Source organism: Solanum lycopersicum, chromosome 10, assembly GCF_036512215.1.
Source record: "Solanum lycopersicum chromosome 10, SLM_r2.1".
Classification (NCBI taxonomy): Eukaryota; Viridiplantae; Streptophyta; class Magnoliopsida; order Solanales; family Solanaceae; genus Solanum; species Solanum lycopersicum.
In genome coordinates, this window is record NC_090809.1 from 33555948 (window position 1) to 33628036 (window position 72089).

Here is a 72089-nt window from a genome sequence, read left to right on the forward strand (position 1 = left end):
CCACTTGGAGGATTAAGTCCAAGTATCCTTGCAAAATTTCCTAGAAGCTCTTCAATGGTCGGAACCTACAGTGTTGGTGGAAAAAGGGAAGAAATATGAGCTAGTAGAAAACACATGTACTAAGTATGGCTCCTATGCATGAAATCATAAATGCTTGTGAAAAGACACAATTTAGTCAAAACCATGCTTTATATTCAATAACCCAACATATATATATTTATATATATATATAACATTATAAATCAATCTATCATGATATTAACTCAAAACATAAGCAACCTAAAATAATACTTGTGCAATGCCATGAATAGAACCCCATAATCCTATCCAAATATAGGCATCACATTAAGTTACTTACAATATGCACACAACATAATCTCATAATTTATCATAAAATTCTTGATTCATTATGTTCATATAAAGCTTCACATGAATAACATGTAACCAACTTGATCATACAACTCACTACTAGAACCATCTCTTAGATCTCACATGTACAATGAGTAAAAGAATCCCCATACCCTCCCTCACCCTATATAGTCCATCAACATATTTGTCATGTCCATAATTCACCATATCTATTCAAGACTCCTCACTTAATTGAGTCTTTTTGTGAAGTCAAAGTGACTTAAAAATGATGCGAACGAATCTTGAAAGTTGCTAAGAATCGCTGAGGAAATTCCTATTATTTTTTTCTGAAATCTAGGTCTACGAAGAGATCCTCGTGAAGTCCCTGCGTCACTAGGAAAAATTCTCCTATCCAGTTATGGTTGTGCGACATGGTAGGTGCTCCACATCTTTGCTGCACGCAGGCTGTTTTGGCACCCTGCTTGCTAATGTTCCGGTCCTCCTCAAGTATCCTTTTGGTTGTCCTTGGGGAGTATTGGATGAAATTTTTGACCCTATACACATAATTTTAAATACTTAAAGTCTCTTTATAAGTTTTAGACTTCATCTGCCACTCCCAAACCTTCACAAAAATTGGGACGTCTACTTGTTTAATTTCGCTAGTTTCTGGACGTCAAGGTGTTTCGTTGACATTTAGGCTCTAGTACCTCTAATTCTAATTTTTTACATTAGTATGGGTCTGAAAACATAATTTTAGTAATTTTTAATTGGTGAGGCTCTAGTCAAGTTCATAAGACTTTTGAGGTGTTACACTAAAATGTTGAACATGCCTTAGTGTGTCATTGAAAAATTTGTATAATTACGTAATGATGTTGTAATGAAAATAATGTGATTTGTAGAAGGAAGTTCTTCCAATGATATGAAGAATGTGAAATTTTGATGCATAATGAGTTTGTAGTTGTAGTTCCTACTTGATTGTTTGTTTTGAACTTGTTAATGCGGAGTTGAAGTTTCTGCCTAGTTGTGTTATTCATATTGACGTAGTATGAATTAATGTGGGCTTCTAGTCTTGAGTTGTTACTCTTAATGTGTTTTAAGATTCATTCATTCAAGGAAGAATGCTTAGAAGTGGGGGATATTGTAATGACCCCAAAATGGAGCAGGAAGAACTAGAGCTTCATACGTGTGTTTGAAGTTGGAAAGTTGGTTAAATGACAAGAAATCAATTTTGAGTTTAATTACAGATTTTTTGAGGTCAAACATCATCAAATGACGATAACATCCAGAAACTAGTCATTTGTACTAGTGTGTTCTAGGACCTTTTCGTTGAAGTTTTATGTGTTTTTTGAGGGCTAAAACTAGTAGAAGTGACTCCTTTACTTCGAACATCAGGTTTAGAGTATAAAGATTTGGGTAAGACTCTCCAAGGACCACTCAAGAGGTCCATGAGAAGGATCCCAACTTTCCCCAAAAAGTTGTCTAAAAAACCTTATTTTCGCCCACTATCAATGCCCCTTAAACCAATCTATGCCCCGTAGATAAAGGGCGTGGGTCAGAACATAGCGTATGGAGGCTTGACTTCCATTTTGAGCCACATCCACCAACCACAAAGGAATAATTCATCCTGTCAACCAATGCACGGTCCATGAATGGTAGTGGTGAATGAGGACTCGTTTACTGGTGCTAGCTTGACCGTTCTGGGGGCGAATTAGTAAATCCAGCCCAAGTTCAATAAATGTTTGGACGGGTTTTTTAGTTTTTTTAAACATATTTTAAGTGTATCAAAAGTCTTTAAAGCTTTTTAAGATATTATTGTTTTCAAAACCATAAAAGTTAGAACCTCTCTTCTCCAAAACTCTCTCTCAAGGAAACTCTATTAGAGGTGATGAACTCGAGGTTCTAAGGTCAATTTCTTCAAGTTTTCAATTCAATTTTTAGAGATTCTTCAACTATAATTTATGTTAATACATCATTCTTGATTAATCTTTCATTCAATGAGTTAATTATAAATAGATTTCAAAGTCTTTCAATGATCAAAATTCTACTTTCTAATCTAAGCATGGGTTCATTAATAAAACATTTTCCAAGAAATTATATTCATGAATTGAGGTTTGATCGATAATTTTAAGTTTATTTTACATTGAATTCCTTCAAGAACCCATGTATTCCTCGAAACTAGTAAATTGAATTGAAATTGGTTGTTATGGATGTAGAATTAATAATAGGTGTTTATATGAAGTTAATTTATGAAATCGTGTCATAAATTATGTCTTATTGTGGTGAATTATCTATGTATTGATTATGTGAGGATCATGACCTAGAAAGGAACTCATGAATGAGTTCATGTTGAATTGTTTATGTTGATGATGGAATTGGTTATGGAAATATGTCAATTGCCATATCTGTTGTAGTATCTTGTATATATGGGCTGAAATTGATACATTATCATATAAAATTGTGATATATTGATGTATGATGCACTTATGGTGGAGGTGCTTAATTGCTAGTTGTGTGAATGTGAATTCAATGAAGTTATGGTGGACATGTCTTGTATATATACATGTGATTCGCTATGATAGAATGATGATATCATATAGAATGTGAATGTTTATCTTTAATTTGTAGGCTTAGGAGTCAAATAAATTTATATTGACTTAATTGCTAAATGATCTTGATATTGTAGACTTATAGTTTGTAGCCTTGTGTTTAATTAATGAATGAATGTCTTATTTTGGTAGAACTAATGTTGATAGCCTCCCTATGAATTACTAATAAGGTATTTTAGACCATGTCTTGGATCGGTAGACCTAATGTTTGTGCGCCTTTGTGATGAGTCTAGAACCATATATGAATGTAAAAGATGTAGACATAATGGTGGTGGACTACCTCTTGTCTGAAACGATGAACCTCGGATCGCTTTACCTAAAGGTGGTGGGCTTTCCTTGGAACATCAATGAGCTATCCTCTATATCTGGAATCTGTATACCTAATGGTAGTGTCTCTCATGTGTATGTGTCTTGGGTCGGTAGGCCTAATGTTGGTAGCCTCTCAAGAAAACCAATATATTGTAAATGAAACTACTCGATGTGAATGTAAACTAACCACCAAGCAGATATGGTTAGATGGAGGTTCTCCCAATATTAGGTTGAATTTCAATGAATATATTTAGTATCCCACAATATGAGCCCACAAAGGTCCTAACTACGGATCCACCACGACTAGATGAACTAATATATCTTAGGCAACGGGACCATCTCATTACGATCTGGGGATAGAACATCATATTTCATGAACTAGCTCTCATGATCTATGTCGGTTAAACGCTTATTTGTATCACGTGGGATGTGCTCTCTAGTTACTTGATAAGTTCTACAAAGTGTAGGTGGTAGTATGGATGTTATCTTCACATGGAATAAGTAGGATTTTATAGGCCTTGAGTGAGTTCACTGAGTCTTCATAACTAATATGTGACAGTCATCTAATTGTAGCTAATAATTAAAGTTGACTTATTGTCTCTATAATGTGATACATGTATCTCTTATATTGATGAAATGAGTTAATTAGCATACTATGTTGACATGTACGGTTTGTTGTCTAATTTAGCCTTGAGTAGTACTTAGGTGTGGAATGAATAGTTAGTATGGGCTGCCACTTTATGTCTTACTTAAGGGTGTCTTAGGGTAAGTTTAGGTAGAGGCCCTAGAATGATGAATGATCTACTTAATGTATGTGATTATGCATCGCATGTTTGTACTAGTTGAAGCATGTTTACTTAAGGTGAAGGTTAAAAGGTAAAGGTAATACTTTGAATGGGATAATGCATCTTGTATGTTGGTTGTGACTTATATTGTGCCTCTATTTTTCAATTGTTCATGATGTTTTACCAAATGACATAAACTTATGACTTTAAAAAAAGATTTCCCTTTTTACCATGTTTTTGTATTGTAGCTTACTTAGTGCTTAATTGTGCTAGCACCCTCTTCTTCATGTTTTTACTACAAGTGTATGTTGACGTTGCTAGTGGATTTCTTAGTTGAAGGCTGGATCGCTATTCTTCCAAGACTTGGTATATCCTCGTTGATTCGAGGACAACGAACACTTATGTTTCCTTTTTTATGTAATAGACATTTTAGTATTTCTTTCAATTGTAATGGTTTGTGTTCCAAATATGTTTGAGATTGTGACTAATATGGACATCTCAGACTTAGTATTATGTTGCTTTATAAAAGAGTTTCGTATTGCTGGTTTTATTGAGAAATTTTTATTAATTCCGCACTATTTTTATTACATATGTGATGAATGAATGCGAAGAGGATTGTACAAGACCCCTTTAGGGGTCAAGTATACTGTGCCACGACTTGGGGGTGCTCTCGGGTCGATAAAATATACCAAACATATACAAAATCAATTATCATTTTAGGGGCAATGCTCCACTCCACATTTTCAATAATATGCATACTCAAACTGTTAGGGTGCCAGATTGTGAAACTCGATCCATGTTAGTGTGGAAGAATGTGAAACCCATTCCAATACGTATGTTGGTACGTGACATTCAATCCTAGTCAGTGTGTCAGAATCTGACACCCGATCCATTCAATATTCCACAATCACAATGTACATTCTCATAATCATGTAATCATGTGTTGATTAATGTCTTGCAAACATTCATTCATACTCATTTGTATTAGATGTGATCAATAGTATGACATTTTGATACATATATGCTTTATAATGAAGAAAATATTGACATACATAACTCAAACATGATATCAAACCATCACCTACCTTGAAACAAAACTTGAATCCCTCTAAGGCACCTGAATCTTCACTTTCTAGATTCTTTGTACTTGTTCTAGGTCTACAAACAATTATTATATTCAAGGATCAACAATCAAATGTATAATTAGCCAAATTATAACAAACCCAATAACACAAGACCAAACCCATTATCCTAAGGTCAAGCTAGGGATTATTTCCACCTTCAACTTTAGGCAAAAACCCTCCCCCAATGATATATCCAATAAATTTACATTCTACGTATTGAAAAAATTTGATTGGGGGTGGGGGTACAATCCTTACCTTTAGCACAAAATTTAAGGAAAATAGCAAAGAAATGAGTCGCGGTCTTCTCCTAACTCTTAAGAACGAAGTTTGAAAAATACTGACGTTTTTGAGGTTTATTTCTGACTTAAGTTGCGACTGTTCTACCACAGCAAAACCCTACCACCTAGAACTGCCTCGTGTTGGCGAAATTAGAGTTTTAAACCCTCATTTTACACTACACCTTCAACCTATGACGTTCAAAAGCCACCTGTTCATGCTAAGACCAATTTCAAGAGTTCTACTTGCCCGAATTTAATATCATAAAGTTGTATGTGTTTCTTAACGTCTTAGCTATCTACGCATGCAATCAAATTTCTTATTAGATATATCATCAGTTACCATATTTTCTAGACTCGCCTGACTCCATCTAGACTAGGCTAGGAAATTTAAAGTTACCACCAAAAAGTTTTCCGAACCAAATTTTTTCCCCAATGAATGTTCTATGACTCTGCAATTCAAATTCCCTTATTCAATTTAATACCTTTATTCCTCGTATTCTTTCATGTCCAACATTTTTTTCTTCCAATAATTCCAAATTTCTTTTGGTGATGTAAGAGTCACGATTTTTGTGAAAAAATTTGTCAAAACAACACCAAACAAAGTTGTTTTTGCCATATGCTTAATAGTTTATTTTCGTTGTAACTCTTGATTTGGCCCACTTTGGGATTATTTGGGATCGGGTTAATTTTATAATCTTCTTCACGACTTTCCAAAAATCAAGAGACTCCAAGTAACTTTCCATTCTCACAACCTATATTGATAATTATCACCATAAAATATAGGAGTAGCTATTAATGAAAAACTATTTTTGGAATCTATTTTTTTACTCACAATTACCTCAAAGGCTCTAAATACCATTTTTTGTTTTTTTATAAAGAAATTAAGAAAATAACACTGAAATACTTCTAGAGAAAATACTACAGTATTATCAAATGGAGTTATTATATCAATAATTCAGAGACTTGCATTTATTCATATATTTCCTAATTAAAGAAAAATAAATAAATTACTAACTTATGAGTTTAATTCAAATAACAAATAAAAGAACTAATTACTAAATATAAGTCAAAAGGGACTCTAATAACATAATTTAAAACCCCTAAAAATATCTAATAGCTTTTTTCTACAATTTCCTGATACATATTCTAAACAAATACGACACATGAAATAAGTTAAGTAGTGCTCAAAATGAAATTAATCAAAAATTTAATTTATTGATTAATATCTGTAATCTTAACATGGTGAATTATATATGTGTAACATCTCGCAAATTGAATTAGCTAGAGAGAAGCTTATAACTTGAAGTATGTTATAAACATATTTGTATTATAGTAATGTCTAATTATGTTGACTCCTTATAGGATATGGTTAGGAATCCTACTTGGGGGCCAAGTTAGGTTTTCCCTATAAATAAACGGGTTTTCCTTAATTGTAAATAAGATCCATGAATCCTTCATCTACTTCAAGATGAATAAGAAGTCATTTATATTATTCGTACTTTATTCTTCTTCTTAATTTATATAGTGTCATAACACGATATCAGCATGATCGTTCTATTCTTAAAGAATTATGATAGTAGATGGAAAAAGTACAAAAGAAATCTTTCATACGTTATGCAATAAGTTTCTCGATTCTTTAAGGTATGATTTATATTTACTTTGATAGTTATAATTATTTATGTGACGGATCTGGAGTTACCATATGGAGTAAGTCATTAAAGATACTTGTAGACTTTTATGCGTTATATTTTAATAGATTGAGAAGATAATTTCATATTTTATTACTATAATTAAATAAACACAAAATAGTAAAATGTATATTTTCAAACTTTATATGAGGTATGTGATCTATTAAGCTATATCTATTAACTACTAATGTTGATTATAATAAATCAATAATCTCAATTTTGTGTGTAATTTCAATGTACGATCATATTAATGATCATCAAAAGTGATAAAACTATAAATATTATGAGGACTTGAGGCTGAGCCTCATTGTGAGTATGACAATGGATTTATGTTTTATACCACCAAAATAATAACATGACGGATATACGACCAATCACACAAAGAGGGAAAGACATTGTGTTAAATTATTGGTGCACTACATTGAGAAGATATTTAAATCAAGTTCCATCGATTTATAACCTAAGACACTTTTATATGGATAAGACATTGAATTTAAGTCTTAATGCACCATATTGATGTTATAATAATGACTAAAGAAAAACTAATGTATTTTTGATGAGAAGTCGTGAAATTCATTAAATTCTCTCCATTACTTAAAGTGAACGTGCAAGTAGTGCATAATATGTCTGAAAGAAGACAAGTTATTAAATAATGGACATGAACATAAAATGAGGTACTAAAGCTATCATAAGATGATACACTCAGATTATGTGTTTCATTCATCAAGAATGAGAACTTTTTATTAAAAATATGTACAAATCCATTCTCCAGAGTGAATGAGGTGTAAGACACCATTCTAGGCGTGAAAAAGATCGCAACATTTGGTTGTAGATATCGTATCACTAAGAATGTTCTTAGACAGACATGTGCTATTTTTCTTATTTTTATTGGACAAAAGATTATGACACATTCTATAGTAAATCAAAAGTTCCCTACTTCCAACAATTTCGTACTTTTGCATGATCGTATGGGACATCATGTGTCTATATCTTCTTAGACATCACGGGTCTATAACAATAAGATGAATATAGATAATTCAAATAAATATCCATTAAAGAACCTAAAAATTCTTTCTAATGGTGAATTTCTTGTACTATTTGTTATCAAGACAAGTTAATTGTGAGACCATCATAAACGAAAGTTAAAATTGAGTTTCCTGCGTTCTAGGAACGTATATATATATTTTTGGACCTATTCATTCACCTAGTAGATTGTTTAGATATTTAATTTTCTTTATAGTTCTTCTAGATGGTCTCATGTGTTCATATTGTTATCTCGCAACTTCATGCTTGCAAAAAATATTGGCATTAATAATATTATTTCAAACACAATCTTCTGATCATCCGATTAGTCTATTTAGTGATGGGATCATGACTCATATTTATAAGAGGTAGAATAATTGAGAAAAATAAATCTGAAATTTACTCTCGGAGTATTAAAGTTGAAATTTTCTCATATAATATTAACAAATTGAGAATTTATTAAACAAAAAGGAACATGACATAGTAAACTTTGATTTTATGAGCACTAATACTTCTATTAGTTGGCATGAATAAATTTAGTCATCCCAAGATGGGCATAATGAGTAATGGACATATATTGACAAACTAGAAGATTTTCAAGAATTCTTTTGTTGTTTGTTCTCAAGACAAGTTTATTGGATCATTTTATGTTGAGACTAAATCCCTAAATTATAAAAAGCATTAAAGGTTAATATGGGTTCGTTTATCTATCATGTGATATGATAAAATGATGTATCTATACGATAATCACATGTGCATTTGTTGTCAACTTGTACTTCGACATTCACAAAATTGTTTGTGCAAGATAATTGAGTTAAAAGAACAACTTTCAGAGTATGCAATCAAGAAATTTGTATTGATAATACTAAAGAATACTTAAGTTGATGTGACATTTAAAGCCTTATTAAATAAATAGTAAAATAATTTTTATGAAAATAAAGCTTCATGTGTTGATATGAAGTATGATACCACATACAAAAGTAATTGTACAGATCAGACCAATAAATTATAGTCTGATTTTTTTCCAATTAATTTATGGTGAGGGACAAAATATTTTCACCTTATTATTTTGATATGTAGAATATAATCAATGAATATAAACTGATTTACAAATATATATTCTTGAAAAGATTGAGATATATATTAGTTTTGTTAACATAAGCGGGAGACTAGAAGCAACAAAAGAGGTGTAAATACTCTTATTGAATGTCCCTTAAGGATAGAGTCAACGACATGTATGGACAATGATCGACTAAGCAATTCTAAATAAAATAATCCTTAAAAAGGGGGAGGATCTAAAACTAAAAATGATCATAATAAGGAGAAACTATGCTCTTGGAGAGCCTATGCCATAACCCTTTATGAAAACTCATGAGAAAGGTACCTACCTCGAAGTATTAAACGGGTTAGATCGCAATAAGTTATGTCGTATTGTAAATCAATACCAAAATTGTATATCTTTGATGATATCTTTGATACAATAACGCGTAATATTGTAAAAATATTATCATGATATAAATTCTACGACTATAAAAACATGTTGTTGTATAAATAATTATCAAGTAAAAATTTGAAATAAGGCATCTTGGTAAGCGTAAAGCTTATTTCACTTGCAATCTAGGCGCTAAAAATGTCATACATTTGAAATGGAATGTTGTCACTTGGACAAAATTGATATGAAAATATCGGGTGGGTTCAAAATCTATATCATATAAAAAGTTTTGACAAATTTATTTATGATCCTTATAAGGATTAAATAGATTCAAAATTCTTAAAGCATATAGATGTATTATTATGCAGGTTGATGACTAGAATTTAAAATCTTGAAGAGTTTTAAAAAGGCTATAGAATATTTGCTTAGAAAACTTTAAGTAAGGAACTTGAAGAAATTTTTGATCCTGAAGGAAGATTCATATGATGAGTTAGAAGGAAGCATACTTCGTCAAAATTATATATACTCATCAGAGCTGATGAATGTTTATATAAACATTCAACAAAGTATTGTTTAAGTAACAATATATTTTATTTATCTTCCAAGTCTCTATCAATTGCAACTTTCAAGAAGATGGTGCAGGAGCTTCGAAAACAAAGATTCAAGTCTCTCGATTGATTTTCTCATTAGGGTGAGTTAATACGTCATGTACTTATTTTTCCACAAATTTTTTCCCATTGGGGTTCCTTTGTATGTTCTTTAATGAGACATCCATGATGCATATTATTTTATATGTGTACTCTTTTTTCCTTCACTAGATTTTTTCGAATTGGGATTTAACTTGTATGATTTTAACGAGGCACATAATCTATCGACATTCAAGGAGGAGTGTGATAAGATATTTGTATTATAATGAAGGTCTAATTATGTGGAGTACGATATGGTTAGAAATCCTACTTGGGGACCAAGTAAGGTTTCCCCTATAAATAAAAGAGCTTTTCTCCAGTGTAAATAAGATCCTTGAATCCTGAATATACTTAAAGATGAATAAGACTTCCTTTCTCTTCTCCATGCTTTATTATTTTCTTAATTTATATAGTTTCATAAAAAATAATCATTTTTCAAAATAATTAAAAATCCAAAAATTAAGTTAGGAAAACCTGAGTTTTGGTCAATTATTAAAAATCAGAAAACTTTGTTACGTTAGGAAAACCCGAGTTTTGGTCAACATCAATTGGCTATAACTTCTAGCTCAAGATCAGTTAGGTGTATTTAAAGATATGGTTGGAACACTCTACATGATTTTTCCAACACCGCGAAGTTTGCACAATTTTGAGTTTGTATGAGTGAGTTATGCCCTTTAGAAATTGCAATTTTCGGTTAAGGAATTTGTTAATCCGGGTTTTAGAAGGGTAGTTTGGTCTTTTCCTTACCCAACTAATTAAATTCGTTTTTAGTAAATTATTTTGGTTAAAAACTATGTTAGTTTAGTTTAATTTTGGAAAAGAGAGTTAGGGATTTTTGAGGAAGAAGTCAATAAAAAGGAGAAGAGGAAAAACAAAAGTCACAAAGAAAATTGATTTTGATTATGGATTCGCCAAGGAATTGATCCTACAATGTATGTGAGTTTTTCATAGCATTGGTTTCGTTCACACACGTGCCGCACATGTTTTCATTTTAAAAGAGTTTGAAAGTTGTTGTTCATGACATGTATTCTTGAATTTGAATGTTCACTTGAGTCGGGTTTAATTGTGGACTTTTAATGATTTTTACGTTGCGTTTTAGAGTTGTATTTAGTTAGATTCTTGTGTACATATGGTGGGTATAAGAGTGTAACGACCTGTTTAGTCGTTTTGAGCAGTAGAGTATTTCTGCTAATAACTGTCAGGGTCGATGGATCCCACGACGGACCGTCATGGGCACGACGGACCGTCGAGGGGGACTCATTCCAAAACACTTAGAATTCTGAAATTTGGGTACTGAGATCGACTCTCTGAACTTCACGACGGAGTGGCAGGACGGACCGTTGTAGGCATGACGGACCGTCACAGACTCTTCAAGGAATTGAGTCTTTGAACTTTGTGACGGAAGGAGCACGACGGACCGTCACAGGCACGACGGGCCGACACAGGCACGACGGGCCGACACAGGCACGACGGGCCGACACAGGCTGCGTAATCCTGATTGGGTCGGAATTCTGTTAAATGTTTTAAGGGGCGTTTTGGACTATTCCTGCTTATAATTATAAAGTTAGTGGTTAAATGTTAATAATTCAATTACTTGGGGGTTAAAGGAGATAACCTTGAAATAATTAGTGGGTTACTTTTGTCATCTTTTATAATTAATTATATGGTAATTAGGGTAAAAGAAAAAGAGTTTGAATAAGGAAAAAGATGAGGTTAGTGGATCAGGTGTCACGTTCCGGCACCAGTATAGTAATAGAGGATCGGGTGTCACGTTCCGGCACCAGGATAGTATATGGATCGGGTGTCACGTTCCGACACCAGTGTAGTATATGGATCGGAGTGTCACATTCCGACACCAGGATAGTATATGGATCGGGTGTCACGTTCCGGCACCAGGATAGTATATGGATCGGGTGTCACGTTCCGACACCAAGATAGTATGATGAGGATCGAAGTGTCACGTTCCGACACCAGGATAGTAAAGAGAATGAATATTCAAATATGTTAATATACTCAATTTACTGAACCTTTTCCCAAATTAGTATGGTATTGAGGCTTGAGTCCTCATGGGTGTACTTGGCGTACTTATTAATGATTATAGTACTTGTTGTTGCTACCTGTTGAGTATTGTAGTTGATTTTATGATATTATCTGATATATACTGTTTTCTTTTTTGAGTTGGCCGATGATATCTACTCAGTACTTGTGTTTTGTACAGACCCCTACTTTTATTTTTCTTTCTTTGTTATTTGTGGAGTGCAGCAAACGTATCGTCGTCTTCAACTCATCCGCAACTCTAGCCAGTCTTCATTACGCCAGATTTCAGGGTGACCTAATGCTTCTAGCTTGGACTGGATCTTCTTCTTCATGTCTTGATGCCTTGAAGTTCCGGCATGGACTAGCTTTTATTTATTTTAGTTTCGTAGATACTCATAGATTTAGTAATTTGAGGATAGATATTCTTGTGGTGATGACTTCCAGATTTTGGGAATAATAAGTGTTTAAGTTCTTAGAAGTTATTAATTGATTTTGTTAATGAGTTTTAAGTCTTTCACAGTGTATTTTGTTCATTATGTTTGAAGTGATGGGGTTTAGATTGGTTGGTTCGCTCACATAGTAGGATAAGTGTGGGTGCCACTCGCGGCTCGATTTGGGTCGTGACAAACTTGGTATCAGAGCATTAGGTTTGTTGGTCTCATCACACAAAAACGAGTCTAGCAGAGTCTTAAGGAACGGTAAGGGGACGCCTTTACTTTTCTTTGAGAGGCTATAAGACTTTAGGAAAATTCCATTCTTTCTTTCTTTCGTGCTATTACTTGGATCCAATTGGTATCTAGGTGATACGAATTGGTATCTGACCATCTTCACTCTATTTCGCAGATGGTTAGAACTAGAGAAACAACTGCGCCAACGCCAACACCGGCAAGACAACATGCGTCTGAGCCAGCCACTGGGGCTGTAGCTCGAAGAGGAGTAGTGGCAAGAGTCCGTGGAAGGGGTCGCGGGAGGACGTCCTCTAGAGGAAGAGGACAAGCACCTAGCCCATCTGGTACTCGGGCGGTGACTCCTCCACCGACTGAGGAAGTGGTAAGAGAGGGTGAGGACGGGGAAAATGAACAAGTGCAGAATGAAGAATTACCACCCCAACCTACCCCAGAGATGATCAATCAGGTTCTTGCTTATCTTAGTGGGTTATCTGATCAAGGCCAGACACCTCCAGTGTTTTCTGCACCAGCACTTCAGATTCCGAAGATACAACATGCAGCTACTATGGCTCCCCGCATGGATGCCTCATTGGAAATAGGCACGTTTCCTCATTTGACTACAAGGCCTATAATGACAAATGATCAGCATGAACTTTTCAGTAAGTTCTTGAAATTGAAACCCCCAGTCTTCAAGGGTGCTGAATCTGAAGATGCCTACGATTTTCTGGTTGACTTTCATGAGTTACTACATAAAATGGGCCTAGTGGAACGATTTGGCGTCGAGTTTGTAACCTATCAGTTCCAGGGAAATGCCAAAATGTGGTGGCGGTCACATGTTGAGTGTCAACCCACACAGGCACCACCTATGACTTGGGCGTCATTCTCTAGCTTATTTATGGAGAAGTATATCCCCCGGACCTTGAGGGATAGGAGGAGAGATGAGTTGTTGATCCTAGAGCAAGGTAGGATGTCGGTTACTGCGTATGAGGCTAAGTTTCGTGCATCATCCAGGCATGCCACCCAGCTTTGTTTCAGTCCACAAGAGCGGATTCGCCGTTTTGTGAAGGGGTTGAGGTCAGAGTTGCGGATTTCAGCCTTACAGGTAGCGGCTACAGCAAAATCCTTTTAGGAAGTGGTAGACTTCGTGATAGAGGTAGAAGGAGTGAAGCCAGATGACTTCACCATGGCATCGACATCAAAAAGGTTTCGTAAGGGAGGTGAGTTTAATGGTTCTTACTCGAGAGGACAGGGTTCAGGAGGCTATCCAGCCCGACCTATTCAGTCTTCACTACAGGCTGTAGTTGGGGGTCCACCGCAGACCGGTCAACATTTCTCTGAGTTTGGAGGTTATCCCCAGACTTCGTCATTCTCACAGAGTCCTATGCTTGAACCCAGAGAGTGTTATGGATGTTGGGAGACTGGACACATTAAGAGGTATTGTCCAAAACAGAGTTACAGACCTCCAATGGTTAGAGGTAGAAGTGGTAATGGAATATGCCGTTATTCTGGAGGACGTGGTGGTCGAGGTAATGGTGGTCACCAAAAAGGCCGGGGTGACGGGCAAACTGGAGCCACTACAACACAACATGGTAGGGGCAATGGGCAGACAGGTGATAGGGCCCATTGTTACGCTTTCCCTGGGAGATCTGAAGCGGAGACATATGATGCTGTCATCACAGGTAATCTTCTGGTTTGTGATAGCATGACTTCTGTATTTTTTGATCCTGGATCCACATTTTCTTATGTATCTTCCTCATTTGCTAATGGTCTTAATTTACATTGTGAATTGCTTGACATGCCTATTCGTGTTTCTACTCCGGTGGGTGAGTCTGTGATAGTTGAAAAGGTATATAGGTCTGGTCATGTGACTTTTGTGGGGAGCAATACTTATGTAGACTTGGTTATCTTAGAAATGGTTGATGTCGATGTAATTCTGGGTATGACTTGGCTTTCTCCGAATTTTGCGATCTTAGATTGTAATGCAAAAACTGTAACGTTAGCCAAGCCTGGGACAGATCCGTTAGTGTAGGAGGGTGACTACACTTCGACTCCAGTTCGTATCATCTCCTTTCTTCGTGCTAAGAGAATTGTTGGTAAAGGGTGTTTAGCTTTCTTGGCACACCTCAGAGATGATACTACACAAGTACCTTCAATTGAGTCGGTTTCGATAGTCCGTGAGTTTCTAGATGTGTTTCCTGCAGACCTTCCTTGTATGCCACCGGATAGAGATATTGACTTCTGAATCGATCTTGAACCCGGTACTCGCCCCATTTCTATACCCCCTTATAGAATAGCTCCCGCTGAGTTAAGGGAGTTAAAGGCCCAACTTCAAGAGTTGTTGAGCAAAGGCTTCATTAGACCAAGTGCCTCCCCTTTGGGTGCTCCTGTTTTGTTTGTAAAGAAGAAGGATGGAAGTTTTCGGATGTGCATAGACTACAGGCAACTGAACTAGGTAACTGTCAAGAACAAGTATCCTCTTCCTCGCATCGATGATTTGTTCGATCAGTTACAAGGTGCTTGTACCTTCTCAAAAATCGATTTGAGATCTGGTTATCATCAATTGAAAATACGGGCAACGGATGTGCCCAAGACTGCTTTTCGGACCAGATATGGGCTTTATGAGTTCTTAGTAATGTCTTTTGGGCTTACTAATGCCGCTGTGGCTTTCATGAGCTTGATGAATGGGATTTTGAAGCCATATCTGGATCTCTTTGTCATTGTATTCATTGATGATATACAGGTATACTCAAAGAGCAAGAATGAACATGAGGAGCGCTTGAGAATTGTGTTGGAAATGTTAAGGGAGAAAAAGCTTTATGCCAAATTTTCCAAGTGTGAGTTCTGGCTAGATTCACTGTCCTTCTTGGAGCATGTGGTTTCTAAGGATGGAGTGATGGTGGATCCTTCTAAGATCAAAGCAGTGAAGAGTTGGGTAAGACCTACTAATGTTATAAAGGTAAGGAGCTTTGTTGGTTTAGCTAGCTACTATCGTCGATTTGTCAAGGGATTTTCCTCTATTGCTTCCCAATTGACAAACATGACTAAGCAGAGTGTTCCATTTGTATGGTCGGACGAGTGTGAAGAAAGATTTCAGAAACTCAAGACCTTGTTGACTACTGCACCAATCCTTACCTTGCCAGTGGAAGGTAAGAATTTCATTGTTTATTGTGATGCATCCTATTCTGGTTTAGGTGCTGTGCTAATGCAAGAGAAGAATGTAATTGCTTATGCTTCGAGGCAATTAAAGGTGCATGAACGTAATTATCCGACCCATGATTTGGAGTTGGCTGCGATAGTGTTTGCATTAAAGCAATGGAGACATTATCTATATGGGGTTAAGTGTGAAGTTTATACAGATCATCGAAGTTTACAGTATGTCTTTACTTAGAAAGATTTGAATTTGAGACAGAGGAGATGGGAACTACTGAAGGACTAAGATATTACTATCTTGTATCATCCAGGAAAAGCGAACGTTGTGGCCGATGCTTTAAGTAGAAAGGCAGGGAGCATGGAAAGTCTAGCTCACTTGCAGGTTTCTAGACGCCCATTGGCTAGAGAAGTTCAGACTCTGGCTAATAACTTTATGAGGCTAGAAGTAAATGAGAAGGGAGGATTTTTGGCTTGTGTGGAGGCAAGATCTTCCTTTCTTGACAAGATTAAGGGAAAGCAGTTTAATGATGAGAAGCTGATTCGGATTCGAGATAAGGTATTGCGTGGAGAGGCTAAGGAAGCAAAAATGATGAGAAAGGCATTTAGAGAATTAAAGGAAGGGTATGTGTGCCCCGTATAGAAGATTGATTCGCACTTTTCTTACGGAGGCTCATAGTTCAAGGTATTCTATACATCCTGGTGCAACCAAGATGTATCGCGACCTAAAGAAACATTTCTGGTGGAGTAGGATGAAGCGCGACATTGTTGATTTTGTTGCTCAATGCCCGAATTGTCAACAAGTAAAGTATGAACACCAGAGGCCTGGAGGGACACTTCAGAGAATGCCCATTCCTGAATGGAAGTGGGAGAGAATTGCAATGGACTTTGTGGTTGGTCTTCCAAAGACAATGAGTAAGTATGACTCCATTTGGGTAATTGTTGATAGGTTAACTAAGTCTGCTCACTTCATTCCGGTCAAGGTGACTTACAATGTAGAGAAGTTAGCCAAACTTTACATCTCAGAAATTGTTCGATTGTAGGGAATTCTACTTTCTATCATATCAGATAGAGGTACACAGTTTACTTCTAAGTTTTGGAAAACATTGCATGCTGAATTGGGTACTATGTTGGACCTTAGTACTGCGTTCCATCCTCAGACCGATAATCAGTCTGAGCGAACGATTCAAGTGTTGGAGGATATGCTTCGTGCATGTGTAATAGAATTTGGTGGCCATTGGGATAACTTCTTACCCTTAGCAGAGTTCTCCTACAACAATAACTATCACTCAAGTATTGATATGGCCCCATTTGAGGCACTGTATGGGAGAAGATGTAGGTCTCCCATTAGGTGGTTTGATGCATTTGAGGTCAGACCTTGGGAAACTGACCTTCTGAGGGAATCCTTAGACAAAGTGAAATGCATTCAAGAAAAACTTTTAGCGGCTCAAAGTAGGCAGAAAGAATATGCAGATCGGAAGGTTAGAGACTTGGAGTTTATGGGAGGTGAGCAAGTTTTGCTGAAGGTTTCGCCTATGAAAGGGGTGATGCGGTTTGGTAAGCGAGATAAGCTTAATCCGAGGTATATTGGCCCATTTGAAGTTCTGAAGCGCGTGGGCGAGGTAGCTTATGAATTAGCCTTGCCCCCAGGACTGTTAGGAGTGCATCAGGTATTTCATGTGTCTATGTTGAAATGATACCATGGGGATGGAAACTACATCATTCGTTAGGATTCAGTTCTGCTTGATGAGAATTTGTCTTATAAGGAGGAGCCTGTTGCTATTTTAGATAGAGAAGTCCGCAAGTTGAGGTCAATGCAGAGTGCATCCATCAAGGTTCAATGGAAGAATCAGCCGGTTGAAGAATCCACTTGGGAGAAAGAGGCTGATATGCAAGAAAGATACCCACACCTGTTTACAGATTCAGGTACTCTTTTTCGCCCTTGTTTTTCTTCTTGTGATCGTTCGAGGAAGAACGATTGATAAATTGGTATCTATTGTAACAACCTATTTAGTCGTTTTGAGCAGTAGAGTATTTCTAGTAATAAGTGTCAGGGTCGACGGATCCCATGACGGACCGTCATGGGCACGACGGACCGTCGAGGGGGTCTCATTCCAAAACACTTAGAATTCGGAAATTTGGGTACTGAGATCAACTCCCTGAACTTCACGACGGAGTGGAAGGACGGACCTTCGTAGGAACGACGGACCGTCACAGACTCTTAAAGGAAATGAGTCTCTGAACTTTGTGACGGAAAAAGCAGGACGGACCGTCGCAGGCACGACGGGCCGTCACAGGCACGACGGGCCGTCACAGGCTGCATAACCCTGATTGGGTCGGAATTCTGTTAAATGTTTTAAGGGGCATTTTGGACTATTCCTGCTTATAATTATAAAGTTAGTGGTTAAATGTTAATAATTCAATTACTTGGGGGTTAAAAGAGATAACCATGAATTAATTAGTGGGTTACTTTTGTCATCTTTTATACTTAATTATATGGTAATTGCGATAAAAGAAAAAGAGTTTGAATAAGGAAAAAGATGAGGTTAGTGGATCGGGTGTCACGTTCCGGCACCAGGATAGTAATAGAGGATCGGGTGTCACGTTCCGGCACAAGGATAGTATATTGATCGGGTGTCACGTTCCGACAACAGGGTAGTATATGGATCAGAGTGTCATGTGCCGACACCAGGATAGTATATGGATCGAGTGTCACGTTCCGGCACCAGGATAGTATATGGATCGGGTGTCACGTTCCGACACCAGGATAGTATGATGAGGATCGGAGTGTCACGTTCCGACACCAGGATAGTAAAGAGAATGAATCTTGAAAAATGTTAATATACTCAATTTAATGAACTTTTTCCCACATGAGTATGGTATTGAGGCTTGAGTCCTCATGGGCGTACTTGGCGTACTTATTAATGATTATAGTACTTGTTGTTGCTACCTATTGAGTATTGTAGTTGATTTTATGATATTATCTGATATATACTGTTTTCTATTTTGAGTTGGCCGATGATACCTACTCAGTACTTGTGTTTTCTACTGACCCCTACTTGTATTTTTCTTTCTTTGTTATTTGTGGAGTGCAGCAAACGTACCGTCGTCTTCAACTCAACCGCAACTCTAGCCAGTCTTCGTTACACCAGATTTCAGGGTGAGCTAATGCTTCTATCTTGGACTGGATCTTCTTCTTCATGTCTTGATGCCTTGAAGTTCCGGTATGGACTAGCTTTTATATATTTTAGTTTCCTAGATACTCATAGATTTAGTAATTTGAGGATAGATGTTCTTGTGGTGATGACTTCCAGATTTTGGGAATAATAAGTGTTTGAGTTTTTAGAAGTTATTAATTGATTTTTTAATGAGTTTTAAGTCTTCCGCAGTGTATTTTGTTCATTATGTTTGAAATGATGGGGTTTAGATTGGTTGGTTCGCTCACTTAGTAGGATAAGTGTGGGTGCCACTCGCGGCTCGATTTGGGTCGTGACACAGAGTCTAAAATTAATCAAAAAAAATATTAGAGTTTAGGTGAATTTGGGTTGTAAAATGAGAAGGAAAAAGTCAAGTAGAATGCGGACTTTCTCCCCTGGTCCATAAAAAGTTGCTTTGCGTCTTGGTTAGAACGCGGATTCCTCTGTCTCAAAATTTAATTTTGCAAGTTATTATTTAAAACTCTCCGCTTTCTACACTTGTTCCAAGATAATTGTTTCATGACTTTTCTAATGTCTAGATATTCAAAATCATTCCTAAATATCACGAGGCCTTTCCTATCACAAATCATAATCCTTGAATCCACGATTCAATTAAAGGAGATTGAAGAGTCAAAATAAGCAAAGTTAAAAAGTCAAGTCAAAATAAGTTTATCCAAAATTTCAAAGGTCTTTTACAAATGTTTTAATTTTGTTTTGAGACTTGAAGTTCAAATATGAACTCTTTACTTAATTCAACTTGATATTTCCAAAGAGACGTTGAGCTAGTTTTTCATAAAAGAGAATTCTTTCTTAATGAAGAAATAAGGGAAACTGAAATTTCGAAGATTGTCGTTCAACTATGTTTATGAGTATTAATATTAAATAACAACAGAAGTATGTGTTTAAAATATAAGAGCTTGTTTATTCCGAGAGTAGTATTGAGCAACGAATTTGGGACGAGCATGAGTTCAATTAACTCACACCTCCATAAAACCATGTAGCCACAATGGGTAGAAAATGGTCATATTTTTAGATGAATCATTTTCACAATATACTTGTGGATCCACTTAGCAGTTCATGTCCTATACATTTGTTCCGGTAGAAAATGAAATGGTGGCATGACGTAACTTGTTGTATCATCACTATAACTCTTATGTGATGGTGGCCGGTTAGAGAAACTATCCCAAAAGTTATTATATTATTATATACATCAGTTTACTTTATTTTCACATACATTTCAGAGTTATGTTGTATGCTTGTTATTTACACAAAGTTGGCATCATGTGTTTAATCAACTTTCCATTACATAACACTTTTTTAAAATTTCATTATATTGAAATTAGTTCAGTTAAGTATTCATGAGTTGAGAAGAGCTAAGGTAAATGTTACCTTCAGAATCTCTTTGAATCATATGTTGTTTAGCATTCCATTTCGCATACTCGTACATTCAATGTAGTGAAGCAAGCTGGTCTCTATTGTATTTTTATGTAGACAAAGGTGGGTATTCCAACACACCATTGATCTAGTGAGCAGTTAAGAACTAGTAAGTTAACCTTTTTGCATTCCAGAGGATATTTCATTGCTTTCTAGTTATTCCATTAGGATGTTGTGGGGGTGCGTCCCAACATCCATCTCAGTTGTTTTATAGGCTTCATAGGAAGTCAGATGTTAGTTCTTTGAGTCTTTTCGTTATCATTTCTTATTGTTAGTCATTGGGTTGATACTTTTGGCAAAATTGAATGTTAACCTTTAAGCATTCTCTTTTATTTTAGTATTTAGTTTAGTTAAGTGCAATCGATCTTTGTTAATATGCATATTGTCTTCCATTGAGTTAACTAAGTCAGGCGAAGGGCAAAGTAATAGTCTTCGAGTGCTAGCCACATCCAGAGTATAGGCACAGGGTGTGAAAATCATGGTATCAAAGCCATTTTAAGAGTCGTCGAAAGTCCATGAAGCAGTGTCTGTAGAGTCCTAGTTATTATTGTGAAGTGCGCCACCACTATAATTAGGAGGCTGCAACATTTAGGAATTTCTTCACTTCTTTCATATTCATTTTATGTGTTAGAGTTTAACTCTAAAAAGTTCTTTGTAATTCGTTATTAGGCATAACAATTGTGAGTTGGACTATTTCGAGAGTGCTTTGATGGGGAATGTCTTTCCACGTGAGCTAAGAGAAGTAAAAAGATGGTTGCTGATATGAGGAGATGTATTCGTTCTAGGTTTGACTCCTTTATCAAGTAAGGATAGTAAGACAACCATGCTAATAGGTTTCATGGCATAGCGATGTTGATGATCCATGTGCAGCAGGTAGAGGAAGAGAGGCTGAGAGATAGATAGGAGTTCAAGAACAAGAGTACTAAGATAGGGAATGTGTCCGGGAACTAGAAGAGTAATGCCAACCATTCATCTTTCCAACCGAAATGTAAGGGGCCTACTTAATCACCCCATAGTGCACCAGCACGTAAGAACAAGGTGAGTACTATGATTAGAATTCTAGAGCTAAACCTGCCTTTTCAACGGGTAGTGTGGCACAGGGGGTAGTAAACCTCCTACTTGCGCAAATTGTTGTAGGAACAACTCTAGTATTCTTCATGAGGGCTCCATTTATTGTTTCAAGTGTGGTGATACTGCGCATTTCATGCGAGATTTTAAAAAGAATAATAAGTGAAATGGTAATGGGGGAAATAGAGCCCAATCTTCTTTTATTGCTCCACAAGACAGAGCTACACCTAGAGGATCTACATTCGGAACTAGAAGACAAGCAAACCTCCTCTATGGGATCACTAGTCGCCAGAGCAAGAAGATTTGCCAGATGTTGTCACTGGTATGATTCACTTCTTTGAATTTAATCTTTATGATTTTCTTGATCCATGAACAATTTATCGTTTGTAACTCCAAATGGTTCTGTGAACTTTGATGTTATTCCTGAGAAACTTAGTTAGCCATTCAGTATTTCTACACGTGTTGGTGAGTCCATTCCGGCAAAGAGATTTTATCATGATTGTTTCATTTTTTTATCAATCACAACAGTACCATGGCTGATTTAATCGAGTTAGACATGGTAAATTTTATTGTCATTCTTTGTATTGGAAGAGTTCATTCCTTTTATGCCTCAATTGATTGTAAAACTCAACAAGTCAATTTTCAGTTTCCAAATGATATAGTATTAAAGTTGAAAAGTAGTTCAGCAGTGCCTCAGGGTAGTTTCATTTCATACCTCAATCGAAGGAAGTTATTTTCTAAAGGGTATGTTTATCACTCGGTTTGAGTTAATGACTCAAGTTTTTAGGTACCTTCTATTTAGTCAGTTCACATAGTAAAGAGTTTCCAATAGTCTTTCCAGATGATGTTCCCGTAACCCCTTTTAAGAGAGAGATAAACATCGGTATAGATCTTCTTCCAGATACTCATCAGATATTTACTCTCCTAAGTATAATGAATCCAGCATAGTTGAAAGAATTAAAAGAACAATTCAAGAATCTATTAGATAAAGACTTTATTCAACTAAGTGTCACCTTGGGGTTATCCATTCTTATTTTTGAGGAAGAAGGATGGTTCCCTTATGATATATATAGACTACCGTCAGTTGAACAAGGTAACGACCAAGAACATATATTCTCTTCTAAGGATTTGTGATATTTTTTATCAGCTTTAGGGTGCTTCATGTTTCTCGAAAACTTACCTTATATCAGGATACCATCAGTTCAAAGTTATGGAATGCTATCTTCCAAAGATAGGATTCATGACCCGTTATGATCATTATTAGTTCTTAGTCATGTCCTTTGGTTTAGATATCACACCAGTAGTGTTCATGGACTTATGAATAGAGTCTTAAAACCTTATTTAGATATGTTTGTTATGGTACTAATTGATGACATACTAAGATATTCATGGAATGAAGAAGATCCTATTAATCATCTCCAAATAGGTCTCTAAACTTTAAAAGATAGAGAGTTATATGTCAAGTGCTCTAATTATGAATTTTGTCTTGTGTCTGTAGCATTCTTAGGCCACATTTTCTATGGAAAGGGAATAAAATTGATAATAAAAAAATTGAGGAAGTGTAGAGTTAGCCTAGAACCACATCTCCGACTTATCTTAGGAGTTTCTTGGGTTTAGCTAGCTATTTTGTCTCCTTTGATGATGTTGACTCAGAAAACAATGAATTTCCAATGGTCTAAAGCTTGTGAGAAAAGCTTGCGAGAATTGAAAAAGAGGCTGATTACTACCCTAATTTTGACTTTACCAGAAGATACTCAAGGTTTATTGGTGAATTTTGATTCATCGAGAGTATGTTTGGGTTGTGCGTTAATGTAGAATAACAAAGTTATAACTTGTGCCTCTAGATAGTTGAAAGTGTATGAGAAGAAATATCCAACCCATGACTTAGAGTTTGATGCGATAGTATTTTTCCTTGAAGATATGGCGTCATTATTATATGTTCTTTCATACTTATATATTAATTGATCACAAGAGATTTCCATATGTGTTCACTCAGAAAGTATTAATCTCAGATAGAAAATATGGTTAGAATTACTTAAAGAATTATGACATTAGCATTCTTTACCACACAAATAAGGCTAATATTGGTGTTGATGCCTTAAGAAGATTGCCTATGGGTAGTACCGCCCAGCTTGAGGAGGAGAAGAAAGAACTAGCAAATGATGTGCATAGACTTGCACGATTGGGAGTGCGACTAATGGAAACCACAGAAGAAGGAGTAGTGGTAATGAATGGGGCTTAGTGTTCATTAGTTTCATAATTAAAAGGAAAGCAAGACCAAGATCCCATTTTACTTGAACTAAAGGCAATTGTTCATAAGAAAAAAATATTAGCTTTTGAATAAGGGGGAGAAGGTGTATTGAGATATCAGGGTAAACTGTGTGTAACAACGGTGTATGGAATCCAAGAGAGAATCATGGAGAAAGCTTATAACTCCAAATATTCCCTTCATCTGGGTTCCACAAATATGTATCGTGATTTGAGAAAAGTATATTTGTGGAATGGTATGAAAAAGGGCATTGCTGAACGTGGTGCTAAGTGTCTATATTTCCAACAATTGAAAGAAGAGAACCAAAGGCCCGGTTGTTTGGCTAAAAATATAGAACTTCCAGAATGGAAATGGGAGATGATTAATATGAACTTCATCACAGACTTTCTAAGGTCCAATTAGGTGATCATCGATAAAATGACCAAATCAACCCACCTTCTACCAGTAAAGACTACCCATTCAATAGAAGATTATGCAATGTTATATATTCAGGGGGTGGTAAGTGTTCATGAAGTCCAAGTCTCCATTATTTCAGATAGAGGTGAATAATTTGATGCACTATTCTGGAAATCATTTCAATAACGCTTGGGTTCCAAGGAGAACTTAAGTATTGCTTCTAGTCCTTAGACAAATGGACAAGTAGAGCACACTATCCAGACCTTAGAGGATATGTTGAGGACGTGCATGATCAATTTCAAAGGTAATTGGGATGATCACCTAGATTTCATTGATTTTTCCTACAACCTAGATTTCATTGATCACCTAGATATCCTTAGACAAATGGACAAGTAGAGCGCACTATCCAGACCTTAGAGGATATGTTGAGGACGTGCATGATCAATTTCAAAGGTAATTGGGATGATCACCTAGATTTCATTGATTTTTCCTACAACAAAAATTACTACTCTGTCTAAAAATTTAATTTCCCGAGTAATTCTTTAAACTATTTACACATCACAGACTTGTTCCAAGAAAGTGATTTTGTGAATTTTCTGATGTCTAGCAATTCAAAATAATTCCTAAACATCACGAGGCCTTTCCTATCAAAAATTATAATACTTGAATCCATAATTCAATTCCAATAGAGTTAAGAGTCAAATAAAGTAAAGTTAAGAGTCAAGTAAAGAATAGTTTATCCATGCTTTCAAAGGTCTTTTACAAATGTTTTAATTTTGTTATAAGACTTAAAGTTCAAGATGAGTTAAGCAAAAAATTTAGATTTGAAGTTCATTTTTTTAAAAAGTATATGGTGATCAAGTATTACCAAATAAGTTTAAAAATCTTTTCACATTTAAATAAGAACGGAATATGAGATTTTAAAAGACCCTTTGATCTAGTTTTTCAGAAAAGTGTAAAAGCTTTCTTAACGAAGCAAGAAGGGAAACTGAGATTTCAAAATTAGCCTTTGAGCTATGTTTTTGACCACTAATATCAAATCATATAAGAAGTATTTTCTAAAACATTATAGATAGTTTATTTTTTGAGTAGTATTGAGCACCAAATTAGGGATGAGCATGAGCTAAGTTAACTCTAGTCTCCATAAAACAATGTAGTCATGGGTAGAAAGGGTCATGCTTCTAGATGAATCCGTATCACAATAGACTAGTAGATAACTAAGTAGTTAAGGTCCTATACCTTTGGCTAGGAATAGAAAGGTTGCAGCATGAGGTACGTCGATGTACATTATTGTAGCTCTTATGTGATGATTTTCGGCTAGAAAAACTCACATAAGTTATTGTATTCTTATATACATAAGTTTATTGTATTTCCACATACATTTTATAGTTATTTTGTATCCTTGTTATATACAGAGAGTTCAAATCATGTTTTTGAACAATTATTCATTATATTTCACTTGTTTTAAATTGATTTTATATTTAAATGACTTCAGTTAAGTATTCATGAGTTTAGAGGAGCCAAAGTCAGTTTTGCCTTCAAAATTTCTTTCAAACCTATGTTGTTTTAGCATTCCAACTGACATACTCATATATTCAATGTACCGATGTGAGTTTTCCTGCATCGTATCATGATGCAAACACATGTAAGTAAAATCATCCTGTGAAGCGTTGATCTAGTGAGTTGTTCAAAGTCAGTTTGTTAGCCTTCTTACATTCTGGAGGATATATTGTCATTGTTTTCTTGTTAGTTCATTAGGATGTTATGGTGGGGGGGGGGGTTCAAATATCCATCTCAGTTGTTTTAGAGGCTTCAGATGAAGTTAGATGTTATTCGTTTGAGTCTTTTCGTTATGATTTTTTATTGTTAAGACTCAAGTTGTCACTTTTGGACAAGTTGAATACTTAATCTTTAAGCATTCTTAGTTATTTTAAAATTCAGTTTAGTTAAGTTCTATTGGTCTTTATTAATATGCATATTTTCTTATGCTGAGTTATGTAAGCCAGGCTAGGGGTTCATTCGGGGACAACGATGGTCTTCGAGTGCCAGCCACGCCAAGGTTGTAGGCTCTGGGCATGACAATAAGTGTTGAATGCGGAATTTTTAAATATAATTAGAGAAGTGCATTTTTGAATTTCTAGTGGAATTATTTGTAATTATTTATGGTAAAAATAATTCAACTTATTTATTTGGAATTATTTTCATAATATGAAGACTTGGTAATTAATTATGTGATCCCTACACTGCCCATATTTAACTAGAACTCAGAATCCTATTTCAAATAACAAAAGAGAAGACTAGCATGAGTTTTTCTTTCAAAAAGAAAAGTGTCATGTATATTTCTGGTTGAAGAAAATATATTGTGTTCTGTTTTCCTTTTTGTATCGAAAGAAATCTCTATAAGTTGGGATTCTCCTAACCTAAAAAAGGATTAAAGGTTTCTATTCATATTTTCCCACCCTAGTATTGAGAGAGTTTATTTGAATTTGGAACCATTGTGAAGACTACAAAATTGTTGTCTATCTTGAACATTAACTCAAAGATATGTCTAAATTGGGAATTCTCTTTTACAAAGATCTGTCTAACTTGTAGATTCGCTTGAACGTATCTCCTCACGCTTCAACATGTACTTCTCGAATTATTTTTTCAGCAAGTTTATGTGTCTTTACATTAATTGTATGTGTTCTAGGAAAAATAATTTCATTATCTATTATTCATGTTAGTAATAAGGTTCTTGTATGCTTCCGCTTTGCACATGATTTTCTAGCGGTAGTAACATTAGAGCTTCTACTAATTGGGGTTCCTTGACAATTTTTTTTATATTGTTTGATGACACTTGCTAAAACTACGCATTTTTTGCAGTTCAAGATATATAATTTTGAAAGACATCTTATCAAAGGCAGATAGTGCAATATGTTCTATAGGTCTGACTAAACCCAATATCTTATATATGAAACACAAATAAATATGTTAAAAACAACTAATACTATTAAAAGTGCAAAAAGAATATCTAATTGTGAACAAATAATTTCAAATGTACAATGAGATAACAATAAGAAACATCTGAAGCCCCACAAAGTGCTCCATCTTTTGATTTTTCTGACAACAAAATGACAAGTTTCAGTACATTTTGTAGTCGTAATATAACTTCGACAAATACTCAAATTTTAGGAAAAAAATATTGTTCTAAAATTATAATCCACTAAATTTGCCTAATATTTAAGGGCATTTTTTTGGAATACAAGATTTACTTAAGAAAATATGACAAGAAAAAATACTTTAGAATAAGAGAAAGGTATGCATCGTTATTATATATTACACCCTTAGAATGATATACATGCACATGTTTATGGTTACAGACATAGATATGAATATTGGTGTTTTCACATAGAAAGCGCCGATGTTTTAAAATTACGATAATAAATTTGAGAAATATGTCACATCTTAAATAAAGCATCCTAAAATTTTGTATGTATGTTTGTATGTTTTTATGTTTTTAGTACATACACAATTAATCTTTATTAATAGTACAAGGATGCACAAACTATCCAGTGTATATAGCATAGGAAACTGGACAATATAGATGAATACTTATTTATGAACTAAACAATGCAGTTACAATAAAAAAAAGTGATTCAAAATCTACATTAAATATCAATAAAAACAAGTATGTCATATATCATCCATTTAAAAATGAGACATAAGTACTAAATTATGTTTAGCTTTGAAAAAGTATGAAAGAACATCTAATTTACTAAGTTGAAAAACTAAAAGGCCATTGTTCTATGATTGAAAAGGATTTCTAATTTTGATGTTTTCCAGAAAATTCTTGAGCTTTGCCAAAACAACATGATGTATAAAATCCCACCAAAATCAAGTCATTGTGCCTGTAATAAGTTGACTAGTTGTACTGAATTTCAAAGGAATGCACAAATTTTCAATGTAAAATAGCAAATAATAACCACCTTCCTCTTTTAGATGGGGCAAGTGTTCTGCATCTTGTTCCGCGCTTTGGGGAAATCAATATGGTAAATAAAATCATAATCATTTCCATCAAGGTCTTCGCTAACAAAATTCTCCTCTAAAGAAACAATTTTTTTTAAGTTAGCAATAAACTTCATTGATTATAACATGTTCCAGTCATTATGGACAACCCAATAAGGGAACAATTTTGTCCAGAAAACTTTTGAGTAGTGACTTAAAAATTTCTTTTATAGGGCCAGCCTTGGTGAAACCCTAATTAGATTTATGAGGTCTAGGTAAATTAGTTATGAATGAGGGACGTTTAATTTGTAGTATCTCGTAACTAGAAGAAACTAGAAAAGAGTTTAAAATCTGAAAATATTTATTTTTGAAAAGAATAATAAATTGTGGAAAATTGTATAAGTTAATAGGTGAGTTTTAGATCAACTTCAAAAGAGCATCACTCCTATTATCTGGATGAGTTAGGAGTCGTTTAAGATATTTTAGAATGACCGTATAATAATCTTTCCAATGCACCGAGTTTTCTCCATTTCAATATCGTATGAGTGAGTTTTGCCATTCGGAAGTTAGGATATTGGATTTAGGAAAGCCCAATCTGGATTTGGGAAAGGCAAAGTTGTCTTTTCCTTACCTAATTTAATTAGTTCATCTTTAGGAATTAATTAGAGTAAAAAACTGACCTTTTTTTCAGATCAGAAAATATAGAACTCAAGCAGGGCTTGGAGAAGAGTGAAAACAAGGGAAAAGAGAAGATAAATCATGAATCGCCAAGAATGCTCAAGCTTTGCGCGTTGAATTTTCGGGGGTGATCCCTAAAAAGGTATGTGAGATCAAATAGTGTTAAATTAGTTAACCCACATGAAAATATTGTTTAAATTAAGTGAATCTATGTTATTTGAATGTTAAGAGATCTAGTTTTTGAAGAACATTGTTAAAAATTCATGGAACTCTTGGTGGTTGTGTTGTTGAAGTCTCTTGTTTGATTGATTCGTGTTTTCAGGTGAATAATCCAGTTAAATCTATAGGCTATTTATAGTACCAATGATCCCAAGTGTTTGAGGAAAGAACCATGCAAGTTTTAGATATGAAAAACAAAGGAGAAAAGTCGAGAAACACATGGGGATAGAGGTCCGGGCGCCGCACCTCTCATAGACCCACGGTAATATAATGTTTTGTAGTGAAATACATAATTTTTCCTTCAACTTTTCTTCCATTGTTGTTTTCCTACATTTCTTATCTTTCAAAAATTGATAGGTTGATTCAGAACGATTTTTTAAAAAGGGACCTTTGAGTTAAGAGATGGACTTCAAAAATAGTTTTTTCATGAATATATCATGTTGTTTTTGGTAATGAAAATTAACAATTATGAGTTTTGAGAACGGAAAATTATTTGGAGGCCCTTGATATTTAGGAAGGAAGCAATGAAAGAGGATTATTAAATTCTTTCGTTAGAAAATAATATTACAAAAGCGCAACTCAAGAGTCACAAGGAAAAGAAAATCAAGAAGTTCACGACGAAAGTAAATTTGTTTGTTGTTGTCTCAACAAAAAATTTAAAGAGTATATTTCTCCCATAACCAAAAGAAATTTGGAATTACCTTAGGAAAAAATATGTTGTAGGGGAAGGAATTCAAGTTGCAAAGAATAAAAGACTTCAATAATGTCAAAGAATTTTAGGATAGATTTCTTGGTATTGATAGCAAGGTAAGATTTCTAGGCACTAGATCAGAAAAAGTAAGAGATAAATGTAAACACAACAGCCAAAGGTTTGTTCATTGAATATTTTGAATTCAGCAAAAATTAAAGAAAGTCATTCTTCTGATGTGATATTAAAGAAGAAATGGAATGAATGTCAGAATCCTAAGAAACAACCTCTCCCATATATTATAGAATATACAAGTGATAACTTATGTATTAAAGAAAAGAAGGCAAAAGTTTTCAATTCCATGGGAAAAGACTTCAGTAGAAATAGAACTAGAAAATGGATTGATAGAAAAGGTAGAGGTAAGAAGAGAGTGAGAGAAAGACAAGATATAGATTGCAATGTTTCTCAACATAGTGCCTATGTTGAAGAATTTGGACTTAGGTAGTCTTTTGCCACTTAGAAGTCGTGTTCTGTTCCACTACTGGGACTTGCATTTGTTCAATATAGACACCATTGTACTCGTGATTTATAGGTTATGGTATTTTTTCCCTAGTGTATAGTTTGAATTAGCAATGAACTTCATCATTAATCTTTTTTAAATTGTTCGTAGGTAAAGTTTTTAATAATTTGTTACTAAATACGATTAGAAATGGATTTTGTTGTTTAGGTATAAAATTTATTGATTTCTAATTTTAATTTTTATCCGGTTCTTATGTGAACACGAGAGTTCAAAAGATATTGAACTGACTTCAACAGAAGGTAACCAAATAGACAAATTGCTTTTTGAAAAATCTTGACGAGCATCTGTAGTATGCTGAAACACAATGTAATCTAGATCTTTTCAAACTCGTTCTCCCTTTTTTCCTCAGTCCCTTCGCTAGCTCTGCTTCAACTGAAGTCTATTCACGGACTTGGAGACCTTGCTTCCTTTTCGTTCTTACGGTGTTATATTTCACATAATTCATATATAATATTTGGGGGAAGTTTGTGTCTTAGAATTCTAGCATTCATTATATTTCCTCTTAAGGGAGTCTTTCGTGTCACATCAAAAGAATTGCTTTCTGAAATTTTTTCTCAAGACAAATCTTTTAGCAAATCAATCATATGCTGCTTCTATTTATATATATCACTAATATTGATTGAACAGTTCCCCAGTTGGATTGTCATCATAACTTATATCATCTCTCCTACACATTTGAACTGTAGAACTATCCTAATCTATCTCACTTAAGTTCCTCAACTTGGAATTTTTGATACAAAAAAAACCATGTCACATAGAGTTAAGAGGAATCCACGGACTTTATCAAGTTCAAAATACGACAGCTTATGCTATACCCAATCAGGATGTTTCTTAAGTGATCTTATCTTCTTACTTTTCTTACATATTTGGTTTTCTAAACTTGAGCTACTTGGCAGGCCCATGATCATTTTTATTGGTGGGAGAATTAGTAGATTTTGGGATATATACAATTAACAACATAATAAGATATAATATTTACTATAGAATAAATATTTATTTAATTTTAACAGATCATACATTCGTTTATAGTGTCTGTTTACTTTTATAATAAATTATTTAGTGTGTAGAGTTTTAGCTTATACACAGAGGATTAAATCAATTCTTATATGTATGAAGTTTTTTGTTCAAGAAATAGGATGCAAATTTGATATGGAATTGGTACAATTGTAGCACAAAATTATATATAATTTATCTTGACTATGGGAGCGGTATTGTTCCAACTTCTTTTGCTAGTGCATTTTGTGTGCATTGATCAGGACCGAGTAGAGATAGTTGTTTTAGATTAGGTGCAAACACATTCTATAAATTATTAAATGTACTGATATTCTTAATCTTGATATAACTATTATGATATATATATATATATATGTATGTATGTATGTATATATATATATATGTATATATATATATATATATATGTATGTATGTATATATATATTACTTATTGTTTTGATTAATTAAAAGGTGAGATTATGAGATGGGTCAATATGCATGGTAGATTGGATAATAATAGTATATTTAGTAAACTAATAATTTAGTTGGTGGAGTCCATGTCTTGTTATAGAGATTGATTGATATGCCTTTTTCAGAAGCTTATAAGTTTCATCATGTCAAACCTTCAATGTGGATTATGAATCCGACAAATAAAATAAGCTATGTAGTGCTTTAAAGGAAAATTAATCATTAAAATCCATCTGTGAATTGTAATGTAGTGATTTTTTTACCCTTGTTATCATGTGAATTATTGGATTATGATTTTGTATACCCTTAATTGGATTGAATTGAGGGTTTATGGTAAGATCTATATGATAAACTATGAAGGATACTTGGTAAGTCTTATGATCTTTATCCTTTACTTCCAATTGTGGTTAATTGTGATTAAGTAATGATGCTATATTATAGTAATCGTTGTATTAGGATGTATAGGATGGTATGATGTTGAATTTAAATACCTTGACTATGTTGTTAGGTTGATTAAGGTGTATTTTTTATAAGGATGCTTACGAATATCAATGTGCCTTATTATGATATGAAATGTTAATGTGCTTAAACTCATTTATATGAATTGTATTGGAAGGACTTATGCTCATGCAATTCTTATTGAGCTATTGATGATGATTATTATACAAGGGTTAGACCCTATAACCTAAACTAAGCTATGATTGATAATTAATGGCTGAAAGACATTTCAATAAAGGAACATAGCTTAGCACCGAGTGAACTTTACAATGGGAGGTGATGACTTCCCATATAGGAAGATTCACCCGATAGTTCTAAATGTAGTGTTGACTCCACAAAGACGGATACTCATCCAATAGATTCCCATGAGAGAAGGCCCCATGTGCCATATGGTATGTGTAGAGGGATTATACCTATCTCCTAGTTCTTGAACTATGTTGCCCCATAGAAAGACTAGCTAGTGGATCCACCTAGAAAGCTACATTTATGTTTGGTTTTACTTTTGCCGGTAGACCACCTTCCTTCAGTGTAAGGTTTTACAACACCGGATTCCACAGAAGCTCATGTGGTCTATGTCGGTTAAGTCAGGATGTTCCCAGAAAGGTAAAATAAATTAAATGATTTAACTCTAATTAGGATAACCTAAGGGGGTATATCTTAGTCTAGGTAGAAGTATGGGACTCTACCTAAGTATTGCACTAGTTAGCCTTGAAGGGAGTCTTACGAGGATGTTCTTATGTATGTTTATGCTTATAATGATAAACTTGTACAATCTTTATTCTCTATGGTGATTAGGTCACTTATGAGGAAGGTTTTTTATATTGTTAAAGTAAGATAAAATGTATATCTAAATGGCATGTTATGTGAAGTAGGATGTTAGTCATGATTCTTATTGGGTTACATTTTTTTAGTAAGGTTATGGGGCTTTGATTGGTCATTGCACTTGTTGACTTGATAGGGGTTCATGGGTAATCGTCTTGCTTTGTTAAAATGAAAAGTACTCTTATTCATGCTTATTGTATAATATGACTTGATGATGAAGTTATTTGAGTATGTAGCTACTTACGTGATATGAATGGTTGACCCTATTAGACTTGATGTTGTAGTATTATGATGAACATGCCTATGATTAAATAAATGTGAAATGTTGATTTGTATAGTATTGTTGAATGTGCATAAGGGTTTAAAAGGAAAAATGCATATTTTATGAAATGTCCATTTTCTTATCATGTTTTACAAGTATATGTGCATATGATCTCATACTTCGTACAAGTGAGGTACTAACCCCATATCTTCATGTTCCCCCAAATTTTAGGTTCCGGTCGTTGAAGACTCATTCGAGACGACTTGAATAAGACTTCGATATTATCTGCCATCCAACTGGTGTAGATCCTCTGTTTTCGAGGGTGATGCCAATATTTCGCTTATGAAGTTGCTTTGTTTTCCTAAGACTTTTATGTTCATTCTTTTTTCATTTGAGTACGATTTGTATAAGCCTATACGTGTCTTCTTTACATTGATGTAGGGCTATTCCCAAATTGCTATGACCGTGTAGATGGTATGAGATGAGACAATCTTTAAGACTATGTTATATATTCTATATACATATATGTGTAATAAAAGTAGAAGGCTATGTAACATTCCTATACGAAGGGTCTATGTATACTCAATTTATACATTATGTGTATGTAGAGGTCTATGTAAACCTCCAAGCAGAAGTAATAAAAAGTTTTAAAATTTCCGGTAAATTCGACTCATGAATTTGATGATGTAAGCTAGGACGCTAGTCTTAGTCCTCGATGAGGATGCTGATGCTAGTTATGTCTAGGGGGTGCACGCAAATGTGACAAATATTTGTATTAGAGCATGAGCTTGAATATATCTTAGATTCAATTTCTCTCTCAACCACGTCTATGTAAGTTCGTGTTCATAATTGTGAAGCGCGCCACACTTATGGATGGGAACATACACGTTCCTAGGAAATTCTCATTTTCTTGGAAATCTTATGTCTTGCCATTAGTGTATACTTATGGTGTACTTTGTATCTAATCCTATGATTATGATTATAGGAATAATGAACACTTAAAGAAATGCGGCACGAATACTTGAAGAGGAAATTGTCCTTGGAGGAGCTTCTCCCCGTGGTGATCAAGTTCCTCAACTTGAAGAAGAAATAATATCGAACAAGTTCCGATCAATTCTTCCCCCTTGACGGGTGAAGATATAAGGGCTTCCCTCATTCAATTTTCTCAAGACTCCATTATCCAAGCCCAAGCTATGACGACCCAAGCCAACAATGAGGTTATACCGCGTCTTTATACACAAGTTACTACTATGGCTCCCGTCTAAGGGACTTCACTCGAATAAATCCTCCTACCTTCTAGGGGTCTAAGGTTGATGAAGACCCTCAAGAATTAATTGATGAAGTATCTGTGATAATTTTCGCTATGGGGTTTTCCACAAGTTAGAAGACCGAGTTGGCCACTTAATAACTCAAGGGCGTGGCTCAAGCATGGTTTGTGAAATGGAGTGATAATAGGCCATTGAGGGGTGGCCCGTTGACATGGGATATCTTCAAGAAGGATTTTCTAGATCAGTTCTTTTCGAGGGAGATAAGGGAGGATAAAGTGATGGATTTTATCAACCTTCGCCAAGGAGGTATGAGTGTTTATGAATACTTCTTAAAGTTCAAAAAATTGTCAAAATATGCTCCTTCATTTGTTTCTGATCCTAGAGATGAAATGAGCCGCTTTATGACGAGGGTATCAGATGAATTGCATGAAGACTGTCATTCAGTTACGTTACATGACAACGTGAAAATTTCTCGTCTTATGGTGCATGCCAAGTATATGGAAGCGGCAAGGGCTAGGAGTAAGAGTAGAGATTCCAAGAGGAAAGATCTTTTAATGGAGGTTCTTCAAAGAATAGGATTGAGATACAAGACAAGCCTACACATTTAAGAACCGACTTTCTAATCAATTTCAATAAAAGTCATCTAAGGCTCGTGATGATAAGGTAACTAAATCGAGAGCCCAAAAGGGAAGGAGTGGAAACTCACCACATGAGAAGCCTGCAAGCCAAGTGCGAAAAGGGTTATTTTTGTGAATGCTTGGTTGGAATTAATTGTTTTGGTTGGGGCAAGAGTATCCATAAGATTATGGATTGCCCTAATATAAATGGGAAAGAAAAGAGTTGTAAAACTCAAGCAAGTCGTTCAAATGAGGATCTAAAGAACAACCCTTTCTACGCTTTCCGCTCCAGGGGTTTGCAAAAGACTTCTCTCGGCATGGTGACCAGTATGTTGAAAGTTTTCTCAATAGATATATGCCTTACTTGATCCCGATTCTACTATATGCTTTGTTACTCCTCTAGTAGCCAAAAAGTTTTATATTTTACCCAATATTTTGCATGAACCTTTTATAGAGTCTACTCCGGTGAGTGAGTCGGTTGTTACAAAAAGGGTGTATAAAAATTTCCTATATTGTTGCCCAATAGAGTTTCTTAGGTTGAACTAGTAGAAATCGATATGCTTGATTTTGATTTTATATTGGGTATGGATTGGTTGCATGCTTGTTTTGCTTCTATTTATTGTAGGACAAGGGTGGTAAAGTTCAAGGGTTGTGAAGTTTGAACTTTCCAAATGAACCCGTTGTAGAGTGGAATGGGGCAAACTCTATTATTGGAGGTCGTATCATATATTGTCTAAAACCATGCAAAATGATCTATAAAGGTTGTCCATACCATATTGTAAGAGTCCAAAAATTTGAATCCTAAATTCCACCCGTTGAGTCGGTCCCCACAGTGAGGGAATTTCTTGAGGTCATTCCTAATATTCTTATCGGTGTTCCTCCCGAACGGGAAATTGATTTTTGTATTGATTTGCTACCAAATACAAATCCCATTTCAATTCCTCGATATTTGATGGCTCTGGCTGAATTGAAAGAGTTGAAGGCACAACTCAAAGATTTACTAGACAAAGTCTTCATAAGACAAGATATTTCTTCATGTGGTGATCCAATTTTGTTTGTGAAGAAGAACGATGGGTCTTTAAGAATGTGTATTTATTACCGCCAACTCAAGAAAGTCAAAATTATGAAAAAGTATCCTCTCCTCGGATTGACGACTTGTTTTATCAATTCAAAAGGGCAAAAACTTTTCTAAGATTGATTTTAGGTCGGGTGTCATGACCCAAATCGGGTCGCGACTGGCACCCACACTTACCCTCCTATGTGAGCGAACCAACCAATCTAAACCTTAACATTTCAATATAATATCAACAGAAAGTAATGCGAAAGACTTAAACTCATTAACAAAAACCAATTCAATAACTTCTAAAAACTCAATAACCATTATTATCCCCAAAATCTGGAAGTCATAACCACAAGAACATCTATGGTTACACTACTATAATAAGAGTATTCTAAGAAGCTAAAATAAGTAAAAGCTAGTCCATGCCGGAAGTTCAAGGCATCAAGACATGAAGAGGAATATCCATTCCAAGCTAGAAGCATTAGCTCACCCCGATATCCGGAGTATTAAAGACTGGCTAGAGTTGCGGTTGAGTTGAAGACGACGGCACGTTTGCTGCACTCCACAAATAACAAAGAAGAAAACATAAAAGTAGGGGGTCAGTACAAACACAAGTACTGAGTAGGTATCATCGTCCAACTCAAAATAGGAAATAATATATATCAAATAACATCATAAAATCAACTAATATCCTTAGCATGCAGCATTTACAATTACCATAACCCTTGGTTACAACACCAAGCACATCAACGAGGACTCACGCCTCCTCATCATACTCATTTGGGAATTAGGTTTATCAGATTGAGTATATTAACATCTTTCAAGATTCATTATCTTTATTCTTCTCGTGTTGGTACGTGAAACTCCGCTCCTCATATACTATCCTGGTGTCGGAACGTGACACTCCAATCCTCATTCTATCCTGGTGTCGGAACGTGACACCCAATCCATATTCTATCCTGGTACCAGAACGTGACACCCGATCCATATACTATTCTGGTGTCGAAACGTGACACTCTGATCCTCATTCTATCCTGGTGTCAGAACGTGACACCCGATCCATATACTAACCTGGTGTCGGAACGTGACACTCCGATCCTCATATACTATCCTGGTACCGGAACGTGGCACCCGATCCATATACTATCCTGGTGTCGGAACGTGACACTCCGATCCTCATATACTATCCTGGTACCGGAACGTGTCACCCGATCCCCTAATCTCACTACTTTCATTCATCAAGCCTTCTTTTTTACCAAGGCATCATCATTAACAAAGTAGATTAGGGTTTTATTTTCAAGATTTAGGATTCAATAGCTTCATCATGCTTATTATATCACAATTACATAATCACATTCATGCAAGCATACAATTAAATATATAGAAGGGTTTACAATACTACCAATACATATCATCCGCTATTAAGAGTTTACTACGAATAGCATAAAAACCATAATCTACCTCCACCCAAGATTAGTGATCAAGCAAGCAAATTCCCCAAAGCTTTGTGTTTTCCTCTTCTCGATCGATCCTCTCTCTCTCTTGTTGTTCTTTTTATTTTTCTTATTCAAACCCTGTTTCTTTTACCCTAATTAGCATATAATTAAGAATAAAAGATGGCAATAATAACCCACTAATTAACTTAAGGTTACCTCTTTTAACCCCCAATTAATTAGACTTATTAACATTAACCCACTAACATTATAATTAAAGCAGGAATAGTCAAAAATGTCACTTAAAACATTAAAGAAATCCGACTAAGCTTGGGATTACGCAGCCTGTGACGGCCCGTCGTGCCTGCGACGGTCCGTCCTGCTGCCCAGTCACAGAGTTCAGAGACTCAATTCTTTGAAGAGTCTGTGACGGTCCGTCACGCCTGTGACGGTCGGTCCTGCCATTCCATTACGAAGTTCAGAGAGTCGATTTCTGTACCCATTTTTCAGAATTTCTAAGTGTTTTGGAACGAGACCCCCTCGACAGTCCGTCGTGCCCATGACGGTCCGTCGTGCCCATGACGGTCCGTCGTGAGGTCCGTCGTCTCAGCCAGTTTTTCCAGAATAAAATCTGCTTCTCAAAACGACTAAATAGGTCATTACAATAGATACCAATTTACCCATCGTTCATCCTCGAACGATCATAAGAAGAAAAACAAGGGCGAAAAGGAGTACCTGAATCTGTAAACAGGTCTGGGTATCTTTCTTGCATATCAGCCTCTTTCTCCGAAGTGGCCTCTTCAACGGGTCGATTCTTCCATTGAACCTGGATGGATGCAATCTCCATCGACCTCAAATTGCGGACTTCTCTATCTAAAATTTAAATCGGTTCCTCCTCATAAGATAGATTCTCATCAAGCAAAACTCAATCCCAACGGATAATGTAGTTTTCATCCCCATGGTATCTTTTCAACATGGACACATGAAATACCGGATGCTGTCCGGACAGCCCTGGAGGCAAGGCTAACTCATAAGCCACCTCCTCTACTCGATTAAGTACTTCAAATGGACCAATATACCTTGGGCTTAGCTTACCCCTTTTACCAAACCGCATCACCCCTTTTATGGGTGAAACCTTCAGCAAGACTTGCTCACCCTCCATAAACTCCAAGTCTCTAACCTTTCAATCTGCATACTCTTTCTATCTACTTTGAGCCGTTAGAAGCTTTTCTTGAATAGATTTCACTTTCTCTAATGAATCCCTCAAAAGGTCAGTACCCCAAGGTCTAACCTCAAATGCATCAAACCAACCAATGGGAGACCTACATCTCCTCCCATACAATGCTTCAAATGGAGACATATCAATACTTGAGTGATAGCTATTATTGTACGAGAATTCCGCTAAGGGTATGAAGTTATCCCAATGGCCACCAAATTCAATCACACATGGATGAAGCATATCCTCCAACACTTGAATCGTTCGCTCAGACTGACCATCTGTCTGAGGGTGAAATGCGGTACTAAGATCCAACCTAGTACCCAATTCAGCATGCAATGTTTTCCAAAACTTAGAAGTAAACTGCGTACCTCTATCTGATATAATGGAGAGTGAAACCCCATGCAATTGCACCACTTCCGAGATGTAAAGTTTGGCTAACTTCTCTGCATTGTAAGTCACCTTGATCGGAATGAAGTGAGCAGACTTAGTTAACCTATCAACGATTACCCAAATGGAGTCATACTTACTCATTGTCTTTGGAAGACCAACCACGAAGTCCATTGCAATCCTTTCCCACTTCCATTCAGGAATGGGCATTCTCTGAAGTGTTACTCCGGGCCTCTAGTGTTCATACTTTACTTGTTGACAGTTTGGACATTTGGCAATAAAATCAACAATATCACGCTTCATTCTACTCCACCAAAAATGTTGCTTTAGGTCACGATACATCTTGGTTGCACCAAGATGTATAGAGTACCTTAAACTATGAGCCTCTGTCAGAATAGTGTTGATCAAATCATCAACGCGGGGTACACATACCCTTCCCTTGAATCTCAAAACACCTTCCTCGTCGATTTGTGCTTCCTTATGCTCTCCTCGCAATACTTTATCTTGGATTCTGCTTAGTTTCTCATCATCAAACTGTTTTCCCTTAATCTTGTCAAGAAAAGAAGATCTTGCCTCCACACAAACCAACAATCCTCCCTTCTCATTTACTTCTAATCTCATAAAGTCGTCAGCCAGAGTCTGAACCTCTCTAGCCAATTGACGTCTAGAAACTTCCAAGCGAGCTAGACTTCCAATGCTCACTTCCTTCCTACTTAAGGCGTCTGCCACAACATTTGCCTTTCCTGGAAGATACAAGATAGTGATATCGTAGTCCTTCAGTAGTTCCATCCATCTCCTCTGTCTCAAATTCAAATATTTTTGAGTAAAGTCATACAGTAGGCTACAATGATCCGTGTATACTTCACACTTAACCCCATACAGATAGTGCCTCCATTGCTTTAATGCAAACACTACCGCAGCCAATTCCAAATAATGGGTCAGATAGTTACGTTCATGCACCTTTAGTTGCCTCAAAGCATACGCAATTACACTCTTCTCTTGCATTAGCACTGCACCCAAACAAGAATAGGATGCATCACAATAAACAATGAAGTTCTTACCTTCCACGGGCAAGGTGAGAATCAGTGCAGTAGTCAACAAAGTCTTGAGCTTCTGAAAACTTTCTTCACACTCGTCCGACCATACAAATGGAACATTCTGCTTAGTCAAGTTCGTCAATTGGGAAGCAATGGAAGAGAATCCCTTGACAAATTGACGATAATAGCTAGCTAAACCAACAAAGCTTCTTATTTCTGACACATTAGTAGGTCTTACCCAATTCTTCACTGTCTCAATCTTAGAAGGATCCACCATCACTCCATCGTTTGACACCACGTGCCCCAAGAAGGACACTGAATCTAGCCAAAACTCACACTTGGAGAATTTGGCATAAATTTTTTTCTCCCTCAACATTTCCAATACCATTCTCAAATTCTCCTCATGTTCTTTCTTGCTCTTTGAGTATATCAATATATCATCAATAAATACGATCACAAAGAGATCCAGATATGGCTTAAAATTCCCGTTCATCAAGCTCATGAAAGAAGCAGGGGCATTCGTAAGACCAAAAGACATCACTACAAATTCGTAATGCCCATACCTGGTTCGAAAAGTAGTCTTTGGCACATCCGTTGCCCGTATTTTCAATTGATGATAACCGGATCTCAAGTCAATCTTAGAGAAGACACAAGCACCTTGTAACTGATCGAACAAGTCATCAATGCGAGGAATGGGATATTTGTTCTTAATAGTTACCTTGTTCAACTGCCGGTAGTCTATGCACATCCAGAAACTCCCATCCTTTTTCTTCACAAATAACACCGGAGCACCCGAAGGACATGCTCTTGGTCTAATGAAGCCCTTTCCTAGCAATTCCTGAAGATGAGCCTTTAACTCTCTTAACTCCACGGGAGCCATTCTATAAGGGGGTATAGAAATGGGGCGAGTACCCGGTTTAAGATCGATGTAGAAGTCAATATCTCTATCCGGTGGCATACGAGGATGGTCTGCGGGAAACACATCTAAAAATTCGCGGACTATCGAAACCGACTCATTGAAGGTACTTGAGTAGTGTCATCCCTAAGATGTTCCAAGAAAGCTAAAGACCCTTTACTAACCATTTTCTTAGCACGAAGAAAGGAGACGATACGAACCGGATTGGAAGTGTAGTCGCCCTCCCACACTAACGGATCTGTCCCAGGCTTGGCTAATGTCATAGTTTTAGCTTACAATCAAAGATCGCAAAATTTGGAGAAAGCCAAGTCATACCCAGAATTACTTCAAAATCAACCATTTCTAAGATAACCAAGTCTACATAAGTTTTGCTCCCCATAAAAGTTACCAAAAAAGACCTATATACTTTTTCAACTATCACAGACTAACCCACTGGAGTAGAAACACGAATAGGCATGTCAAGTAATTCACAAGGTAAATTAAGACCATTAGCAAATGAGGAAGATACATAAGAAAATGTGGATCCAGGATCAAACAATACAGAAGCCATGCAATCACAAACCGAAAGATTACCTGTGATGATAGCATCAGATGTCTCCGCTTCAGATCTCCCAGGGAAAGCATAACAATGGGCCCTCTCACCTGTCTGTCCGTTGCCCCTACCATGTTGTGATGTAGTGGCTCCAGTTTTCCCATCACCCCGGCCATTTTGGTGACCACCATTACCTCGACCACCGCGTCCTCCAGAATGACGACCTCTTCCATAACCACCTCTACCTCTAACATTTGGAGGTCTGTAACTCTATTTTGGACAATACCTCTTAATGTGTCCAGTCTCCCCACATCGATAACACTCTCTGGATTCAAGCATAGGTCGCTCAGAGAAGTGTTGACCGGTCTGAGGTGGACCCCCAATTAAAGTCTGTAGTGAAGACTGAATTGGTCGGACTGAGTAACCTCCGGAACACTGTCCTCTAGAGTAAGAACCATTAAACTCACCTCCCTTTCGAAACCTTTTTGATGTCGTTGCCATGGTAAAGTCATCTGGCTTCACTCCCTCTACCTCTATCACGAAGTCTACCACTTCTTGAAAAGATTTCGTTGTAGCCGCTACCTGTAAAGCTGAAATCCGCAACTCTGATCTCAACCCCTTCACAAAACGGCGAATCCGCTCTTGTAGACTGAAACATAGTTGGGTGGCATACCGGGATAATGCACGAAACTTAGCCTCATATGTAGTAACCGACATCCTACCTTGCTCTAGGCTCAAAAACTCATCTTTTTTCCTATCCCTCCAAGTCCGGGGGATATGCTTCCCCATAAACAAGCTAGAGAATGATGCCCAAGTCATAGGTGGTGCTTCTGTTCGTTGACCCTCAACATGTGACCGCCACCACATTTTGGCGTTCCCTTGAAATTGATAAGTCACAAACTCAACACCAAACCGTTCTACTATACCCATCTTGTATAGTAGCTCATGACAGTCAACCAGAAAATCGTAGGCATCCTCAGATTCAGCACCCTTGAAGTCTGGAGGTTTCAATTTCAAGAACTTACTTAAAAGTTCATGCTGATCATTTGTCATTATAGGCCCTGTAGTCAGACGAGGAAACGTGCCTATTTCCAATGAGGCATCCATGCAGGGAGCCATAGTAGCTGCATGTTGTACCTCCGGAACCTGAGGTGCTGGTGCAGAAAACACTGGAGGTGTCTGGCCCTGAACAGATAACCCGCTAAGATAAGCCAGAACCTGATAGATCATCTCTGGGGTAGGTTGGGGTGGCATTTCCTCATTCTGCACTTGTTCATTCTCCCCATCCTCCCCCTCTCTTACTATTTCCTCAGTCGGTGGAGGAGTCACCGCCCTAGTACCAGATGGGCTAGGCGCTCGTCCTCTTCTTCTAGAGGGTGTCCTCCCATGACCTCTTCCGCGACTATTTGCCACTACTCCTCTTCGAGGTACAGTATCAGTGGGTGGCTCAGATGCATCTTGTCTTGCTGATGTTGATGTTGGTGCGGTTGTTGCTCTAGTTCTAACCATCTGCGAAATAGAGTGAAGATGGTCAGATACCAATTTGTATCACCTAGATACCAATTGGACCCAAGTAATAGCACGAAAGAAAGAATGAAAGAATGGAATTTTTCTAAAGTCTTATAGCCTCTGAAAGAAAAGTAAAGGCGTCCCCCTACCGTTCCTTAAGACTCTACTTGACTCGTTCTTGTATGATGAGACCAACAAACCTAATGCTCTGATACCAAGTTTGTCACGACCCAAATCGGGTCGCGACTGGCACCCTTACTTACCCTCCTATGTGAGCGAACCAACTAATCTAAACCTTTACATTTCAGTATAATATCAACAGAAAGAAATGCGGCAGACTTAAACTCATTAACAAAAACCAATTCAATAACTTCTAAAAACTCAACAACTGTTATTATCCCCAAAATCTGGAAGTCATCACCACAAGAACATCTATGGTTACATTACTACACTAAGAGTATTCTAAGAAGCTAAAATAAGTAAAAGCTAGTCCGTGCCGGATGTTCAAGGCATCAAGACATGAAGAGGAAGATCCAGTCCAAGCTATAAACATTAGCTCACCCTGATATCCGAGTATTGAAGACTGGCTAGAGTTGTGGTTGAGTTGTAGACGACGGCACGTTTGCTACACTCCACAAATAACAAAGAAGAAAACATAAAAGTAGGGGGTCAGTACAAACACAAGTACTGAGTAGGTATCATCGGCCAACTCAAAATAGGAAACAGTATATATCAGATAATATCATAAAATCAACTAATATCCTTAGCATGCAGCATTTACAATTACCATAACCCTTGGTTACAACGCTAAGCACATCAACGAGGACTCACGCCTCCTCATCATACTCATTTGGGAATTAGGTTCATTAGATTGAGTATATTAACATCTTTCAAGATTCATTATCTTTATTCTTCTCGTGTCGGTACGTGACACTCCGCTCCTTATATACTATCCTGGTGTCGGAACGTGACACTCTGATCCTCATTCTATCCTGGTGTCGGAACGTGACACCCGATCCATATTCTATCCTAGTACCTGAACGTGGCACCCGATCCATATACTATCTTAATATCGGAGCGTGACACTCCGATCCTCATTCTATCCTGGTGTTGGAACGTGACACCCGATCCATATACTATCCTGGTGTCGGAACGTGACACTCCGATCCTCATATACTATCCTGGTACCGGAACGTGGCACCCGATCCATATACTATCCTGGTGTCGGAACATGACACTCCGATCCTCATATACTATCCTGGTACAGGAACGTGGCACCCGATCCCCTAATCTCACTACTTTCATTCATCAAGCCTTCTTTTATACCAAGGCATCATCATAAACAAAGTAGATTAGGGTTTTCTTTTCAATATTTAGGATTCAATAGCTTCATCATGCTTATTATATCACAATTACATAATAACATTCATGCAAGCATACTATTAAGCATATAGAAGGGTTTACAATACTACCAATACATATCATCCGCTATTAAGAGTTTACTACGAATAGCATAAAAACCATAACCTACCTCTACTGAAGATTAGTGATCAAGCAAGCAAATTCCCCAAAGCCTTGTGTTTTCCTCTTCTCGATCGATCCTCTCTCTCTTCTTGTTCTTTCTATTTTTCTTATTCAAACCCTCTTTCTTTTACCCTAATTAGCATATAATTAAGAATAAAATATGGCAATAATAACCCACTAATTAACTTAAGGTTACCTCTTTTAACCCCCAAGTAATTAGACTTATTAACATTAACCAACTAACATTATAATTAAAGAAGGAATAGTAGAAAACGTCCCTTAAAACATTAAAGAAATCCGACTCAGCCTGGGATTACGCAGCTTGTGACGGCCCGTCGTGCCTGCAACGGTCTGTCCTGCTGCTCCGTCACAGATTTCAGAGACTCCATTCTCTAAAGAGTGTGTGACGGTCCGTCACGCCTGTGACGGTCCGTCCTGCCATTCCGTTACGAAGTTCACTGAGTCGATTTCAGTACCCATTTTTCTGAATTTCTAAGTGTTTTGGAACGAGACCCCCTCGACGGTCCGTCGTGCCCATGACGGTCTTTCGTGAGGTCCATCGTCTCAGCCAGTTTTTCCAGAATAAAATCTGCTGCTCAAAACGACTAAAAAGGTCGTTACATCCGAATATCACAAACTTAGGATGAGAGGTGAGGGTATACCAATTATGGCATTTCGAACTATATATGATGATCATGAGTTCTTAGTAGTGTCATTTGGTCTAACTAATGGTCTGGTGGCATTTATGGACCTAATGAACAGGGTGTTTTGAAATAGATTCATAAGGCACATTTAACGACAAGAGCATACTTTTCATCTTAATTTAAATAAAAATCCTTCATAGACTCATTCACAATAAACTAGTAACTTTAATTCATACAATTCAAGTTAACACCACCATCAAGAAGGTGGACCATAACACTACAAAGCATTTCAAAAATTAAAGCTAAATAACATAACATACTTACTCTTCAATCTAAGCTTTCATAACCTATAACATTTTACTCTATATTTCATCAAAATAAATCCCTTTAGGCAGTATCTAAACAACAATAACAAAAATAAGAAACCAAAGCTCATTCTCTACACAAACATACTCATTTAACCCATTTCTTAAGCAAAGATTTTAAGAAAAGATTTTAAATGATTTCATTGATCTTTTAACATTAAAATCATCAAATAAAATTAGGAATTCCATTATTAAATCATTATAAACATTTTCATGCAAGACCCATATTTAGATTTGAAGAAAGTAGAAGCTAGGGTTAAAAACCCATTTTGGAAAATAGTTTGAAGGGTCTCCTTGAATGAAATACAGTTCAAGGATGGATAACATACCTCAATTTGAAGAAATACCAAATATTTTTTATTGAGAAACGACCAGCAGCAGCCCTACTAGCACTTCTTGACTTCTAGCTTACATGGAGACTTGAGAGAGAATTCTAACAGAGAGGGGTTTTGGGTTTTAGGAAGAGAGGTCTAAAATGAGGTATTAGGGTTTATAACACTTTAATATACCTAATAAACACTAAAACTAACTTCCTATCAAACACCCCATTCAAAGCAAGCAAACTTAAAGCTTTTTAGAAGTGGCCAATCGACGACCCAAGCTACTGGGCGTTGATGAGTCGACGGCCCGTGCCGCTGGGAGTCGATGGAATTAAAGTCTGGTAAAGGGAGGGGCTGATACTCCTACTAATTATGGAACAACATACCCCAAGACGATGGGGTGTCGTGGGACTGACGCCCAGTAGACTCCTCCGTCGATTGGCAGTATCCTTGGCAGCTTTGTCCAAATCTTGGGCCCTTCATATAGATCCCCTTCAGGGTCTTAGGTAGGGTCATGTCCGGAATTTATACCTTTAATGTAATTCTTCTAGGTATTCTGAACATCCCACCTAAGTTTCAAGGAAAAGTAACATGCAAAACTCACTCAAACACGACAAGACGCAAGAATACTTTCTAAGTCAAACCTTCCGAACGTCATGGACATTCTTGGACGTTTGACCTCCAAAATTAACCAAACTTCACACAATACCTAAGAACACTTATATAACTCATTTTAAATTAAAATTAACTCATGAAACAACCACGAGGATCTAGTTCACCTTAGTTCATTTTGGAGCGTTACAGTTACATTAATCATGCACAAATTAGAGCAAATTGTAGTCTTATCTTAAGCTATGATATAGTAGTGAATTTTAATATAGTTATTCTTTTAGACTTTTTATCATGTTTATTATCGGATTATGATGTTTTTACCATTAATTGGATTGAATTGAGGGTTTATGGTAAGATCTTGATGATGAACTATGAAGGAGACTTGGTAAGTCTTATGATCTCCATCCTTTACTTCCAGTTGTAGTTAATTTTTTATTAAGCAATGATGTTATATTGGATTAATCCTTCTATTAGGATGTATAATAAGGTATGATATTGAATTGAAATGTCTTGACTATGTTGTGAGGTTGATTAACATGTAGTTGTTATAAGGATGGCGATGAGTATCAATGTACCTTATTATGATATTAAATGCTAATGTGCTAAACCTCAGTTATATGAATTGTAATGACAGGACACATAATCATGCAATTCTTATTGATCTATTGATGATTAAGATTATACAAGGGTTAGACCCTATGAACTTGACAATAGGAGGTGATGACTTCCATAGAGGAAGATTCCCCTATAGTTCTAAATGAGGTGTTGACTCCCCAAAGAGGGATACTCATCCAATAGATTTTAAGGAAAGGAGCCCCGAAGTGCCAAATGGTATGTGTAGAGATATTATACCAATCTTCTAGTTCTTGAACTATCTTGCCCCACTGGAATACTAGGTAGTGGATCCGCCTAGAAAGCTACGTTTATGTTTGGTTTTACTTTGGCCGGTATACCACCTATCTTTGGTGTGCGGTTTTACAACACCGGATTTTACACTAGCTCATGTGGTCTATGTCGGTTAAGGCAAGAGTTTCCCAAAAATGTAAAATGAATTAAAGGATTGAACTTTAATTAGGATAATCAAAAGGGGTCCAGCTTAGTCTAGGTAGGGGCATGGACTCTACCTAAGCATTGTATTAGTCAGCCTGAAGAGAGTCTTAGGAGGATGTTCTTATGTATGTTTATGCTTATAATGATATATGATATGTATATGATGAATTTACACCATGTTGATGCTAAGGTTATTGGGCTTTGCTTGGTCATTTCACTTGTTGACTTTATAGGGGTTCATGGGTAATAGTATTACTTTGGTAAAATTAAATGTTCTCTTATTCATGATTATTGTTAAATATGACTTAATGACGAAGTTATTTGAGTATGCATCAACTTACATGATATGAATGGTTTACTTGATTAGACTTGATATTTTATTATTGTGATGAACTTGACTATGACTTAATAAATGTGAAATGTTGATTGGTATGGTCTTGTTTAATGTGCATAAGGATTTTAAAATAAAAAATTCATATTTTATGAAATGTCATTTTTCTTAGCATTTTTTATAAGTATATGTGCATATGGTCTCATACTTAGTACAAGTGATGTAATAACCCCATTTCGTCCTTTTTTCTCCAACATTTTAGGTTCCAGTCGTTGAAGTCTCATTGGAGACGACGTGAAGAAGAATTGGTATTCTCTACCATCCAACTGGGTACGTCCTCACTTTCCGAGGGAGATGTCAGTATCTCGATTATGGAGTTGTTTTGGTATACTAAGACTTTTATGTTCATTCTATTTTCATTTGAGTACGATTTGTATAAGCATATAGGTGGCTTATTAACATGGATGTAGGGCTATGCCAAAATTTCTATGATCATTAAATGGTATGACATGAGACAGTCTTTAAGAATATGTTCTATCTTATATATATATATATATATATATATATATATATATCTGTGTGTGTGTTTGTGTGTGTGTGTGTGTGTGTATGTAACCTTCCTATACGAAGGTTCTATGTATACTCAATTTATATATTATGTGTATGTAGAGGTCTATGTAAACCACCAAGTAGAAGTAATAAAATTGTATTAAAATTTCCGCTAAATTTGACTCATGAATGTGATTATGTAAGTTAATAGTCTAGTATTAGTCCTCGAAGAGGACGACGATGACGGTTACGTCTAGGGGGTGAATCTGGATGTCACACCTAAATTATGAGTTTTTTCTATGTTTAAGCCTATAAACATAACAAGACCCTACCTTAGTCAAATCATTAATAAAAACGTATAGTAATTAGAGCTCTTGAAGAAAAATGACGTCAAGAACCCTAGTTAAACAACGCGACAAGGTTCAATCAGCTCTAACCCTGAAATCGAAAGATTTCGCTTTGGAATTTATCACCAAGTATGTGGGATTTCATTAGTTAGTTACTTTCACCCATTAGGTCCCTAGTTTTCAAGTTAGTTTCTTAATTCCCCTATTATGACTAGACCTAGGGTTTATTGAACATTAGGTTTTTTGGGTTCTTAGCTATTAGAATGATCGCAATCAGATTAACATGTTGATATTAACTTTATTGTATAAATTCCTGAACCTTAGCTATGCATTCTATTAGTTTTTGAATTACACATGCTAAGTCAGATTATTCAATTATACATGCCTCAGTTATTAAAGCATCAATATCACATTAATTTTTGCATTCTCAGTTTGCATGTTCACTTTGAGCTATCTAGTAACATAGAGAAATTAAGTCATCAATACGTTAATTAATTAATTCATTGGGAATGGCATACCCCCAAGTTGGACTATGGTTCACCATACGCAAATAGTCAGAGAACTACTACCTGCATAGGTCTTAAGCCCCTTATGTTGGCATCATTTCAACGATAAAGCCAATATGCCTCTATACCTTAGGCCGTGTAAATTAGGTCCTCTCGAAGGGGAGTATACATCGGCCTCCACAGTTAGCTTATTTTGTTTTATTATCAGTTATTAGTAGCTTCCACAGTTAGTCAGACATTATTGCATTGACCATATTTATAGTTCTGTCGATTTTCAGTCAACATGTTATAAAAATGGTTCATGCATCTAGTAACCTCCGTAAACAGTATTATATCATGTTCGAATTGTTCCATTCCATTATACCTTTTAAGTTATATGTTATTTGAACTATTCTCTATCCTACATGCTTAGTACCTTTTACTAACGCATACGTGTGCTACATCTTCACATGATGTAGTTTCTGGTTCTCAACATCCTGATCACGCTGATTTTCGATCTCCAGCTCAGAAGAATTACTGTTGATTCCTCATTCTCCTTCTCCGTAATTTTATTCCTTTAGTTTCAGTTGTTTTAAACATAGTTGGGGCTTTTCCTAGCATTTGTAGTCAGTTACAGGCTATTTTAGACATAGATAGATTCAACATAGTATTAAGTTAATATCTTTGTTGTTAACTGATCTGTTTTTTATACATCTTTGTTATAATATATGGATATTCTCTATCTTTTCATGTTGTTTATGTTATAGCTTCCACAGAGTTTCTAAATTAGCTTATATTAAGCATGCTCATGATAATACGAGCATGATTAGCTTTCTATCACTATGGGTTTTTGTTCCTCTGTCTACGTCTTGGAGGTAGCTCGGGGTGTGATAAACTTGGTTAGAAAATTAGGTTTAAGTGTCATAGGATGTCTTCAAAGTAGCACTAGTTTGAAGTGCACCACATCTAATGAGAGGGATGCATGAAAGTATTTTAGGAAAGATCTTCATTTTATTGTTGCTCTTATCGTGCATAATATATGATCTAATTCCTTTTTAGCTTGACGTTCTATGTTTCCGTGTGATCTTGCCTCCTCATATAGCTAACGCCCGAATGAGAATGCTAGCAAAACTCCTCCAATCATAGATCAGGAATTCTCCAATGCTGAATTCAAGAATGTCATTTTGATGTTGGCTTAGACTATCACAAACCTAAATAATCTGCAGGTACGAGTTCTTGTGAATTTTATATGTGTATCAGTAGCAGGAAAGGTCTGTGACTTTGTTACGATGAATCCATGTGAGTTCTTAGGATCGCATACTAGTAAGGATTCCTAGAATTTTTTTATTAGTTCTTGAAGAGCCTAAAGGTCATAAGGTACTCAGGTTGATCCGATTGAGCTAGCATATTACCAACTTAAGGATATGGATCATATCTTGTATACTCAGTGGAAATAAAAGAGGGGTACAAATGCCTCTGTTATCACTTGGGATTGCTTAAGTGGAACCTTGCTAGAAAGTTTCTTCCTAAGGAAATTGAGTGAGGCAAAGGCTCGAGAATTCATGAACTTCAGAAAAGGTGCTATGACGGTCCAATAGTATGGACTCCAGTTTACCTAGTTTTGTGGGTATGCTCTCTTTATGGTTGTTGATTCTAGGGATCCTATAAATATGTATCTATATGGAGTGACATACTTTGTAAAGATAGAGTGAAGATGCTATGTTGCATGAAAATATGAGAATCTCTAGGCTCATGACTCACTCTTAGCAGGTTGAGGGTGCTAAGCTTATGGAACAAGGTAAGGAGCTAAAGAAGGATAAGGGTGAGATATAAGTTTTCGCAATAGAAAATAAGTGGTGAAACTCGCTCACAGAGTCAATAGAAATTTTTGGCCCTAGACCCTTTATCAGCTAGTGTTCCATCCTCCAAGAATAGGTATAATCAGAAGTTGGACACTAGGCTTTAAGTCTTATGGAAGGTTTTTAGGCACCAATGCCTACCCAATTTGTCCTATATGTGGTAAGAACCATTCGAATAACAGCCTTGCATGAAAGGAAGGATATTTTGGATGTAGATCAGTTCGGTCATAGGTTGACGGATTTTCCTTCTAGACAGGGTCGATGAGGTAGTAATGCTAGAGATCAGTCTATAACATCAACATCACCAGCAGGTCGCCTGACTAATTAAGGTAACTCATCTACTACATGTGGCAGTCACCACCAAAGCAAGTTATTTGATCTTCAGGCTCGAATGGATTAGGAAGATTCTCCTAATGTAGTCACTGGTACATTACGAGTCTTTCACCTTGATGTTTCTTATACATTGTTACATCCATGGGATACTCTCTTCTTTGTAACCTCTTTTTCTAGTAGTCAAGTTTTATGCTTGTTCAGAAACTCTCTCAGAACCTTTCACAGTCTATACTCCAGTTTGTGACCCCGTTATAGCTAGAGGGTATATAGAAATGCCCTTTCATAATCTCCTAGAAAGTCACTTCAGCAGTTCCTGTGAAGTTAGAAATGGTAGACTTCAATGTCATTTTAGGAAAGGATTGTTTACATTCCCGTTATTCTCAAATGATTATAGAACTAGGATTGTTTACATTAAGTTTCCAAACGAACCAATCATAGAGTGGAAGGCTAGTAGCTTAGCGCCCATGGGACGATTTGTTTCATACATTAAGGCTAGAAAGTTGATCTCTAAGGGTTATATATATCGAGTGATTTGGTTTAAGTATTCTAGCTTGGAAACACTCACTCTTGATTCAGTTCTAATACTTAGTGATTTTCGTGAAGTGTTTACAGAATGCCTTCATATAGATCCTCCCGAAAGGGAATTTGACTTTGGATTTGATCTCCTTCCTGACACCAAACCTATTTTGATTCCTCCTTAAAGAATGTCTTTAACTGAGCTTTAGAAATCTAAAGACGGGTTAAAATCCCTTATATATAAGGGGTTAATTTTGATCTAGTAATTCACCATAGGGTGCACAATTTTTGTTCGTGAAGAACAAATATAATTCTCTCGAAATGTGCATTGACAATGAGCAGTTAAATATGGTCATAGTTGAGAATCAATCACCAGGATTGATAAGTTGTTTAACCATTTTCAGGGTTCTATCCATTTCTCAAAGATAGACCTCAAATCCAATTATCACCAACTCAGAATAAGGGATAGTGATATTCCAAAAACAACCTTCAAACTCGATATGGTCATTATGAATTCGTAGTTATGTTATTTGGAATAACCAATGCTCATGTAAGTTTAATGGATTTGATGAATAGAGTGTTCAAGTAGTACTTGGACTGATTTGTTATCGTCATTATTTATTATACCCTAATTTACTCTAGGAATGAAGAAGAATATGCAAGTCATTTGAGATTTGTTCTACAAACTCTTAAAGGTTACCAGTTATTTGCAAAATTTAACAAGTGCGAGTTTTGATTACGGTCAGTTGTTTTCCTTGGGCATATATTTGTCTAGTGAAGGAATTTGAGTAGATTCCCAAAAAATAAAAGTAGTTGAAAATGGCCCAGACAAAAATTGCTACCTTTCTGTCAAATATCAAAATTTTCTTTGGTCTTGCGAGTTATTATAAAAGGTTTTTGGAAAGATTTTTCATCCATAGTCTCTCCATTAACTAGGTTCATTCAGTAGATGGTCATGTTTGAATTGTCCAATTATTGCAAGAAAAGCTTTGTAGCATTGAAAACTCGGTTGACTACAATTTCTGTCTTGACTCTTCTAGAAGGTTCACATGGTTATGTGATCTATTGTGATGCATCCATGGTTGGCCTAGTATGTGCGATGATGCAGCAAGTTAAGGTTATGACGTGTTCTTCTAGACAACTTAACGTGCATGAGAAGAATTATCCGACTCATGACCTCGAGCTTGCATCACTTGTGTTTACGCTCATTATTTGGAGACACTTCTTGTATGATGTTCATGTAGATGTGTTCACAAACCATAAGAACCTCGAATATGTATTCACCTAGAAAGAGTTAAATCTTCACCATTTAAAGTTGCTTGAGTCCCTACAGATTATGATATGAGTGTGCACTACCATCATTTTAAGGAAAATGTAGTAGAAGATATTCTTAGCATACTATTTATGGGTAGTCTAGCCCATGTTGAGAAAAAATGGAAGGAACTAGTGAAAGATGTTAACAGGCTTGCTCGCTTGGGAGTTTGCCTTATTAGCATATCAGATAATGGTGTCACGATTTAGAATGGGTCCGAATATTCATTGATAGTAGAGGTTAAGTAAAAGAAAGACAATGATCCAATCTAGCATGAACATAAGTGTTTAGTCCACAATCAGAGAGTTGAGGTTTTCTCAAAAGGGGGAGATGTTGTGTTTCGCTATCAAGGTAGATTGTGTGTTCCTAATGTGGGTGAATTAAGATAAGAAATTCTCGCAGAAGCCGAGAACTTCAGATATTCCACAAATGTATCACGATTTTGGAGAAGTCTATTGGTGGATTGGTATGAAAAGATAAACAGTAGATTCGATGGCTAAGTGTTCCAATTTCCATCAAGTCAAGGTAGAATATGAAAAACAAGGAAGTATAACTCAAGATATTGACATTCCTACTAGGAAGTGGGAAGTGATCAACATGGACTTCATTGTGTGTTTATCTCGTACTCGCACACAATAAGACTCAATTTGGGTGATTGTTGATAGAGTTACTAAGTCTTCTCACTTTTTGGCAGTAAAGACTACTGACTCAGCGGAGGATTACGCCAAGATTTACAATAATGAGATAGATATGTTGCATGGGGTTCCTTTGTCTATCATTTAAGATAGAGATCCGCAGTTTACCTCTAATTTATGGAAGGTATTTCAGAAAAGTCTTGGTACTCAAGTTAATCTTAGCAAAACACTTCATCCGCAGATGGATGGGTAGGCGGAGTGTACCAATAGGACCTTCGAGGACATGATTAGAGCTATTTGATCGACTTCAAGGGTAACTAGGATGATCACCTTCCTCTTATAGAGTTTTACTACAATGATAGTTATTATTCAATCATTCAGATTACCTTTATAAGGCATTGTATGGGCGTAGATATAGATATCTTGTTGTTTGGTTTGAAGTAGGTAGAGCTACCTTGATAGGACCAGATTTTGTACATTAATCTATGGAGAAAGTGCAATTTATTAGCGATAGACTTAAGACAACTCATAGTTGCCAGAAAATCTTATGCAGATGTAAGGACAAGGGAACTAGAGTTCAAAGTTAATGAATGGGTTTTCCTGAACATGTCACGTATGAAAGGGGTGATGAGATTTAGAAAAAAAGGGAAGCTAAGTCCAGATTTAGTCTTTATTTGAGGACTTATGTCCTCAAGGCGGATATAATGTAACACTATGTAATGAAGATAGACCAGAATGTAGATTTCAAGAAGTGTAGGTGCAACAAATGGAGGCCTCCTATGGATCACGTTGCACCACAGTTTGTAGACCATGTCTGTGGAATGTTCTCCACAAGAAACCCAAAGATCCCAAACAACATCTATGACCTACGGACCATAGGTAGTACTATGGTCTGTGGACAAGGTCCATCGATCATGGTCTTAAGAACACATTTTCTAAACAAAATGACGCCAAGGACCTACGGACCACAGGTTGGACCACAATCTATCGACATAGTCCGTTGATCACGTTGTAAGCATTTATGTCAGGGTTCTTTTGGTCTTTTCCTATTACATTTAACCCCTAAGCTATCCTATTTAGACCCTAAATTGTGAGGTTTTAGTATGTTTAAGCCTAGAAACAGGACTAGAACTTACCTAAATAAAATCATTAATTAAAACTTACAGAATTTAGAGCTTGAAAGGATAAAAGAGGTCAACAACCCTAGTTCAAGAATGCAACAAGGTTCCATTAGTTCCTGCCCTAAATTTCAATGTGGATTTTATCACCAGGTATGTGGGATTTGACTAGTGAGTTTCTTTCATCCATTAGGTTGCTAGTGTTCTGTCAGTTTCTTGATTTACCTTTAATGATTAGACCTAGGGTTTCATAAATGATAGAATTATTTGGTTCTTAGATTTTAGAATGTTCAAAATCATTTTAGCATGTTAATATTCACTTTATTGCACGAATTCCACAACCATATTAATGTCTTTCCTTAGTTCTTCAATTACACATGTTAGGTCAGATATTTCAGGTATTTAGTTATACATGCCTTAGTTTTTAATGCATCAATATCAGTGTAATTGTTGCGCTATCAGTTTGCAAGTTCAGTTTGAGCTATCTAGCAAGTTAGAGAAATTAAGTGGCCAATACATTAATTACTTTATTCATTAGGGGAATAAAAATACCATGTTTGTCTATGATTCAGCCTACTCCAATAGTCCCAGAACTACTAGCCATGTATGTTTTAATTCCCTTTTGTGGGCATCATTTCAGTAAGCATGCCAACATGCCTCTATACCTTGCCGAGTATTTCACGTCCTCATGATTGGGAATCTACATCGGACTCCATAGTAAGCTCATGTATTTTTATTACAGGTTATGAGTTACTCCCGCACTTAAGTCAGTATTCACTCAGCATGTTATAAATGTGGTCCTTACATCATGTTAGATCATTATTCAGTATCTATATCATGTTCAGAATATTTCATTACTTTGTTGATTTGTTCAGTTATATGTTATTTCAGCTTTACTCTATCCTGCATGCTTAGTACCTTATATTGACTCATATGTGCAATACATCTTCTCTTGATGTCGGTTAAGGATCTCATAATCCAAATCACGCTTAGATCGGTTCCCAATCTCAAGTTCAACAATTCAGTGGTGAGTCGTCATTCTCCGAGGAAAATACTCATGAGTTTCTTCTCCGTATTTTTAGTCCTTTAGTTTTAGTTTTACTTGACTTACCTGGGGCATGTCCCAACATTTCTAGTTACTCAAAGGATATTTTAAGACATAGATAGATTCATATTAGTATTGTGTTAATATGTTTCTTGTTAACTCATCAATTTTTCATTTATCGTAGTTACAATATATCGGAATTCCCCATCTTTTCATGTTGTTTATAATTATAGCTTCCGCACAATTTCTATTATTCATTTTATATTTAATATGTACATGATCATTCCAATAATGTTATCTTGGGATCACTTTTGGTCTTAGGTCATTTGTTCGTGTCTCGGGGGTAGCTCGGCGTGTGACATTGTACTAGAGCATTTTGTATGTATTGAGAAGGACCAAGTAGATATAGATGTTTTTAAGTGACTGACAAAAACATATGCTCTAAGCTATTATATATACTTATTATGATTATATACATACATATATATACATACATACATATACATACATACATACATACATATATATATATATATATATATATATCATTTTCTTTTGAAGTTTTGGCAAAGTGAACAAAATACTACAAGAATTTCCACTCCAAAATATTAAAGAATTCATTGGTCAACACTATTTTTCACCAATCAACATTTGTCGTCAAAAAAAATAAATATTTTAATAGAAAAAACTTATTCTTGGCTAATCAAAGGGAACAAGCACATTTAGTTAATGGTATCAATTATTTGACAAATAGTACATATTAACTTTGCCAAAAGGTAATACAGTCATTGTTAATACACCTGCCTCCGACAACTGCAATGTTGCACTTCCTACTGTCGTTTTATACAATTATACAAACAAAAAAGATGGACTCATATACGTGATCAAAAATATGTATATTTAGATCAGTGTTACGGACTTAGAGTATTCGGAAAAGCTCCATGCGGCGCTTGACAACTTACTACCTACTCTTTCAAGATCTTGTAAGCTCAAGCAAGCCTTTAAGACCAACACATGTAAGAGAATACAAAGAAAGACTTAGAAAGATTTGAGAAGTTTTAAAGAAGGATTTATACTATATGGATGAAATCTTTACATCTTTAGTGAAGATGTATAAATGAGAGGCCCTTCTATTTATACTATTTCCTAAGGGCCTTAGAGTGTATTTTCCTTAGAAGTCCGTACTTATTTACACTCTAATCCATGTTCTAGAATTCTCTACTAGTCTAGAGAATTCTAAGGCGTTCTATGATAATATCTAGTCCCTCTTCTAGAGCTCTCTGCTATTCTAGAGAATTCCAAGGCATTCTAGGGGCTTCTAAGTAAGGATCTATCAAATTCTAGAGTATTCCACTATATTCTCCTAACTCTAGATCCTTCCCACTTATTTTTATGGTAGATTTAAATTATGAAATAATGCGTCATGACACTCTCTCCATTCTATAGATTAATCAACAGAATTGCGTTGCTGCTTAGTGGCCAACCAGTTATTGTTTCCTCGTATGCTCGACCAATCGTCTATTAAGCTGATCAATTCCCTCACGCAATTCTTTTAGTTATTTCTTTATCTCTTCTAGAGTGATCTTATGATCTACCTCCTTCTTAAGAGTCACGCGTCTCAGAGACTTCTTTGGCATCATTGTATTGTTCTCCTTCATTGAGCATGGTAGCGAGGACCTTTTTGCAACATTATCTTCTTTATAACTTGCAATGGTTGCTAAGAATGTTGACTCCTTCTTCTTAAGGATTCTCTCAAGCTGCATGGTCATTAGTCGGACTTGTCCTTCCATCTTTGGTGCATTAACAAGGGGAACCGTGCATGGCACTCTTTGATTTAGGACCAAGATTTTTTGGAGGTTTGGATTAATCAAAGCGTGAAACTATTTGAATAAATCTTGAGCTAGAATTTTTATAAAGAGATCTAAGGGAGTGACAGTGAAGTTGGTTATACCTTTCCACATGCCAAGTTTGATGTTTACTTTATGTGTGAATTAGCTGACAGTAGTAGGCAGTGCATTCACCATCCTGAAGTTTGCGTTACATAGACTGTAACTTAGCCCTAACCTTTTCGATTCAATCTTGTTCATGATATTTTCCTCTGCACCCATGTCGACCATAGCACAAGTGTCTCTTCTATGATCGTGATGTTACAATATTGCGCTTCATATTATTTAGACTTTCTTGGTTTATTGGTGATAGGTATCCATAGTCCTATCAAGCCCAACTATGTCGTCTGTACGCCTTGTTCTTTCTATTACGCATCCTTCCACTCCCACAGTATAGCACAAAGTATATTTAATTCAGGACACCTTGACATCGCTATAATGTCCAAACTTATTTCCATCTGACTTATAGGTATCATTCTTCTTGAGATGTAGTTTTCACTCCTTGAGCCTTCACCCTTGGTGTGGCCAACTCTTGAGAAACATTGTTTGCCCAGGAGAACCCTTGGCATGACTTACTTATTCAACGGAAACTTTAAGCACAAAGAAATTCATTGAAATGCTAAATAACTTAACTGTCTCAACTGAAATCATATTTTTTTTTAACTTAGCCAAAGTGGAAACTCAAATCTGAACATAAGTCAAAAATAAGATAATGACGAATGAGATGGATGTAGGGAAAAAACCCTACAACATCCTAACGATCTAATATAACAACTGAAAAAAAATTAAAAGGAGCCCTCCGAAATATAAGGAGGCTCACTTACTATCTCTGGAGTACTCACTAGATCAAGGATGTGCTTCATGCTGATCTTTGTTACCTTCGCTGTATTTTAAGACGATGTAGGTCAACTTGCATCAGTACATTGAATCTACGAGTATGCGATTTGGAATGCTAAACATAACCTAGACTTTAAAAATGTCTGAAAGAAACACTTACCTGGATTTTACTTAACTCAATAAATCTTAATTGATTTCAATATAAATTTGTGTGAATAAATGCAGTACAAAAAAAAACTTACAAACATGATTTTCAACTATGTGTATTAAGAAATACAATTGTAACTTTGTATGTATGTAAAGATACAATATGAATTATGTAATGTATATAAAATTACAAATTCTTTTGATTCATATAAAAATACAAAATACTATTGTGGGAGTTTCTCTAACTGACAATCATCATTTAAGAGCTATAGTGATGATACAACACTTTACATCACGTTGCTGAGGACCATCCAATACCTTGCCACATAATAGGATCTAACTGACTATGTGGATCCACTAGTCTATGCTAAAAATGACTTAAGGAATCATCTAAAAAGGTATGGTCCTTTTCTAACCATGACGGTTACATGGTTTATGGGAGTTGTGAGTTATCTGAATACTCCCCCATTTTCGTGTTCAATACTACTCCTAAAATATGATACTATCTCTTATGTTTAAAAACCTATTTCTTGCTATGATTTGATATAATTGCTCAAAAATATAGCTCAAGGTCTATCTTGGATATCAAAGTTTCCCTTCTTACATAATTGTGAGTGAATTTATTTTTTTCTGAAAAGTAGCACAAAGGCTCTTTGGGAATCACAGTTTCCGTTATGATTTAAATGTGAAAAAAAATAAAACTTCTTGGGAGTACTTTGTTCCCATATACTTCTGTAATGAAAAGAACTTTAAATTTGAACTCTTTGTTTAACTTTGAAACTGAAGAATTAAAACAAGGTAAACGTTTGTGAAACACTTTTGAAAAACTTTAAGAATTTATCTTGACTTAACTCTTCACTTCTTCATTTAACTTTTAAATTCTTGACGTGACTCTTGATTTCTTGACTTTCCTTCAATTAAATTATGGATTCAAGAATTATGCTTTTTTTTATAGGAAAGATATCATGATGTTTAAGAGTGATTTTAAATAGAAAGGACAAGTTATCTTAAAGAATTTTCATAAGATCTTGATTAGAAATCTTGAAATCCTAATTTCAAGGTAAATGATATAGAAAAACATTCTTGAGATTCTTGAATTAGTTTCTTGAAATATCTATGACCAAGAATTATGATTTTCATCAATAAAGATGAAAATATTATTCTTTTGAACCTTTTTTTAGACAATAAATTCATTTATGGTTTTGATGGAGGTAAAAAAACAAAAACAACCCTTTTTCATGTTTCCCGTCGGCTAATTCGTTAAAGCAATGTATGGGTTACTAAAATTATCATAATCTTTTATTTAGACATTGAATTGACGTGAAATTGGTGGCATTGGAAAGTAGATTCGATTAACTCTAATCATAAAGGTTATGGATCATACAAATCCTTATGTCCTAAGAGATATAATCGTTTTAATTTTACCCAAGTAGAATTATACATGAAAACATTATCGATACAAAAACATCAAGAACAGTTATCAAGAATTTAGCAAGAACTTAAATCCTTATATTTTAAGAGCGAAATTATGCTAATTAAGACATGATTGGAGTGTTATTGAATGAATCCAACACTATTGAAGCTCACATAACTCGTAAGGATCACCTCTTGACGAATCCACAAGTGATTCTTGAATGTTCTTGATGAATCTTGAACTTTTTTCCCATTTCTCGTCTTTTCTCAACTCTCCAAACCCTAGAGTTAAATTTACTTTTATAAACTGACTAAAATTTTACTTTACCCTAATTAAACTCAAAACGAACTACTAAAGTTGGGTAAGGAAAAGACCAAACTACCCTTTTAAAATCCAATTTTCACACTTCCCTTATTCCAACGGTCCAACTTCAAAAGGTCATAACTCACTCATAACAATTCAGAATTGACCAAACATGGCGGCGTTGGAATGATTTCCAAATTCTTTACACTTATCTTATTACTAAATATTTTGAATTAAGAGATATTATAGTGGTCATTGGTCCTTGACTTTTACACGATGTCCCCCACCATGGTCAAGACTACCTCTATGATCTTCTCCTCCAGTTCTGTAGAGCTTGTCATGCCTGAAGTCTGTTAAAGCTTAAGCCTTAGTGATCACTTCATTGTTGGTTTTGACCTGTTGGCGTTCCAACTCCTTCCTAGAGCAATTTCGCATCACGTCCACAAATTTTAAAAAATATCTTCACCCGTGAGGTTGGGAACATGAAGCGTGAGAGTGGTAAATTCCTTCACGGTTGAGTTTATGTTGCTTATTTGCTTCAATTCCCTTAAGTTGTGCTTTGCCTCATATATAATGTTGTTCGGGAAGAAAGCCTTCTTTACCTCCAGTGGGAATTGTTCACAATTGTTTATGGTTCAATGCCCCATCCAAGTGACAAACTCTTTACACCTCCACCATAGCATCAACATCTCCGAATGATAATACACAACGGTGTTTATCTTGGTTAATTTCTCGTCACTCAGTTACACTTGAAGTAATTCCCAAGTGCCATAAGAAGTTTTCCACCTCTTGTGTGTCACGAACTCCTTTAAACATATGTGTCTTGAGGGCCTAAACCTTGACCTCCCTTTCTCCATCAAATTATGATGATACTCCAACTTCCACAACCTCTTTGAGTGTTTTCCTCTCGGACTTTATGGTATCGATTGTTCTCAATGCCTCCATGAGACGACTCTACAAGGAGGTGATGTCCTTCTTCAACCTGTACTCGGCTCGCTGTCGTCCCTCCAACTTCTTGTTGATGTTATCAGTCTCCTCTAGGGTAAAGTCTTCAAGAGTCTTGAACATTCCCTTGTCCACATTCATGCGACGACCTAATATATCGATGGACTTCCTCGCACTTCAACCCTTGCGACCCATTCCTTTTTGTTAGTGACTTGATAGCCTCCCTGCCTTGTTTGGTGTGGGGTCGAGCAACATTTCCTCATTATCCTTTTAATGTTTTATTCCCTTGAGGTTCTCTTTCCACCATTCAGCTTGACATTGTGGTGCTGCGGTATTTATGTCTTCTTCGTCAGTCATTCGCTTAGTACAAACCTTCGCTTTGATATCACGTTGTCAGAGACATTGAGTATTCGCTAAAGCATCGTGCAGCTCTTAGAAACCTACTCACTACTCTTAAAGAATCTTGTATGTTCAAGCAAGCCTTTAAGACTAAGATCACCAACAGAATGCAAAGAAAGACTTACAAGGATTTGAGAAGTTGGAAGAAGGTTTTGTATTACTTCGAAGAAATCTTTACAACATGAGTTATGATTTACAAAGAAAAGACCCTCTAATTATACTACATCCTAAGGGATTAAGAGTAAATAATGTTTACTTTAGAAGTCCCTACTTTTTTACACTTTGTTCCATGTTCTAGAATTGTGTACTACTCTAGAGTATTCTATGTTTTTCAAAGAACATATCTAGTTCGTCTTCTAGAACTCTCTTCTAGATTAGAGAATTCCAAGGCTTCTAGGGTCTTCTATGTAAAGATACACGAAATTCTAGAGTCTGCCAATAACCTCTCCATAACTCTAGATCCTTCCAACATATTTTATACCACAGTTAAATTATTAAATGGCGGGTCATGACATTAGGCTATATATTATGATGCGAACACATCTTTTGATGCCAATTGTGAGAAAATTATACGCACAATAGAAGTATAATATAATCTTACTTATTAAATTAATTATAGATAACCACATCATTTATTCTATATCGTATACAATTATGCTAAAAGACATAAAGTTGTTGAAATTTTATTCTACAATTACCTCTTGATGCGTGAGAAGATACATTGAAGTGAATCCACAAGTTTGATAGACCTTTCTACAATTGAATTCCCAAGTTAGAAAGAACTTCAAGTGAATCCAGAATATAGACCACTTCTATGTAGCCTTCTACTTGATCCCAAATTCACATCTTAATTTTCTCAATATTTGGGTGCGAAAATATCAATAGAAATATTAAATCTTTTTCTAGAGTTAAAGAATCACTACATATGGATATTTGTTCCTAATTCAAAAAGGACATAAAAATACAATCTATTTTCTTTAACAAGAAACTACTCGATTGTTTTCCTTTTAAATGAAAAGTCATGCTAGCCTCCTCCCTTCACCTTAAAAATTTTATTATGAGTTCTAGTTAAATATGAACAATTTAGGGACCACAACATAAATTATTGAGACTTCTTATTATAAAAATAATTCCTAATAATTAATTTGAATTATTCTTACCATAATAAATTATAAATCATTCCACTAGAAATTCATAATTGCACTCCTCTATTTATATTTCGAAATTCCCCATTAAATACATATGTAGTTCTCCATATAAACATCTTCCTCCAACTTTCAGTTTAGAAAGGTTGTTTTCATATCCATTTGATGTATCTCTAAGTCATAATGAGGTACTAAAGCCATTTTAGTTGTGCGTGAATCTTTTCTATAAAAAGTGAAAATGTTTCTTTATAGTTGATGCCATCTTTCTGAGTAAAACCTTTTGGAACAAGTCTGGCCTTGTGACGTTCAATGTTGCCAGTTGAGTCACGTTTGTTCATAAAGACCCATTTTCACCCAACTGTTTCACAACCTTGTAGTAATTCAACAAGGTCCCATACTTTATTTAGTTCCATAGATTTCAACTCATCTTTCATAGCATTTATCCATCTATTAGAATTATTATTTCAATAACTTGTGAAAATGAAATGTGATCATTTTTAATTCCCAAATCAATTTCTGACTAGTGTAAATATACCAAATAGTCATCAGAAATAGCAGCTCTCTTCTGTCTTTGAGATTTTGTTAATCCTACTTCTTGTTGTACATCTACTGCAGGTTCATTGATTATTGTTTCATTTAGATTTATAAGAGCATCAATTTGTTATTCTTGTCGATTGATAGGTTGTCCAACAACTTTAGCAAAAACATCTTTAAAAGAAGTTAAAGGTAGATAAATCCTCATCCTAACTTCTTTAATTTCCACTTTTTGTGATCCTTCACTTCCACTAACTTCACCATTCTCAATGCACCTAGGATTTCCAGTTTCAACTATTCTTGTACTGTGATTAGGAGAATAAAATCTATACCCTTTTTATTTTTCTGGATAAACAATGAAGAAACCACTAATTGTTCTTGAATCTAGTTTCTTTTCTTGTGGGTTATAAACTCTAACTTCTGTCGGGCAACCCCAAAATAATTTCCCATTTAAAAAAGGAAAATTTGATTCCCAAAAGACTCTATAAGATAGTTTGTTAGTAAAGAAATTTTGAGCTAGTTTGCCGTTAAAAAGTAAATGCTTTAACAATTAAGCAAGAGAGGAATCTGAGATTTCCTACGAGTTTTCGGGCTAGTTTTGATAAAAGAGTAATAGTTTTCTAAATGTTTTGAAGCAAGTAGGGAAATTTAGATTTCAAAGATAACCTTTGAGCTAAGTTTATAGGAACTAATCTCAAATCATAGAAGATGTATGTTTTCAAAAAATAAGAGTCAATATATGTTGGGAGTAGTATTGAGCTCTGAACTGGGGACGAGCATGAGTTCAGATAACTCAGGTCTCCATAAAGCCCTGTACCCACCATCGGCAGAAAAAGGTCGTACTTTTTAGATGAATCATTTTTATAGCAGACTAGCGGATCCATTAGGCAATTTAGATCTTATATCTTGGGTCGAGTATATAATGCGCTAGAAGCGTAAGGTTGATCTATATATCATCACTATAGATCTTATGTGTTGATTGTCGGTTAGAGAAATCTCATATAACTATTTTGTATTTTTATATAAATCATAAATACTTGTCATTTATAGACAATACAATGTTGTATCTTTGCATATATACACAATTATCATTGTATTTCTAAATACACTGAGTTGAAAATCATGTTTTAAAGATTTTTTTTACTCTATAAATTCATTCTACTTTATATTGAAATCAATTGAGTTCACATGAATTAAAGCCCAAGTAAATGTTTCTATCAGACTCTTTTCAAGTATATATTATGTTTAGCGTTCCAACTTGCATACTCGTGCATTCAACGTATTGATGCCAGTTAGCCTGCATCATCATATAATGTGACGCATGTAACTACGATCTATAAGTAGTGCATCGTCGATCTGGTGAGTAATCCCGAGTTTGTTGGTAAGCCCCCTTGCATTTCGGAGAGCTTCTTTTGATTTTTTAATTATCATATTTTTCCATTAGGAAGTCGTGGGGTTTGTCACAACATCCTTCTCAATTGTTTTAGAGGCTTCATAGATAGTCAGTCAGATGTTAGTCGTTTGTCATTATCTTCTAATTGGTTTATCTTTACATTTGAGTTTCCATTTTGTCTAAGTAAATGTTTATTTTATAAAACATTATGATTTTTTTTAAGAAAATTAAATCATTTAGCATTTGAATCCTTTTCTTTATTTTCAAGTCTTCCGCCGAGTAAGTAAGTCAGGCAAGTGTTTCACTTAGGGCCAACAATGTTTCTCATGTTCCCGCCTCGCCCATGGTGTAGGCTTAGGGCGTGACATCATAGACAGCCTAGGGCTTTTGATCTTTGTGCTAAAATACCAATTTTTTCACTCCTCGAGCCTACATCCTTGACATGGATGGTACTCGAAGTTCATTTTTTGTTCCAAGAGAACCTTTGGCCCATCTTACTAACTTAATGGTAGGCTTACTCATGATAAATACTTTAAAACTAAACAGAACAATTCAATATATATTATTAAAATATTTCAAAGATCAAAATTCAATTGGCTAAAATGACAACTCAAGTCTTCATACATAAGATAATGGAAATATAAAGACGACTACATTAATGACGTACTATCTATGAGGTCTCTAATAACTGAGATGGATGCCGATACAAGACAACGGATCATCCTAACTACAGAAATACTGATATTGAAATCAAATTAAAAAGGAGCTCTCCTAAAAGCAATGAGGCTCATCAACAGACTCAGAGTACTCAAACCGATCAATAACACGCTGGATGTTAATCATGATTACCTTCATGTGCATCATAATATGATGCAGACCAATAAACTTTAGTTCATTTAATGTACAAGTATGCAAGCTGGAATGCTTAAAATAACATAAGCTTGACAAGATAATAAAAGAAACACTCACATGGGATTTACTCAACTCAACCCAACTCAACTGATTTCAAAATAAAGTAGTGTAAATAAATGCAATATGAATAAAATCTTTAAAACATTGTTTTCACCTCTATTAATTTTAAAATACAACAATAACTCTTTATGTATGCTAAAATATAATATGAACTCTGTTTGTATATTAAAATAGAAATATTTTTAATTTGTATAAAAATACAAAATACGGTTGTGGGAGTTTTTCTGACCACAACCATTACGTAGGAACTATATTGATGATACAATCCTTACCTCACATTGTTAAGGACCTTCCTATTCCTTGTCGTATGTATAGAACCTAACTTACTAAGTACCTCCAGTAGCCTTTGTTAAAAATCACTAAATGAATCATCTAAAAAGTATGATCCTTGTCTATTTTTTATGGCTACATGATTTATGGGGGCTATGAGTTGTCTAAACTCTCCCCCATATAAGTTTTCACTACTACTAACCAAATATGAGACTAACTCTTTAAGTTTAAAACATACTTCTTTTCTATGGTGGAGATAATTGCTCAAAATAGAGCTCAAGGGTTATTTAATGAAAACTAGCTCAGAGATTCTTTATTGAAAACTAGCTCAATGGCTCTTTTAGATGTCAAAGATCCCTCTTTACTTAAAAACTAGCTCAAACGCTCTTTTTGAAATCAAAGTTTCCTTTCTTGTTTAAAGGTGAAAACATTTTAAACTCTTTGAAATACATAGTCCCCATATACTTTTGAAGAAAGGAACATCAACTTTGCTCTTTACTAAAATTAATTAAACATAAAGCTAAATCATTTGTAAAAGACTTTTGAAAACTTGATGAACTTCTCTTAACTTGACACTTAACTAATTTTTGAATTAAACTATGGGTTCAAGGATCGTGAATACTTATTGTAATGTTGTCATGATGATTAGGAATTATTTTTGATAGCTAAAAATGATAAAATGCTCAAAATTTGAAATCTGAAGGTGGATTTGTAATTCAGAGAAGCATCTAAATTTTTGTTCCAAAAATAACTTTGGAGGTAGACCGGTTCGTTATGGCTCTGTGATTTTTCCCAAAACATGGAAGTAACTCCGTGATGCACTACAACTTCCAATATTTTTCCCAACAAAAATTCTTCTACTTTTTCTGCTCTAAACTTTCTAAACTCCATGTGTTATTTCCCCAAACACTTACAATCGATTATATGATAAAATTCTATCATATTCTACTCAAACACACAACTAAAAACGTGAATTAATGTCAAGAAACTCCAATAAGCACCACCAACAAGAATTCAAACTAAATTTATCAAGAATTCATGGATTTACATTCAAATCTAATACCTTCGCTTAAATTGAATCATGATTAGCCCGAGGGTGAACTAACCCAACCTTATATCATCTCACATACCTTATAGTGTCGCCTTCACCGAAATCCACAAGCCAATATTCATGAGTCTTAAATGAATCTTGAACGTTCTTCTCCTTTCTCCAAGCCCTAGCATGAAATTCACTTTTCTAAAGCTGACTAAAATATAACTTTAACCCAATGAAATTCATAAAAAAGAATTAGAATAATTACGTAAGAAAAATACTAATTTACCCTTCAAAATTCAGCATTTAAACTTTTCTTAATCAAACAACCCAACTTTCAAAAGGCATAAGTTATTCATACAAACTCGGAATACAGAAAAAACGGCAGCATTGGAAAGATATTTCAAAGATCTTTCATACCATATCCATAAGTTCCTCTAAATCATCTTGATCTAGAAGTTATAGACGTTTGAAGTTGACCAAAACTCATATATTCCGAATTAAAAAAAAATTCCTGATTTTCATTATTCTAAAAAATTACTATTTCCAGTTCTTGGCTTCTTCGTAGCTATTTGACATTACTAGATGTTAGATTAATGATAAGGTTTCTCAATATATAGTGAAAAAATTGTTTTTTACGACGAATCACTACTAGACAAAATTGCATGAGAAAATGGCTTGATAAATTTAGTTCGATAAGAAATTAGTGAATGCTTGTGAAAATTGTAATCGTATTATATTCTAGGTGGGAAGGTGTGATTAGGGTATATACTATCAATTACTTGTTTAGAAAAAAGCATTCTAACAATTTTCAGGTTTAAATATCTAAGTGGGAGATTGACAAGGTATATATTATTAACCATGTATTTTTGATATAAACATTATATTAATTTGATGGTTAAAAGTATAAGTAGGAGATTGTTGGGACATATACTATTAGTCATATCTTCATATATAATATTTATTATAGAATAAATATTTATTAAGTTTTAATGGATTATATATTCGTTTCCGGTGTTTGTTTAGTTATATAGTAGATGATTTACTGTGCAGAGTGTTATCTTATTCCAAGAGGATTAAATCATAGATTCTTATATTTATAATGATTTTTTTTCTTAATCTAGGATTTAAATTTCACATTTGATCGGTGCGATAGTAACACAAGATTATATGTAATAGATATTGATTATGGGAATGGTATAGTTTTAACTTCTTGTGATTGTACAAATTTTATGTATTGAATGGGACCAAGTCGTGATACTTATATTAGATTGTCTGGCAAAAACAAATTCACTAAACTATTAATTGTACTTATATTTAATTCTGATATAATCATTATGATCCGTATATATTAGTTATAGTTATTGAATTATTAAAATTTTAGATCTTGAGATGGGTCAATATGACTGGTGGAATGAATGATAATAATATTTATTTGTGAAATAATAAATAGATTGATGGAATGCACGTCTCATTATAGAGATCAATAAATATGCCTATTTTAGAAGAATATAAGTTTTTATCTTGTCAAATTTTGCAAGTGGTTTCATGAATCTGACACATCAAATAAACCAAGTAGTTCTCTAAAGTGAATTGTTATTGAATTAATCTCGCTAGTAATTTAATTTATTGATTAGTATATGGAATCTTAACATGCAGAATACATAAGTCTTTAGTAGGAAATTTCAAAATATCAATAGAGGAGTGCAATTACGAATTTCTACTAGATTGATTTATAATATATTACGTTAAGAATAATTCAAATTAATTATTTGAAAGAAATTCCATAATAAGAACCCTGAATAGTTAATTTTGTGGTCCGTATAGTTCCCATATTTAACTAGAACTTAGAATAAAGAGGAGATTAGGGTGAGTTTTTCTTTTTAAAAGAATACAATTCTATTTTGATCTACTTTTTGGATTGGGAATAAATCTCTATGAGTAGAAATTTCCTAACCTAGAAAAATATTGAAGGTTTATATGCTGCCCACCCATGTATTGATAAAGTTCGAATGTGAATTTGGAATAATTGGAGAATACTTCATAGCTGCTATATATCTATGGACTAACTTGAAGACATGCCTAACATGGAAACTCTCTTGAAGGAAGATATATGTACCTTGTGAATTCGCTTGAAGGTATCTGCTCACGCTTCACGAGATAATACTTGAATTAAATATTAGTAGGTTTATCAATTCTAGCATAGAAACGATTTGATTATGTATTATTCATGTAGCATTATGATTCTGGCATACATATGGTGTGCATATAATTTTTTAACAGTAGGAACATTAGAGCTTCAACTAATTGTCTTCCCTGATGGTTTGTTTTGACATTGTTTGATGACACTGGAAAAAAATCTTCCTATTTGGTTGCATTTTCAGATACATAATTTTTAAGGACATGTCATCAGAGGCATATAGTGCGTACATTCTATAGGTCCAATTAAGACAAAAATTTTCTATATGCAACACAAATAAATCGGTGAAAAACAACTTAAACAATTAAAAGTGCTAAAAGAAAATCTATTCTGAGAACACAATTCCAAATGAACAATGGGATTAGCATCAAGAATCTTAAAGACATAAATGGTACAAATATCTAGTTTATATCATAAGTCTATCTATGCATGGTGTCATAATTCCGAGTTTAAACTTCAAGAAATCAATCATGAGAAAATTATAATAAGAAACTCTGAACGCCCTAATGAACACTCCATTTTTTGTTTTTCAAACAACAAAATGATAACTTTTAGTGTATTTTGTAGTTCAAAGTAACTTAAATGGATACTCAAGTTTTAGAAAAAGAAATATCCAACCATAATTTGACTTACCTCTTCTAATCTAGTGCCTAAAAATTTTACCTTCTTATTAATATCAAACAATCTATCCAAGCATTATTTCATTTTTTTGAAGTTTATTCTTTTCAACTTTAATTCCTTCACCTGCAACATATTTTTTTTAAAGACAATTCAAAATTTCTTTTGGATATGGGAGAAAAGTAATTCTCTTTAAAATAGTTGTTGAGGCAACAACAAACAATGTTGCTTTCGTTGTGGATTTCATAGATTTTCTTTTTCTTGTGACTCTTGATTTTCTCTATGGTTGGATTATTTAGTAATTGATTTATTTCACAATCCTCTTCCAGAACTTCTTTCCTGTAGATCAAGGGTCTCAAATTAATTTTCCGTTATCACAACTCATAATTGGTAAATTTCATTTCTAACAACACCATGAGGCATTAATGAAATACAATTTTGAAATTCACCTCTTCACTCAAAGGTCCTTCAAAAAAAATAGTTCTAGATCCTACCTATCACTTTTTGAAAGAAATGAATACAGGAAAATAACAGTGGAAAAAATTTGAAGGATAAATTATGTATTTCAATATAGGACTTTATATTATTAATCACTAGCAAAAGAAATGTATTTAAATACTAAAAACCAATCTGAAATAGAAAATCAACTCCTAAATTTTAGGTGTCTAACTTAATTGAATTATTGCAACATGAGTATATGTAGTTATAAATCAAAGATTCAACATATATACTAAGGATTCAAAGGCCTTCAGTCTTGAACCTCACATGTAAAGCTTTTATGATTCTCCATTTTTGTCTTGAAGACACATTGAGAAAGCTTAAAGAGTGTCCTTATCAGTTTTTTGATGTTTTTGACTAAATTCGAGATGAGCAGGACATCTTAAGTCAGGATATAGTCGAAGAATGTTGTAATCCAATGATTCAGTTGGTGGACTCACCACCTTATATTTGTCTAGACAAGGAATGAATGCAATTGATTTTCTAGAAATCTTTTTGTCAACCACTGCTCTATGAAAAAGGATAATTTCGTGTCAACCATTCGATAGGGCCTACAAAAGGACAAACACCAAATATGTTATATTCAAGTTGTAAGTCTAAGAACTCACAATGTGTATCATTGCCAATCATTTCGAAATATCTTATAATTATTTTTACTAAAAATATATTATTTGTTTTATTAATTATGTTTATATTATTCATAATAAATTTTCTTATTATATAGTACTAGTTTGTAAATTTTCTTAGCATAAATGTGTCGTCTTTGTAACCTACAAAAGCAGTTA